Source organism: Acomys minous (assembly GCF_964271855.1).
Source record: "Acomys minous genome assembly, chromosome: 11".
Lineage (NCBI taxonomy): Eukaryota > Metazoa > Chordata > Mammalia > Rodentia > Muridae > Acomys > Acomys minous.
In genome coordinates, this window is record NC_140492.1 from 94,256,850 (window position 1) to 94,328,938 (window position 72,089).

General features: G+C 44.5%; 1 protein-coding gene across 1 annotated transcript; it reads right to left on the bottom strand.

The window, feature by feature from the left end:
- Nucleotides 1-7,246: 7,246 nt before the first annotated feature.
- On the bottom strand, nucleotides 7,247-23,871 carry CD180 (CD180 molecule). The gene is made up of 3 exons (XM_084800754.1): nucleotides 23,625-23,871; nucleotides 14,178-14,344; nucleotides 7,247-11,797 (listed from the first exon to the last, which is right to left on the bottom strand). Exons 1-3 carry the CDS (start codon nucleotides 23,712-23,714, stop codon nucleotides 10,069-10,071), a joined length of 1,986 nt encoding a protein of 661 aa, XP_084656880.1. The 5' UTR covers nucleotides 23,715-23,871; the 3' UTR covers nucleotides 7,247-10,068.
- Nucleotides 23,872-72,089: the final 48,218 nt, after the last annotated feature.

Genomic DNA, 72,089 nt, shown 5'->3' on the forward strand with positions numbered 1-72,089 from the left:
GGATGGCCTCACCCTATCCATCTACAACATCCAGAAAGAGTCCACCTTGCACCTGGCACTGGTCCTGCGCAGTGCAGCATCATCATCAAGCCCTTCCTTCATCAGCTTGCCCAGAAGTACAACTGTGACAAGATGATCTGCCGCAAGTGCTACGCACATCTGCGTCCCCGCACAGTCAACTGCCGCAAGAAGTGCGGCCACGCCAACAACCTCACCGCAAGGAGAAGGTCAAATAAAGCTGGGGCCATACCTGGCCCGTGACTCCAGGACCAAATAAAATAAAGTCCCCTTCCATTGACTAGAGCAGTAAAAAATTAATTAGTAAAAAAGACAGGCCTACAGAAGGAAAAGAGCCAAGAAAAGGTACAAGAGTCAGAGAGCCACTTGTTCACACACTCAGGAATCCCATAAAAATACTAAACTTGGAAGCCATGATATAAATGCAGAGAACCTGGTACAAACCCATGCAGGCCATGTGAATGCTGCTTCAGTCTCTGTGCGCTCATAGGAGCTTTGTTGACCCCCTGGTGTCCTCTTGGTGTCCTCCATCCCCTCTTGCTCTTACTTTCTGCCTCTTCTTCCACAAGATTCCTTGAATACCTGAATTCTCAATGAAAACTTAGAGAACCAGAAGGGCTTGAGCTCAAGTTCTACACACTCTGAAAGACCACAAATGCCAACCTACATTATTATATTATACCCAGCAAAACTATATCGATAATACTCAAAGGAGAAAGAAACCATACATAGAAAAAAAAAAGACAGATTTAAGAAATGTATGCCCATTAAACCAACTCTACAGAATGTATAAGAAAGAATATTTTAACGTGAAAAGAAAATTAAACACACCCAGGAAAGGTCAAGGAATAAATAATTCCAAAACATGTAATCCAAAGAGGTCTAAGAAAATGTCATCATAACAGGAGTCAATAAACATTGTTCAATAATAATTCTTAATATTAAAAATCTCTCTGATTTTTCAGAGACACTGGCCAATGGAATAAAATTAAAGACCCAGATATAATTTTACACACGTATAGACAACTGACTTGTGACAAAGGTACCAAAAATAAACAGTGGAGAAACGACAGCAACATCAGCAAATGGCGCTGCTCAAACTGGAAAGCCTCATGTAGAAGAATTAGGCTGGATCCCTATCTCTCTCCATGTATAAAAGTAAATGCCAGATGAATTAAGGATGTGATACCAGGAATCTGATAAATGAGGAAATAGGAATACACTTGAACAGGATGTGAGTAACCCAGGCATTAAGATCAACCTTTGACAAATGGGACCACATGAAACTAAATGATTCTGTACAAAAGATACCAGGCAGGCAGTTGTGGCGCACACCTTCAATCCCAGCACTCGGGAGGCACAGGCAGGCGGATCGCTGTGAGTTCGAGGCCAGCCTGGTCTACAAAGCAAGTCTAGGACAGCCAAGGCTACACAGAGAAACCCTGTCTCAAAAAAACAGAAAACAAAAAACAAAAAAAAAACCCCATCATTACAGTGAAGAGGCAGCCTACAAAACTGTGTTGGGGGGGGGAAGGGGGGAGGCATGAAGAATACCCTTTAGCAGCTATAAATCTTACAGAGGAACAGTATACAGACCAAAAAAAAAGGAACAACAGCCCCCAAACAAAAATAAAAACAAGACTAAAATTCAAGAACATAAAACAATCCAAATTAAAAAAAAAAAAAATGGGGCATGAAACTTTTCAGAGTTCTCAAAGTACAACCTAGTAAAAGCATCTTTTAGAATGTTCAACACCCTTGTATATCAGGGAAACACAGAACTACTTTGAGGGCCTGGAGAGAGTTCAGTGGTTAAGAGGACTTATTGCTCCTCCAGAGGACCTGGGTTCAGTTCCCACCACCCAGAAGGTAGCTCACATCTGTCTGTAACTCCAGTTCCAGAAGATCTGATGTCCTTTTCTTAACTCCATGGGCACCATCTCTATGTGGTGTATACACACACACACACACACACACACACACACACGCAGGCAAAACACTCCTGCACACAAAAAATAAATAAACCTTTATTTTTAAAACTACTTTGAGATTTCCTCTTACCTGAGTTGGAATAGCTAAGATAAACAAAACAAAACAGATGACAGCAAGCTTTGGCACGGATTTGGGGTAAGGGGAACACTTATTTGCTGTTTATGTTGTTCGAATTGGCCACAACCTAGTCAACCAATCAGTCAGCTGGTTACAGCTTAACTAGTTAGTATTCATGGCTTAATTGTTTGACCACTGGGCCTTGTGAAGCCAGCCTAAGTTTATTGACTGTGATTAAACATGATATTGCTCTGGGGTGTTGGCCCCATTGGTGGGTTCTCAGCCCAAATCCTTGCATCTTGCAAAGTTTTATTTAATATCACAATACTAGTTTGTAGGTAAGTACCACGAAAAGGGGGGGAGAGACAGAATCTGTCTGAAGAGCCCGGTTTTCTATGTAGTCAATGGCATACATATCGGTCCAGCATACTCAGATGTGGGAAGAAAAAAAAAAAAAAAGCCCTGTTGGCCATGGCAGAAGTCATCACCCTACACAGCTCTACAAAAAGCCTATTAATACGGTGAAGCCAAAGTCTCGTAAAAAAAATACCCATCCTCTGTTTCGTTAAGCTTTGCCTGGAGATGGCGACCAAGAGCAGGGAGGTGAAAGAGGAAGATGCTTGCAGGCCCCGCTGGCTGCAAACATGCCGCAGCTAGAATTCACATATAAGCGTAGCGTAGCTTTGCAATACCCTTAAGCGCTAAGCGTTCTAAATAAAAGTCTTTGCCGCGGCGTTCCGTCACTTTGGAAGACATGTGCCCTCTAAATACTGCCATGCTAACGTAATTCTCCCAAGCTGGAGATATACCCACTCCCGTTGGATCCAAAGCGGTTCCTGTGAATGGCCCACCACGGTAAATGCCCTTCCGCATTCTAGCAGTGATCCTTCACAAGAGCTATGGTGCTGTCTGTTGTAGTGTGTGTGTGTGTGTGTGTGTGTGTGTGTGTGTGTGTGTGTGTGTGTGAAAGAGAGAGGGGGGGAGGGAGAGGTGGGGGAAGGGAGGGAATGCATAACCCATGCCGAGGGTGGAGGTGACCTCCTTAGTTCTGGGAACATTTATCTTATCTTTCCTTAACATTTACATAATGAACCCTGCCATTCCCTTCTATGCCCCCCCCCCCCTGCCCAGAAAAGAAGCAACTATGTTAGAGGTTTATCTTTTGGGTTTTTTTTTGTAAAATATGTATCATTTATACACATACCTTTTAAAATTTATGTACGTTAGCACATCAATACAGTTTTTCTCTGAAGACTTACATCATAGCATTGGCTTAGCATGGCTACAGGAACATGAACCTGACCAGGGAGCATTGAGGGAGTAAAGAAGAGGCAAACATGCACAGAAAAGCTGGGGTCACGTGGTCTGGGATCTCTGTTGGAGAAGACACACACCCTGGACACACCCTGTTGGAGAAGACACACACCCTGTATTTGTTGTAAACAGTTGAGTGGGGTGAGGGGAGGGAGTTACTGCACACAGGTGTACAAGGAGGCAGGGGTTATGGTGTACAGCTGGACCAAGGAAGCAGGTTTACCTCATCTCTGTAGGCTATTCTCCGTAGGGGGAACAGTCCTCAGGCATGAACATCCCGGGACAGAGTGGGGAAGCTATGGTGGGTATTTTCTGCACACACCATCAATGTCTCACATGGACCAGAGGAAGCTTTGCCATTTCCCTCCAAGCTTTACCCTGGACTGACTGGAGGAGGGGAAGGCTTTGCCATTCGGTCTGAGACTTTGGGGTCCTTGATGTAGCTGTGCCTGTGTCACTCAGGACTCCCATCATTTAGGGCTTTCTCTATCCCCAGCAACTGCAACCTAAGTTCAGAGGTAAACAAACTGTAGCCGTACCTAAAACCATACCCATGTAAGGTAACTGAGTCGTAGTCAGGGCAGCTGGACTCTAGCCAATCACAAGCTGTGGATTACGTTCAGATGAGGCAGATTCTACTGCTGTGACCAATCGAGCTGTTTCTGGACGTTGCCATTTACAAATCTCACACCGCTGGATGGAGTGCTCTGAGCTGCCACAGGTTAAAGTGCTTCCAACCTATGAATCCTTCTTCCCTCAAATACACTCTGCCAAATTCAATTTGTCTAAACGCATTTACAATAATGTTCCACCACGTTGCGTCTAACCCATCACTTCTAACCACTGTACAGTGTCCTCTGCGACATGGCCGGCCGCCTTCCCCACTTAACACATACTTTCCTAGTAATGAACTCTCGGGTTTCAGTGGGTCTCCCCCTCCATAATGCATGCTGAGAGAGAAGTCTTGGCAGGCATACGAAGCTTTCCTGGGATGTAACCCCTGAGAATTCCCAGGCCACGTATTTGACTGGTTATTGTCATATGCTTCTAGAAGAGCTGGGCCAATCTACGGATAACCCTACAGGTATGGCACGTAGTGCCTGTGACCCCGCACCCAACCTCCTTGCCTCTCCAGCCTTTTTCTTGTGTCAAAAAAAAGCTTCATTTTATTTTTATTTATGCATGGGTTGGGTGGAGGGGAATCTCTGTGTGCAAGTGCCTGCAAACAGCAGAGCACACATCAGATCTCAGGGAGCTGGAGTTGTAGCCACCTGGTGTGGGTGCTCGGATCCAGACTCCAGTTCTCATGAAGAACACAAACACTCAACTCCTAGGCTCACGCTCTCTCTCTCTCTCTCTCTCTCTCTCTCTCTCTCTCTCTCTCTCTCTCTCTCATTTCTATCTGAATTGACATTCTTATAGTAATAAGTTCTTCCTTCTAAGAGACTGGACTATCTCACCATTTATTCATAGCATCCTCTAATTCACTTAAGCCCTTATCTATGACTGTAGCTAGGTTATTGGTTTAGATTGTTTGTAAGAGAAGATAAAGGGAGACCCGAGCTATTCAGAGAGCTCGTGGACCAAACTGGATGTGGTTGTGTGCATTATATTTCCAAAATCAAGAGATGGATGGGAGGACAATGAGCTTGAGGCCAGTCTAGAACACATAGTAAGAGACCCCGTCAACAACCGAGAGGAGGAAGGGGCAGAGGAAGGCATGAAGAAGGCAGATGCCCCAAGTGAAAGGAAGAGGAGTAAGTGAACGCTTGGAGGGCCGCTTTGCCCTCTGTTTGCCTTTGCCAGATTTAGACCCATGTCTTTTTTTTTTTAATTTTTTTTTATTGGTGTTTTGTCTGTATGTCTGCATAAGGGTATTGGAGCCTGGAATTATAGACAGCTGTGAGCTGCCATGTGGATGCTGAGAATCGAACCCGGGTCTTCTGGAAGAGCAGTTCGTGCTCTTAACTGCTGAGCCATCTCTCCAGCCCCCGTAGACCCACATCTTAAACAGCCGGGTGATCAGTGAACATTAAGTAGAAAGGGTAAAAGATCTTCTTCTTCTCCTTCTTCTTCTTCTCCTTCTTCTCCTCCTCCTCCTCCTCCTCCTCCTTCTTCTTCTTCTTCTTCCTCCTCCTCCTCATCCTCCTTCTTTATCCTGCTCTTCCTCCTCTTCTTCTTGCTTTTGCTTTCTGTGTTTTGTTTTGTTTTGTTTTGGTGACAGGGTCTCTCTGTGTAGCCTTGGCTGTTCTGGACTTGTTTTGTAGATGAGGCTGGCCTCAAAGTCACAGAGATCCTCCTGCCTCTGCCTCCCCAAGTTCTGGGTTACAGGTGTGCTCCACTGCGCCTGGCTGGCAAAGGATCTTCAGTGATCTTCCCAGCCTAATCTTTTGGGAGCACCAATAGACTTTAAGCATAGCCCATTGAGTCTTTCCAAGTTCCATGATATTTGATTCCCGATTTCACTTTTAAGCTGTTAGCAAACAGGGGTGGGTAGTGAGGAGAAAAGAGACCGCATGGCAAGAAAGGCTGTCCAGTTGCCTGGCAGGATGTTGCACCTCAGAACTGAGAGCTTTGTCAATTACTTCTGTCCAATTTTTTGGGAAGAAACTTCCTCTCCTGGGACATGGAGACAGACTCTATCTTATTTGAATCACAAGCCTAACATGCTTCTACTGTTCATTGCTAAAATTAAGATTAGAAATGATTTTATATAAAATCACTTGGAGAGTGGGGGCCACTGTCCAGAGGTAGGCTGAAGACTTCTGTTTTGTCAAGAGTTCTTCATGTGACTCTGGTGTTCACCTAGGCTTGGAGCTGCAGAGGACTAGATTTTTCCTTTCTGCCACAGGCTAACTCCTACTGTGCTAGACTGTTCCACTCTTAACATGTCCAGCGCTGCCTCTCCCAGCTTAGAGACAACCACTTTCTATTGCTGTAATTCAGGTGCCTCTTCCACACTCAGAGAAGAGAGAGAGAGAGAAAAAAAACACTGTTGGTAACTCCACTCACACGATGTACTAATATTACACCAGCAAGCCTGTTATTTCATACTTCCGTAAACTTCAAAATTGCACTTGCGTCTTCCCAGAGAGTTGGACAAATCAGAGCAATATAAAGCATCCTGTCTCAGAATTTTTTCAGATAATGCCCATGTTTGGGAGTGTGCTGTGCTCAGTTCAAAGGAATGGCTGTTTCTCCAGCAAAGGGTATAATTCTTTCCTGGATGATAAGAGCTGCAGCTCACGCAGAGGAGGCCTTTGTGATGGAGGCCAGGCAGCTTTTATGGACTTCGATGCTATTTGCTTCAGTACCCTTTGAAATGCAGGGTCAGCTCACTGGGCTGCATCATGCAACAATAACACATTTTTATAGGTGTAGCTTGTCAGAGCAGCAACAACATGCAATACATAAAACCAATAAACACACAACGTCTACCGATCCTATCCTAGTAGCCAGATAAAGCAATAAAATTGACAGCAGCCATCAAATAGCTCCCTTCCTGACTCTGTGGGTTGAATTTACTGTTGCTTAATACAGAGGAGCTGTCAAAGAGCCTTAGATCAGCGTGGTGCCTAGGAGCAGCAAGTCACAGGGCATGAAGTGCGGCAGGCCTGACAAATGAAAGCAAGATGGGCAGTTAGGGCTTGCCAAGGCTTAATACTTTGGGGCCTTTAGTGTAATGCATCTGTAGCAGAGATTTTTTTTTAATGGAATATTTCAGGTTTTCCAAGTTATAAATTGTTAAGAAAGGTGGTGTGGTTATAGTGTCTTAGTTAGGGTTTTATGTAGACACCATGACCACCAAATTTTGTAAAAAAATATTTTATTAATTTATTCATATTACATCTCAATTGTTATCCCATCCCTTGTATCCTCCCATTCCTCCCTCCCTCCCATTTTCCCCTTACTCCCCTCCCCTATGACTGTGACTGAGGGGGACCTCCTCCCCTTATATATGACCACCAAATTTTTATAAAGGAAACATTTAACTGGGGCTGGCTTATAGTTTCAGAGGTTTAGTCCATTATCACCATGACAGGAAACATGGCAGCATGCAGGCAGACATGGTGCTGGAGAAGGAGCTGAGAGTTCTACATCCGGATCAGCAGGTACTAGGTAGTGAACTGAGTTTCTCTGAATCCCACTTCCTAGTGACACACCTCCTTCCACAAGGTCAACCGTACTCCCACAAGGCCACTACTGCTCCTGATAGTGACACTGCCTTTGATTCTATGGGGGCCATTGTCTTCGAAACCACCACATACAGAATGGGAAATTCACCATTAGCACCTTCTATCTTCAGTTCATCCCTAAGGCAGGCATCAGCTGACATCTGACTGAATAGACGGGGAACACAATTGGGTTCGTGTTTCCCAAGGCAACATTCTGAATGTGGGCTCCATCTGCACCTTGAGATGAGGGAAGGAGGAGGGAAGCAGAAATAATAGAGTGGGACGTTAGAGATGCAGTCATTGGTGAGGGATCCAGAGCTAACCTCATCTCAACAATATCCTAATTGCCGAAGGCTTGGCTTAGAAATCCATTATCAACAGGTTGCTCTGGGCATGGCTGCTGAGAAATAATTGGGAGGGGCAGTGCAGGAAGCAACGGAGATGTTGACCAGAGCTAAGGGTAAGTGGGGACAGGCTTGGTGACAGGAGTAAGCTCTGATAAGGGCTCAGGGACCGGAGGCTTGCGGTATCTCAGTATTTGAAATGTAAGACATGAGGGCCTGGGGTGTAGCAGACATTTAGCAGAACCACTGTACCTGGCGTGAATCTGGCACCTAAGCGTTGAAGTAGCCCTCTGTCAGTGATCATTATCTGAGACGTTACTGGGGTTGTTCTTTCGAAGGCTCCTCAGAGCCTTTGCATAGCTTAGTCTCAAGACAGACCTGGCAAATCAGACTCTTATGGCTGAGAATTTATCAGGTGATGGGTCTTTCAAGACAACCCCTATATCAGAAAATTTAAAAAAAAAATAGTTTTGGTATGTAGAAGTTGATTTGCTAAAAGTGCCTTTGGTGTAACAATAAAAAAAAGAGCCTCTAGGAAGCTGTCAGTGTTCAGTTGTTTAGAGACTGATCTCCCTGCTGCTGAGAAGCCTAAATTCATCCTGTGGTGGCTCTTTTTCTTCAATCAATCTTCCTGAGTAACCTAGAACACCGACATAATTAGTTAATGTATCTACCATAAAATTGGTTATGGAATTCAATCAAGGCTTTATGTAGCTGCCCTTTGGTTTGCATGGGGAAACTGGGTCCAGGAACCCTCAGATACCAGAATCCTGATTTAAAAAACAAAACAAAATATAATAGTGTTTTCATACAACACACACATTCTTCCATATACTTTTTGACTTTAGACCATTAGCAGTACTTCACACGATTTATATGCTGTGTAAATAGCTATGTTGTTCAGGGAATGAGGAAATGAACTATACATATGTTTGATATTTGTCCAATCTTTTTCAAAAATTACCAATCTATTGTTGCTTAAATCCCTGGATTCGGAGAATTGTAACTGTAAGTATAAGTGAGTTCCCACCAGCAATTCAGACTTCAGAAGATCTAGCCTGCATCTGAAAGATTCTGGGACTTGAAAGGGATTAAATTACAGCATTGACAACTATCTTGTCCTTTCTTTCTATTTGCATTCAGTAGCCCCAAGCTGTCTGTCACCACTAGAACCTTTGGGGACACCCTTGGACTGAGCTTCTCACTAAACTGGCCTCATGGCATTCCCAACAGCTAGATGTGCCAGGAAACATAAGTCCACAAGGTTCCATTGTGAAGCTGTTCTTCGATAGTCTCCAAAGGGAATAACAGACTTTGAAAGGCCAGCCTGGGAACCAGACGTGAGGCATCTCCCGGTTCACGTGGGAGAGAGGTCCAAGAACCAGAAACCCGGGTGATGAAAAGAGCTGTTTGGACCACAGCCCACCTCTGCGTCTGCAACCCAAGAGCCAGGACACCAGACAGGGCAAGGGGAGCCTCCTTGTGGTGAGAGAGATGGAAGCCTAACCTTCAGGGATGGGTGGGATGAGGCTTTAAAAGTTTTGTATGGTTGGTACCCTACGGGCTTCTCAAAAACCATAGAAAGCAAATAATTGAGGTGACCAGTAGAATCTAGTTAAGAGCAGACTTTATTACTTTGTCTTCTCTTTTAAATTCACTGTATTTTTTTTTTTAACCTTTTGTCATTTAAAATGAGCACTGAGACTTTGCTGGAGCCTAACTTCCCCAAATGGCTCAATTACAGAGAGTTCAGCCTCAAGCAAAATGTCAGAAGTGTGAGAAAAAGAGAGTGGAGGGGCAGGGTTGGCCCCAGCATAACCAGGTTGGGTGGAGGGTGTGTGTGTGTGTGTGTGTGTGTGTGTGTGTGTGTGTGTGTGTGTGTGTGTGTGCGTGCTTCTTTCTTGGATGAGTGGGATTGCTATGGGGTATCAGTGAATATGTGTCACTTCTTACTGGAAGAAGTCGCTCTGTGCATCACAGCAGCATCTGGCCCTCCAACCCCAGCACCATGGGAGACTCATGTGAATACAACATATGTTCAGAAAACCTCAATGAACCCCAGCCCAGTGCTAGAAACCAATAGAAAAGTCTCGTCACCTACAGACGGCAGTGTCCACTTGGGGCAAGTTTGCTAAACACATTCATCTGTCTTCTCTGGAAACCTTGAGCTAAATGTGTTGGTATTTCCACCTGAGGAAATATTTCACGGCGAAAATCAACAAGACAGCGAACAGGAGCAAGACCACAATGAGAAAGAAAATGCCCACAGCTGTGATACCACAGGACAACGTGACTTCAGACAGCCTGACCCCCCTCAGCAATGGGGGATTCGCGCAAAGAGTGTCCTCTTCGTCCTCAATCTTCTGTAGGTTTTCTTTGTACCATTCTATAAAGTAAATGTTTGAGCAACTGCAGTCAAGGGGATTTTGTCTGAAATTAATGGTACTCTGCTGGGACAAGATGGGGAGGAGATTGGCTGGGATGACACTAATGTGATTGGAGGCAAGATTGAGGTGGAGTCCCTTGAGATGACCAAGGGCCTCAATGCTACTGGATGTCAGCTTGTTTTGACTCAGGTCTACATGACTCATTGTCTTAAGGCTGAGGAAGGCTTGCTGGTCTATAGAGGAGAGATCACAGAGTGATAAAATCAGGATTTCTAGGCTTCCCAGGGACTGAAGTAGGTTGGTTCTTTGGATATTCCCATTTGGAAAATGATTTCCCTGTAAGTTTAGATGACGGAGCGCTGGCAGGCCATCAAGGAGTTGCTGGTTGCTGGTGTCAAGGAAGCAGTGGGAGAGATTTAGAACCTTCAAAAGATGGAGGTTCTGGAAGGGACTTTGTGCAGCATTCACACGCAGTTGGGTGAATGCCAAATCCAAGAGTTCTAGCTGGGGGCATTCTTTGAAGGCCTCAGTCCTGAGGCCCAGGGGTTCATTGTAGCTCAAGTTCAGGTTTTGTAAGTGAGACAGGTTTTTGAGTTGCAGGTTGCAGCAATCAGAAGTTTCGACGTCATCGTGGCTTAGATCAAGCTCCCGCAGATTTCCCAAGTTTTCTAAACAGCCAGTACCGAGGTCAAGTCTCTTTGTGTTGCCTTTGATGTAAAGATGTGTAAGGGAGGGGAAGTTGGCGGCGCTGATTCCGCACAGATTCTCAAACTTATTTGCGCTGAGAACTAGTTTCTTGAGTTTGCCCAGGCCCACAATCCCAGCGGGCAATTCTTTCAGGTGAGTGGCTGTGAGGTCCAGTTCCCGGAGGCCGGTGAAGCAGTGGAATGTGTTGGAGGAAATGTCAAGGAAGTGATGTTTCTGCAGGTTGATGCTCTCGACGGACATTTCACAGAGACCCTCAAACACGGCGGAACTGAGGTCTTCATCGTCAATGTCCTCAAACGTTCCCAGCCAGAGAGACTCGACCGTGGAGTTCCGTAAGCCCTGGAATATACCGAGCAATTTGAGAGTTCCTCCGAAGTTCAAACTTTGGAAGACGGTTGACTTGAAAGCCCCGGGCTCTATCCCTGTGATGTCATTCCCACATAAATTAAGGCTTAGATTAGTGGCTAGCTGTAGAGAGCCCACATCTTCTGTAGACAGGTAATGGATCGCATTATTCTGAAAATCTAGGACCTTCAGCTTCTCTGCAGGGAAGTCTTTGGGGAGCTTAATGGAGGAAATATGGTTGCTTCCGAGATGCAGACTTTCCAGGTGTTTCAGATTGTGCCCTGGGATGAAATCAAGACTGGATATTCCCGTTTGGATGAAGAACAGGTGTTTCAGTGCCTTGGGCCCGTTCAGTGCTGTTTCTGCCACAAATATCAGGGGATTTGCAGTCAGCACCAGTGTGTCTAACTGATGCTGGCTTTGAAAAGTATCTTCATGTATCCAGTAAATCTGGCACCTTCAAGAGAGAAGGGCATTTACAATCATTTATTCAAGGACAAAAGACCGAACACCAATGCAGTGTACATCACTGAAAAGCACAACAGAGCTTTCTTCCATACCCCGGAACAATTTGTTGGATTAATGTATATATAGCCTTAGTTCTGAACACTCTGATTCAGAATTTATTCTGTATCCCTTCCTCTTTAGAGTGAGCATTTAGAGATATATTATTATCATTATCATTATTGTTATTATTATTATTATTAGTAGTAGTAGTAGTAGTAATAGTAAGGAAAAAATAAGTGATTTGACTGATTATAAAAACCAAACTAGATTTAGTATTTAATTTAATATAAAATATACCACTTACAACACATAGGAGACATTATATATTGGTAATATCACAGGTAAGATACAACCTTTACTGATGGGGGGGGCAGTTAGTGAAGATTGACTCCAGGGAGGGCCTAGCATATGCTAAGCATACATTCTACCACTGGGCTATGGTCTTGCCCTCTTTTTTCATCAGTTAAATGTGAAATGGGCTCATGGAGAATTATTGTGTGTCAAGTGACATATGGAAAAATGTTCCCTGAGCTGGAGAATAGTAAAGACTCAGAAACACAATCCTGGTACTACATCTAAAATTCCTGGATTAATTATGCACATGTGCACATGAACACACACCCCTCTGTTTGCACACATGTGTGTTGATAGTCCCCTCCTTTAACCACAAGTGAGTAGTGATATTTGTTGGGGGATAGTCTGATGTATTTAGATGCTAATTACCGTTTGCTGTCTGTGTGACCCACCTTTTGCTTAATAAAAAGCCCATCCCACCTGGGCAGGGCAGGAGATAGGTGGGGATAGGAGAGAGAGGAATTCTGGGAAGAAGAAAGACCACCACGAGGAGAAAGGAGAGAGACCTGAAGGGAAGAGAGGAAGGCCGCCATGGGTTAGATGGAGGAGAAGCACATGGCCGGCATGGATGGAGAATCCAGCCCAGATGAAGAACATTAACAAGTATTTGGGATTATGGATGGGAGGTAGCTTGATAGAAGTTATTGGAAGCAGATGGCATGGGATTGAGGCAGAGATCCCATGCCTGCCCCACTATGGGAGGTAGTTTAGAGGATTGATATCTGCCCTGCCCCAGGTTAACTAAGGCTATTTTAAAATATAACAAGTGTCAGTGTCTTGTTAAATGATAGCTGGGCCTACTGATAATACAGATAATTTTATAAACACAATAGATATTAGCCATGGTATCTCGCAGTGGTGCTTATAAACATGAAAGATAATTGTAGATGCGTGCATCCTCCCACTCTGCAGGAATGGAAGGACCAGTGTGGGGAGCTGCTGCAGGAGTCGCAGATGTCACAGAAGCATCAAGCATCCCTTTCCTTTCCTCATAGACAAGTCTTGTGCCCTCCCTTGCTTCAGACACTTCTGTCATTTGTTCCCAGCATTGGTCCAGCATTCAGATAGGACTTTCAGGCTATATTTCAGCAACTGGAATCATGATTCTTCCTTCTGAACAACTAATGAAACTCTTTATCCAATTTGTGTAGAACAAGTAGATTAAGAGTTAATAGAAGCCAGATTCAGGGATGCTGGCCTTTAATCCTAGCTCTCTCAGGAGACAGAGGCAGGCAAATATCTGTAATTTCAAGGCCAGCTTGGTCTACAGAGTGAATTCCAGGACACAGGGCTACATAGAATAATCCTGTCTCAAAAACAAAAACAAAAACAAAAACAAAAACAAACAAAACAAAACAATGTTATTAGAGGGATCAGTGAGTTTCTTCTAAAATGCCATTGCCTAGTAACAGCCAACTATATTAATGAGCACTATAATATGGCATCTGTTTTGGCCTAAATATTTCTTTTTCATTTTTCCCAGCAATAGTCCTTAGACCAGTGGTTGTCAACTTCCCCAATGCACAACCCTTTACTACAGTTCCTCACGTTGTGGTGACCCCAACTATAAAGTTATTTTGTTGCTTACTTTATAACTGTAATTTTGCTACAGCTATGAATTGTGGTATATATATATATATATATATATATATATATATATATATATATCTGATATGCAACCCCTGTGAAAGGATTGTTCAACCCCTAAATGGGTCACGATCCCCAGATTGAGAACCATTGCCTTAGAGCTTCCTGAAGAACACTGCTGAAGCAGACAGAGCTGGGGAACTGAACGTTTTCCTCCTGGTTGACTTTGTTTGCAAGATAGCACCCGAAATGTGTTCCTTGGGAAAGAATAAATACACAAACAGCTTATCTGTGGCCCTATAGGAGATTGAATCAGAGACACTTGAGATGTAGGGTACAGATTTGCTTAAGTAACATGTCAAGATCACACAAGGAACTGAAATGCCCACCTGGTTAAATCCAGAAAGGAGAGATTAACTAGTCTACTGAAGGTCGTATTTTGAATTGTAGGCAAGAAATTAAAGCTGAACTCCAAACATTCTGTTGAGTTTGGTAGAGTGCCAGGAATTTCACTGAGACCTAAGTTTTCACAGTTGTATGTTTTGTTGGCTTCTTTCTGATGGGAGAAGAGATATAAATTAATATTGGATTAAGTCGTTTGATTTACTCTCTAGCAAAACTATGCGTGATTTGCCTTTTGAGAAGCAATCCCACTTCTAGTGATCTTTACCAAAAATATACTTGCAAAACCACAAAATGCTTATGAACAACCACATTCATTATAGGTTTTTAGTAAGATACCACAAAGAGTAAGAATTAAGCACTCGCTCTTGCAAGTCAATTAGTAAAAGACACCTGTAGCCTATCAGAGAACTCTAAGTGATGGGATTAGGGGGTATTAAAAAAACACACACACTTTGTTAGCAAAGGACCAGTTAAGAGCCAAAGTATGGAGGGCAGATTCTAAACCCCAGCACTTTGGAGAGAGTCAGGAGGTTTTCCAGTTCAAGGATGATGTGAGCTATACAGCAAGACCCAGGTTCAACAAACAAACAAAGCAAGGGCACTTTCTAGCATGCACAAACCTGGGTTCAGTCCTCAGTCCTGGAAGAGAAAAAGATTGTCAATAGCCACATGATCATTGGTATAAGTCTAGGTGAGCAAAATGAAGTGCTCCCTAGAGGAACCCTATAGAAATATTTTTACTCAAAACAAGCTACCAAATGAATGAATAAATTTGAATATAGTCAAGACTCTAGGTATAGCCTCATGTCTACAACTGAGTGACACAGCAGCTTTAAATTAAAACTTCATAAACTAGCAGTCAGCCAAATACAGAAAGAGAGACTTTCTTTTTCCTTCTTCAGTTTTTTTTTTTAGACAGGGCTTCTCTGTGTAGCCTTTGCTGTCCTGGACTCACTTTGTAGACCAGGCTGGCTTCAAACACACAAAGATCCACCTGCCTCTGCCTCCCAGAGTACTAGGATTAAAGGCGTGTGCCACGGTGCTTGGTGAAAGCAAAACTTTCTGTATAGTAACTGGGGAAAGTAGGGGACAGAGGAAGAGGAGGAAGAAGAGGAAGAAGAGGGAAGAGAGCTTTTTTTTAAGGGATAAAGAAGAGGCTCGTGAGATGACTCAGTGGATAAGGGCACTTGTCACCAAGCCTGCTCCCTTGGACAAACAGGATAGAAAGAAAGAACCAACTCTTGCAAGTTGTCCCTGAAAGTTAACTCCATACACACCATGGCATGTACTTGCACACGCACATAAAATAACTGTTTAAAAGTTATTTTTAAAAGAGAAGGATACATACATTTTTTAGACCAACAAATATAGAGTATCCCTTGCTTAGATTATAAGTTTTTAAAATGTTAGGAAAAGATATTTTATACAGCATCAGAGAACTCTGAAGACAGAGCTTGATGGTATTGGGAAGTAATGAATTTTCCAAAGAGAGAGAGAGAGAAGGAGGAAGAGAGAGAGAGAGAGAGAGAGAGAGAGAGAGAGAGAGAGAGAAGGAGAGAGAGAAAAGAAGAAGAAGAAGAGAGAGAGAGAGAGGGAGGGGGGAGGGAAGGAGAGAGAGAGAGAGAGAGAGAGAGAGAGAGAGAGAGAGAGAGAGAGAGAGAGAGAGAGAATCATTCTATAATCCCAGCACTTGGGAGGCTGAGACAGAAGGATTTCTGTGAATCCTAAACCAGTCTAAGAGTAAAGACCTTGTCTCAACAAACAAACAATCAGAAAACGAGGGTAGGAGAGAGAACTGGGTAGGTAAATTCAGACAAATGCTGATGGTCCTTGAATGGATGTTTTGATGCTTTTGTAACTGATTTTATAACAAACTTTCTTAATGCAATGTTAAAAGGGAAGCTAAGTAGCATAGATGTGTGGGTCAGAGTCCATCCTGTGCCCAACATAGTTGAAGATCCTAAAACATGATAGGGTTTGCCTCTTGCATCCCTAATCTAAGATGCAGATCTTGGACTAAGTAGAAATGGGAGGCTATTCATCAGAAACCCACAGAACCATAAAGTCATGGCTTATCTGACAGTACTGTAGTATAGAGGGCTGGCGCGTGTCTGATGAGGGGGAGGCAAGGAGGAAGGTCCTGCTTAGGGAGGCTCCTAGGTAAGAAAAGTACCATCGGAGGCACAGGAAGAGGAGCATCAGGGACCGCCAGTGCTCAGATCACCTTACACCCTAGCGAATCCATGTAACCACATACTTGCTTTCTATTGGCCCATGGAGGCTGTTCCAGCATACTCCGGTCCACCTGCCTTCCTACTGCTGACTGCAAACAGATTTCCCTAGCCGGAAAGAGAATTGCACACACCGTCCTCTGCTCCGAAGTGCGAGGCTCTTGAGATGGCATCATTTTAATCACATTTTGCTTAACTCCCATTTCCTGTTCAGTGGCGCGCTTTTTCCTAGCTCCACTAAGCAGGCCCATCAACAGGAAATCACTGTTTTCCTTCTGTGCTGTGAGGTTATTGTAAATGTCCCTGAAGAAAATGCCATATTTATATTTCCTTGTAATTTATTCTCCATTTTTATAGACCCAAAGTCCTCTAGGCACTGTCACAAATCCATCCACATAATGTCCTTGAAATACACACTTTGCATTTAAAACTTAGATTTAGCTAGCTGGTGGGGGAAAAAAAGCACGTGGCTCACCCAGAGAGAACCCGTGTGGACTGCTGTGGGCTCAGCGTTACTATGGTTCCAGTTAGCTTGGAGGCTAGTTTTTCTTTTCTGGTCCCCATTGGCATATCACATACATGTGGAGAAAGGGGAATCCCCCAATATGCCTGGCTCTGTTACAGTCCTTTGGCAAAAGGTCTAAGGCTAACGACTTCCCCCAACTAAATACACATGCCCGGGACACTGAAATGATTTCCTGTGTCAGCCTCTCCTGGGTTTGCTAAGCTGTTTACTGCACTAATGGGATTCAGAAAGTAGAGGCTGCAGGAACTCTGCTGAGCCAGGGGCCAAGGGAGCGAGCTTCTGGAGGAGGAAAAGCAAAGTGGTGAAATAGCTGTTTCACCCCAGCAAAAAAAGAAAAAAGAAAAAGGAGAGCCAAGGCCTGCTAGTGCCAAGATGGAATCCCACTGAAGCCTGCTCCACACATCTCCATGGAGGTGGGACTAGCAACGACCCTGCTGCCCTTGATTTCCAGGAGAGAGGATGACGATGAGACTCAGTTAGAATTTTAAACCGAACAGGTTTTGGGCTGCACACACACACACACACACACACACACACACACACACACACACACACGTATGCTCCCTACAGTTTTTACAGTCTGAGTTTTACAATAGAAGTTGTTATGATCTGGCTGTGAGAGTTAGTGGGATTTCAGTTGCTTGTATTTTTAAAAGCTAGAAGTGTGAACATTCACACACACACACACACACACACACACACACACACACACACACAGGGTCGCTCTCATTTGTTCCTTTGCGATATAACATTTTGTAAGTTCCAGGCACTCAGCTTATACCTCCTTAAGAACAAGGACACACAGGCATAGTACCAATATCTGGTTGAGGATGCTTCACACTGATGAGAGTTGTTATCCAACAATCCATCATTTTTCCAGTTGCTGCCACGCTGCCCTCCATGGTAACTTTCTGATCTTTTTCACTCCAGAATCATACCTTCCTTGCATTCGTTGTCAAAGTTCCAGACTTCATTAGTCTGAGGCAATCCTTACGCTCTGAGAACACTGATTCTCTTTTTCTTTTTCTTTTCTTTCTTTTTTTTTTAAGAGAGGCGGGGGGAATGTAGGCTCATGTGTGTCAGGACATCTCTCACTGTGGTCCATGTAGTCCCAGGTCTTGGATTCAAGTAGAAGTTGCATTTTTGGTAGAAGCTCTACAACAGCGTGCCTGAGTCTTTCTAGCCACAGCGACTAGGGCCAAAGCTTTGGGTGAGTTCTAACTGCAGAGAGGAATGATGGAGCTTCAGAGGATGAATAGAAAGGATGAAGGACAGGAACAAACAGCCCAACCACTCCAGGGCCATGCGTTTCCGGTGTCCTTCCAGGCAGATGTCCCCCATACTGCAGCTTTCTGAGGCCTGAGTGATTTTTTTTTTTTTTCCTTCCTGGAGATGGGCAGTTTCCAAAGTTGCTTTTTCACTCTTCTTCCTTGGCTGGCTGCACTGCAGACAGGGTCCATCCTTCTTAACATGAGTTTCTGGGCCGGTGGAGCTCTGTGGCCAAGCCACTCGGATACATGCAAGCGCATACACCCTGCCCTGTGTCAAGTAGCATTTGTTTAGGACCCACAGCCGCCCTGGGGCCTGTGCCAGTGGCTTCGCCCTCAGCTTGGGCTCAGAACTGGGCCTTTTACCTTGAGCAGGCCTGGGAGCAGCGTGTGCACTTGCAATGGCCTCTCCCTTCAGGTACCCCCTTTGCACGTTTTCAATCAGCACGTTAGTTTGTTTCTGCTGTACCTCAACTCCCTCCAGCCCCGCCCCACTGCATTTTTTTTCTCCTTCAAAGCCTAGAGACATTTGGAAGCATTTGTATTTCACTGAAATGCTCATCCCCATCTTTTGAGCCAGGTGGTACGCTTGACACATGCATGCAGGAGGCTTTGGGAACACTGCCCCCACCCCTTGAATCATACCTTGATTCAAAGGAGCGATTTGACTGGTAAGCTAAATTTCAGAGCAAAGATTACTCTCTGAAAACAAAACAAAACAAAAGAACAAATGAAACAAAAATCTGCCAGGAGGGCACATCCCTAAAATTGTGGTGTTAAGCTGACTCCTTCAAGTGAATGGCCTTCTAACTAAATGTGCTTTATTTTCTGGGTCTCTACAGCAGCAGTTCTCAACCTGTGGGGCGAGACCCCTGGAGGGTTTGAACAATCTTTTCAGTAAAGCAGATCTCCACATACCAGATACTCTGAATATCAGATATTTGCATTATGATCCATAACAGTAGCAAAATTACAGTTATAAAGTAGCAAAGAAAATAATCTTATGCTTGGTAGGTTCCTCACAACATGAGGGACTGTATTAAAGGGTTACAACATTGAGAAGGTTGAGAACCACTGCTCCACAGAATTAGCCTGCTTGCCTTTAAATCTAAGGTCAAAGCATGGTGTTGCCTGGTCCTCTCTTGTCCCCCAGTTATGGCTTGGGGACAGTAAGCTCACCCACAGGTGTGGCCGTGAGAAGTATCCAGACAAGGGATCTTACTCCTGAGGAGCAGCACCCACTTAAGGAGTCATCTCACCGTCCCACCCTCGAAAGCACCAGAAGCTTTTGCATTCCTGAGCACGGAGCTCTTCAAAAGACAGCACAGCTAAGTGAAGCCTGCCCCATCCCTAGAAACAGAAGGACTTTGTCTTAAGCTGGTGTGGGTGGACAGAGTGGCTGAGATGAGTCTATTAGAAATGGGAGTGGGGAAAGTAAGCCTACAGTTCCAAGGAACTATTCCACAGTGTTTTGAAAATGTAACAGGAGCATCAAGGGGCACTAGATTCCAGCCTAGTAAGCATATTTGCTAGTCTCGAAAGGCCTAGTCATGGTTGTAATTTTGTTACTTGCATGCAGAGAACACGGGGCATTTAGCAACAGAAGATTCTCTGCGGAGTGCTCATGACGTTTTATTATAATTTTCTCAGAATTTGTGTGTAGGTTGGGAACTTTTTTAAGCAAAAATTTTTATTAAAATATTAATCCTGACTTCTACCCAACATACACATATATACAAATGTATATATCAGTTCTTGAGCTGTGAAACTTAGAAATATGAACCAATAAATCTTCCGGAAGAAACTGTGGAATAATATCACCATAGCCTTGGGGTTGGCAAAGATTTCTTAAACTGGACAGAAATGTACTGAAAATTAAAGGAAAAATGTTAAAACTGAGTTATAATAATATTAAGAACTTCCAGCTGGCAAAAGATATATTTAGAAAAGTTGAAAGGGAAGTCTCGGAGCAGAAGAACATATTGGCTATCAGATAAAGAAGAGCCCATACGAATCAAGACAGTGGAGGAGAAAATGGGCAAAAGACTTTTAAGCATTTTGCACACACAGAAGTGGTTGTAGAGGGCTGGGTGTATATTAGAGGCCTAACACTTTTCTATCATGAAAGTGACACTGGGTTTGACTCTCAGAAGTGCAGGAAGGGAAAAGTTATGCAAACGACTGTGAAGACGGACTCAATTTAATAATTTGTCAGAGAAATAAAAATTGAATCCCAACGAAATACTCCTTCCCAACCATCAGAATGGCTCACATTTAATATCAAATGTTAACAAGATGCTGGGGCAATCAAAAGGCACATACGCTGCCGATGCGTGTTAATTAGTAGCAATGTTTTATAAAGCTGGCAATATGTACCACACACACACACACACACACACACACACACACACACACACATCTACTCAGGCACTCATAGATTTGTATATTCATATACTAGAGAAAGACATAATTACGAAAGTCCTAAACAAGCATCATACATAATGTGCAATGCAATTTATGTACTCAGTTTTTTATTAATAGTAGAGAAATAGATAAACTGTGGTGAGGTCTTTGACCCAAAATAGTGTCACTCAACAGTAGGAATCAACAAGTGGCTGTTGTGCATGCCATCAGGAGGTGTCAGCAATTTAATCTCAAGCAAAAAGGCCCAAAAGACTTTCTACAATATGATCCCAAGAGTGTAAAGTTATTTTTTAACAGGCATAAGAGCAACCCTGATGATGGGACTAATGCCCAGGAAGGGACTTGAGAGAGGTATTGAGTATTCACTGTGTGGGATGCCTGGATCTGTGTATTGGTTGCAACGCAATTAACTGTTTATTTTCTGCATGTGTGTTTTGCCTCAACAAAACTTTAATAAGCTGAAATGAAGGCAACAACAAAACAAAGACCTTACTGTCATGCCACACAAGATGAGCTCATGACGTGAGTCATAGGAGCCAACAGACAGCGAGCCTTGATTATGCTAGAAGTGGGTCAAGAAGGAAAAGAAAGCAAGGGGAAGGCTGGGTAGAGCCAGGCTGCTTTGAATGCAGGAAAGGACCACACATGAAAACCAAAAGCACACAGTGTCTCCTAATCAGTCGGGTTTCCTCCCACTTGCCTGTGCCCTAGAGGTCCGGAACCCTCAGAAGAGTATTCCCAGCATGCTCAGGCATTAAGGCACCTTAGAATGCTGGGGCTTAGGAAGAAAAATGAGAAGAAGCAGGAAGAGAAAATAGAGATCGAATATTAATGAAATAAGTTACAGGGATATTTAATACTAACCCTGTGCTGGGGAGCACAGGGTGGAGTTGGGGCTGTTGCATTCGAGGATTTCACTCACACCTGTCTGTTATCCAAAAGGGAAGTCTTCGTTGAAACACGGGGCCTTTGGGGATCGGCGACCCTGAACCCCACTCCCATGACCTGAAAGGCTCAGTACTGAAGGCCGACAGCAGGCAGTTTCTCACTTTCTACCTCATTCCTCTGTCCTCTGCAGGAGCCATAGGACAAAAGGGAACTGGCAGTTCCAGAGGCTGGTGACCTCCGTGGGTGGTTAGTGGGTGGTAGAACCTCTGCTAGACGGTCCCGAGCAAAGCTTGCCCTTCCTGGACTCTCTGTGGTCTCGGAAGGACTACGCAGGCCCGCCACAGGTGCAGGCTGAACTACTAAAGTGTAGAACAGAGCACTGCAAATGGCCTAGCTCTGTGAAAACTGAATGAATGGGAGGATTCTCCCATCCCGGGATAATGTCAGCAGGTGCTGGTCTCGTCCTTGGTCCCTGAGGAGGTGATGTCCCCATCCCGATACCCTTATGCCATCTATGCAGTGTGTGAAATTGGCCTTCCAACTTGAATGAGGTGAATAAAGCTGAGCCAATGGTGGCTCTTTCCCCTGTTATTTTCTTTAGCTCTAACTTCCGGGATGGTGTGTCTCATGAGCTTTTTTTTTTTTTCTTTTTCTTTTCTTTCAGTTTTTCGAGACAGGGTTTCTCTGGGTAGCCTTGGTTGTCCTGGATGCACTTTGTAGACCAGGCTGGCCTCGAACTCACATCAATCTGCCTGCCTTTGCCTCCCGAGTGCTGGGATTAAAGGCTTGCACCACCATGCCTGGCTTGCCTCATGAACTTCTTATGTTGAAGGTCTAACTTCCGGGACCTTGTGCCATACATGGCTATAATTGGAGACAAGGCCTTTCAAGATATGAGTATGGTAAAATGAGGAACTCTAGGTAGGACCAAAACCAGCACAGATAACGTCTTAATCAGAGAAAATTAGACACAACTAAGCTCAGAGATGGCGCCCTGGAGATACACAAGAAGACAACCGTTTACAAGTTAGGAAGAGCATCCTCAGAGGAAAACAACCTTGTCGCTACCCCGAGCCTCCATTTGCAGCTTCTAGAAATGACAGAGAATGAGTTCCTACTCTGTAATTTCCCCCCACTCCTCACCTCTGCTTCTGGAAGCCTGTGGAAACTAATTCTCCCTGGGTGTCCCATCTCTGCTTGCTCTGAGAGCATCCCAGGTGCACCCAAACACAAAGCTACCAAGCTTCTCTCTGTTTCTGTTCCATTCTTTATTCCAGTCCCCCCGGCTTTGGGTTTGATTCATACCCTTGTCTAAGAAGTCTCTGCCCTGACTTTTGGATCATGAGTCTGACTTCTATCTCCAGTCTCAGGTTCTCTTTGCCCCTAGCTATCCCTGGCTTATATGCTCCTTTCAGTCTCCGAGTAGGAAAGCAGCTTTACGAAGGTTGTCCCCAAGGCTCACAGTCACAGCCTTTTCTGTCTTCACCCTTTGTCAAGCAGGCCCATGTGGGATTGGCCGTTTGCCAGAGTCGAGGACACTGGGAGGGAGGCTGAACCATTTTAAGATGGCAGAAGAAGAAGAAGACTGAGGCCAGTATTTTTCTCCATTCTCTCCACAACTTCCCACAGGTTGATAAGTATTGTTACAGTTTAAAACAGAAATGTCATGTTGGCTTGGTTCTCATATAATCCTCCTGTGGGCTAGTCCCACAGACAGGAAGATGTCCAGTTGGAGGAGAAAGCCCATCTCACTCAGAATGATCCTTAAATGTTCTGAAATCTGGCATGGGCCTGTCTTTACCAGACTTTACCATGACAGCCAAGAAACCAAAGGGCTATGTGGGGAGTGGCCGGGTATGTGCTAGGATGGCGTCCAAACAACTCTCCTGATTTGGGTGTCAGGATTGAGGGGGTGTGCGCACCCAAATCCTGTTGGTGTGCTAACTCAAATCCTGTTGGTGGATTTGGCTAACCCAAATACTGTCCTCTTTAGGACAGTAGAGACCGAAAGCCAAGGCTCAGATGGTCTACATGCCATATCTCACAAATTTCAGCAAGTGTCAGCTCGGTAGAGACAAAATAGTTTGGACTCACCTCAATGCACGTCTGATCGGAGGAGGTGATGACTTGACAGCTGGCTGAAAAGAGTGCCACTAAAAAGAAGCAGCCGATGTCCGGAGCCATCCCAGGTCCAGAGCAAGCCCAGCTGGATAGGATTTTCTACGTCCAGAGCCAAGCAATCTAATCACACTCTAATAGCCCTGACGATTTGGCAGGCAGTGAGGGGCTCAGAAAGTTGATCTTAGAACTGAAATGCTGTGAACTGCTCAGCGTTTGGGTCTCAGCTGCAAAAGAGAGAGAGAGAGAGAAAAAAGGGGGAAGTTCTTTTTTGCATACCAACCATCTTGGCCAAAAATAACTCCGAGACTAGCCCCAGAATGGCCCAGTGCACTTCCTGATGAACGTGGATCGGTTGTGCAGCCCTCTGGAGTCTCAGTGTGATGGTGCCCACTGGCTTGAGGCCAGTTTCAAGGGTTTGGCCCACTCTGCCAGCTTCTAGTGCCTGTCCCTTGTTAGAGGCTGCGAATACAGGAATCTGCACTACGTAGGACGCCACTTTGCTACCTGTCCTCGTGAGTGACAAGGGTCATGCTCCAGCAATGGGAGGGCTGCGAAACTGGGAACTAGGACAGGAAGTGACAGGCTCAGCTGTCCTGCTAGCTGAAGCTCAGCTGCTTCCTGGACCAGTACTGATCCGCCTGTGGACAGAGATTACTTTTTCTCTCGCTCTGGTGACTTAGGACTGTTAAAACAGCTCAGGCGAAAGCCACTTTCCTGCCCTTCCAAAATGGCTCAAGTTAAACAAAACAGCTGTTAAAAGATCTGGTACCACATAGCCCCACATGGTGGCACATGCCTGTGATCCTAGCACTCTGGGAGTCAGAGGCAGGTGGATCTCTGTGATCCAGGCCAGCCTGGTCTACAAAGTGAGTCCAGGACAACCAAGGCTACACAGAGAATCTCTGTCTCAAAACAAACAGCAACACCCCCCCCAAAAAAAAAACAAACAAAAGAAAAAAAAGATCTGGAGCCAAGTTCTGGCCCTCGGCACCTCATAAAACAGTCATGACAGTCATGAGAATACCGCCATAATTTCAGCATAGGGAGTTCGAGGCTGAGGTGGCCGGGGGGGGGGGGGTAGGGGCGGGTAGGGATGGATGATGGGGGGGTGGCAGGGGAGAAATAGAGAAGATCCTTTGAAAAGGGTGGTAATTATTAGAATGGTCAAGGTGTGGCAGGAGACAAAAAAGGTTCAAGCATTTACTCAAGTGAACTTAGCTACCACAGGCCTTTTCTATCCTTGAACCAGTTGACATATGAGGGGTAACGGTGTTGCTGTTCTTCCACGCTGCTTCCAAGAGCCCAGCTCCTAGTGCAGACTCCACAGTGATAACTACCGCTCCGAGTCACTACCACCATGACAGGGCTCACACTAGCTGCCACTTACTAAGCACTTAGCAGCCAGCAGGTCAGATTTTAGTTTGGTTAGGTTCACTTCTCTATCCTGTTTTTTTCTTTTCTTTTCTTTTTTTCCCCCCACCGGTTCATTTTATAGTTGTAGAAACTGATGACTCAGAGCAATGACATGATGTCTGCTAGACTACACCACCAGAGCATGGCGGAGCCCACACAGGAGACACGCGTCTACTCTCCGTGGTAGGAAGTGGCCTCCTAAAACAACCCAGTAGCAGGACAGAACAGAGAATGTCTGTCTACCTGTCCATTTCAAAGGCTGAAAACTGGTGGGAAGCCCACTTCTCATGGGCTACAGTAGGACTGTTCTCAGTAAGCATGCTTTCCATAAAATGCTGTCCCTCATCAACAAAGATGCTATTTGCAAAATGTGATCTAAGCCAGTAGGAGTGACAGGCCACTTTACTTTAAAGAAGGCATCCATCAGCGCCTCTAAGCATCAGACCCAAGGCTCACCAACTGACTCCGACAAGATATCACACTTCTGAGTGTAGTTTCTCATCTGAAAAGCTAGAGCTGTTCTGCTTACATCACAGGATAATTACAAGGATCAGATGGGATCCTACGTAGGAAAATGCTTTCTTAACCTTAAAACCCTACATAAACATAAAGAGAGTGAAGGGGAGCGGCTCTGAACCACCAATTCCAATGTCATGTAAATATCACTCCCAGGAAATTGTCTCCTGCCCCAGAGACACCGAAAAGGCATATTACTTTCTGTCTTAAAGAAAGGTTTGATGGCTCCGTTAAGGCCATAAGATTTTGTCATTTTCTGAGGCCACATCATTTGCATATGATTTGCGTGCGTTTGCATAATGGATTCAAAAGACTCACTGCCAGTGTATAAGAGTAAAAGAAAATAAATGAATATGAGTGACCTTCTGCCACAGCATTCAAATCAAATATTCAGGGCATAATACCCTGAAATATGAAATAGATTAAAATTTAAACTATTGCAAACAGATAGGAAGATAGGCTTTAGAGTTCAGAGGCAAGAATGAAACCGTTATTTGGTTCCAGGTTGTTAAGAATCACATTTTCCTAAAGGTCACCCCATTCAAATGATTTTCATGCCTCAATTCTCCCCTCCACAGCCCTTTGCCCCACTGCTGTGGTTAAGACCAAGAGATCCTGTGCTATTTTTCAGTCTGTCCCAAAATGTCTCAGTGATAGAAAACTCACCATTCCTCAAGAAATTGTTCTGGCCAATATTAGCTATCTATATATCAGTGTGGTCATTTATTTAACTGTAGAAATCTCTACTATATTTACCCATATCATTTCCTTCAGCTAAGAAGTGAGTAAATTCAAGCCCCTTCACACAGGTATTTAAAGTGATAATGTCCCCAATCCTTCCCCTTTGTAGGTTAAAAATGTCCAGTTGCTCTGTGTCACAAGATCATGCATTTCCACCTCTGCCAGTCTGTTTACGAATATGTCCCAAATATCACAGAAAATGTCCTGAGTTCAGATCCTATCTTTGTCACTAACTGGTTCTGGATCATTTAGACTATCAACGATGGAATTAGACTAGATTTTTTTTCTTTTATTTAAAATGTTTATTTTGTTTACTATTGTTGTGTGTGCATGTTTGATGTATTTTATGTGGGGATCAGAGGACAAGTCTGTGGAGCCAGTTCATTCCTACCATCTTTATGGAGGTTCTGGGGATTGAACTCAGGTCATCAAGCTTGCGCAGTGAGCACCTTTAGCCACTGATCATCCTTCCTGACCCAGACTACTTTTTCTATAAGGAACTTTCTTTCTTTGGTTTTTTGAGACAGGGTTTCTCTGCCTTGGCTGCCCTGGACTCCCTTTGTCAACCAGGCTGGCCTCGAACTCACAAAGATCCGCCTGCCTCTGCCTCCAAAGTGTTGGGATTAAAGATGTGCAGTACCACACCTGGATAGGAACTTCTTTGTTTAAGACATTACTCTTATTTTAAAAATTATAATTTCCAACTTACTCATGTAACAAGTTTGGCTTGAGCCGATAAGATGAAGTTACACTTGCTGTGTCTTAACAATCTGCTCTCTCCTTCTTCCTCCAGATGGTAGTGGGTCTTCTTGGCAAACAAAAACTAGAAAGGGTTATTTGGAGCAAGTCGGGGCAGGCTATCACATTCTAATGCCAATCTCCTCACAGTGCCATAATGGGCCGGGCTGGCCAGAAAGAGAGAGAACAGCCATGAGTTGTACTGAGAACAATTTCTTTCAGAGAGAAAGCGAATAGGCTGAGAAAAGGCACTGAAGACATTTATCGCTACTGACCAGTATCCACATCAATATGGAGACAGCTCGGCAGAAGCCTGGAATTTTCATGAAGTTCAGCTGTCCTTATATAAACTATCAAGATGGGTTTGCATACAAATTCCATACACTTTATTCCATTAAAGGTCTCCATAGAGTTCACCCTTTATGACCAGGAGCCATTTAGTGTGTAACTCTGGAGAACTGACCATTTTCATTTCTGGTGAAGTCTCTAGAATGACTTTTGTGCTTCTACATCAATGGTTCTCAACCTGTGAGTCAAGACTCCTTAGTGGGAGGTCAATTGTCCCTTTCACAGGGGTCGCCTAAGACCATTGGAAAACAAAGATATTTATATTACAGTTCCTAACAGTAGCAAAATTACAGTTATGAAGTAGCAACAAAAATAATTTTATGGTTGGGGGTTACCACAGCATGAGGAACTGTACTAAAGGGTTGGTTGCAGCATCAGGAGGGCTGAGACCCACTGTTGTAAATGATTACTGTCTGAGAGTGACATAGGATTCTGGAGACCCAGATTTGCTCTTTGAGCCGTGTTCAGGTGGTTGTGCAAAGGCAAATTTATTTTCAGGAATATACAAGCTAAAATATGCGTTGTGTTCCAAATTTGAAAAACACTGCATGAGTAATTTCTCTTCTATCATGTGAGCAGGAGGAAATGTTACAACGACTTACTGTTTTCGCCTTCATATATTCAGTTTTGCTTCTGCTTTTGGCTCAAGGCCGCTTCCTCATCCCATTGCATGGTCCTACCCAACCCACGAGAAGGTTTAACGTACCTGGCTTTCTAAAATATTCTTAAATATATGAATATACTTTATGGTCAAGTTTGGGTCATTATATTTCCTGATAACTTGTCTACATTTAATCAAATTGTTATGATACAAGATGTAGAGTCATCAAGGCCCACAGTAAAGCTTCGCTCAAAGTGACTCCGTCTCTTTGAGGTTGTATGGTGCGCTGCCTCATGACATGTCTGAACTCCTCTTGCTCCTTTGCAGATGATGACACTGGGTTGGGCATCAGGCTGCACTTGAAGGGACTCTGGCCAGCTGAAGTGTGGCAAACATGGCTCCAGCAGGTCTTGCCCTCCTCCCCCCATTCCCTCTGCCTTGCCTTCAGGTCCTTTATTTGGCCACTTCCTCCTCTTGAGGCTGACCACCAAGGTCCAGCTGCTAAAGTATTGAAGTCCAACAAATGAGAGGCCCTCTTTGGCTGCCCTAATTAACATACCTAATCAAAATTAAACACCTCATCTTAACACGGGATTTCCCTTTTATTGTTATAAATGTCCATTTGTCTATGGGCCACGTCTGTCTCCTCACTATCCTGAGGCATCCTTTGTCCCCTCTGCAACAAATATCCCTTCCCTCTTTCCCTTTTCCCTCATCCTCTATCTCCTGCCTTTATGTCTTCTTCTTTGCCCTTTGTCTCTCTGGGGAAAATAAATCTCATTTGTATTCACTTGGTCTTGAGGTGTCTTGTGCTGAATACCAGTCCCCTTAACACCAATCACTTCCTGAGAGTTGACATAGCTTTCTTCATGTCCTGCTTGGTTTTATAGGTAGGAAAGACGTCTCCTCTCCACTCTTAGCTTCTGTAGATGGAGCTTAGGAACTTAGCTTATGGAAGACAGATGATCAGGCCATAAAGCAAGGGAATCTAACTGATGGTGTGTGTGTGTGTGTGTGTGTGTGTGTGTGTGAGAGAGAGAGAGAGAGAGAGAGAGAAAGAGAGAGAGAGAGAGAGAGAGAGAGAGAGAGAGAGAGATTACATTTTAATGAAGATTAGTAAGTTATGGAAATGTGGTGAGGAAAAGGAAAAGGCTGTTTGGGATAGGAGGGATACAGTATGAAAAAAATAGTCAAGAATCTACTTGAGGATTGACTGTGTTTTGGTGCTCTGGCTCTGCCTGCATTGATGAGGGTGCTGTCTGCGTAGTGGAAGAAGGAAACCTTTCTTCTGGAAAACTTAGACCCTACTTTAGGATGAAACTGAGAGAGCAGAGCCATCTTCCTACCCCTGCGCTTTCTCTGTGACCATTAGCACAAAGCAATGAACATGATATTTTGGAGCAGGATGTTCTGCAAATTGTAGGTGACACTGCAGCCAACAGAGAGAGCATGGTGCCTTCACATGTCAAGCACAGCTTACTCAGAAACGCCCTAAGTCTTTCTTCCCTTCCAAGACCAAAGCTTCCTGGCCTATGAACTCAGGAGGAGGTTTTTTTTTTTCTTGCTTTGATGTGAGAACAGTTTCGTTTTCTGTCCTGGGTTTCACCTTTTCCCACCATGACCGTCACTGGATGTTGGTGGAAATACTCATCCCCTCTGTCTTCGCTGTGGTCATTAAGAACTGTCTGATATTGGAACATCTCCCCAAATCTGGGTCTCACTCAGTTACACATACATGGCTCTGGAAAGACATGCAACATACCACAACACTTGCTAAGCCTTAACTTTCAATTAACCATAATGGTAGTATTGTTCATCAACCTCTCTTTTCATTGGCTATATTTTATGAAGGTGGACATGTTAAAGGCGCCCCCAGGGTTTGCCTCCGAAGCTGTAAAATGAATGTAACATCCTACGCCAGAGAAGCCCAACTGGAGTGTGGGCCTAGGAATCGGGATTCTGAGACCAACTCTTAGAGCTGGAAGAACGTGGCTGTCTTAGTTAGGGTTTCTATTGCTGTAAAGAGACACCAGACCACAACAACTCTTATAAAGAAAAAACGTTTAACTGGGGCTGCCTTACAGTTCAGAGGTTTAGTCCATTATCATCATGGCGGGAAGCATGGTGGCATGCAGGCAGACATGGTGCTGGAGACGGAGCTGAGAGTTCTCCATCTGGACCAGCAGGCAGCAGAAGAAGAGACTTTCCACTGGGCTTCTGAACCAGTGACACTCCTTCTCAACAAGGCCACACCTTCCAATAGCGCCCTCCCCCTATGAGCCTATAAGGGCCATTTTCATTCAAACCACCACTGTGCTCCTAAGAGTGGTGCATTAAAATCAGAAACTTAAAGCTAAAAATAAGATTAAAATGGACCTAATCCACCCCTGCCGTTTCTCTAATTAAGAATGCAAATGAACTGATGAGGCTAATGGTCCCAAGGGGTAGGATATTCATATGGCACTCCTTTCCTCTTGGCCTTTTGGAATTTATTTTTTATTTTTTATTTTTATTTTTTACATTTTTGTGTCTTGACATGATTTTAGATCCTAACAGTGACCTTTGTAAGAAAAGTTTTCCCAAACCAGCAAAGAGGTAGGCAACAACTGCCCAAACATTAATGGGACATCCTTGCTTCATTCTAATTCTTTTTCTTCCAGAAGCATCCTACCCACAGGACACAAACCATTATGGGAGTAGTTGAGCCGATGAACAAAATTGCCAGGCTATCCCCCTATTTTCCTCCCGTCGGCAGCATTATCAGCTGAGTTCAACAACCTTTAAGGTTTCAATCTTCAGCCGCAGGCCTGCCCGTGACCCTAGACACATCATTAGCTTCTACGTGTCCCAGTTTCTTCTGGGAAAGATAAACCACTTCCTTCTGAGCTAACCTCTCTAGAGTGCCTGTGAGAAGAGAGAAGCCCTTGGTGGCTGACGATGGCTAGAAATTGATGCTCCTGGAAAGTGTGGTAATGGATGACCAGGCTGGATTCCTGTCCTCATTCAGGAGAACACTGCTTGAAGAAGCAGTTCCTTAAAAGTAGCTAGTGGCATCACCAAGATACACAGAGGAAACAGTTACTAGGTGCTAGGTGTCCTTGTAGGCTTTGGCATGCTTTGCCCTTTATGTTTTCAGAACTTGTTGGCATCCCAAGTGTGCAGAGACGTAAACTAAGGGCTATGAGCAAAGTCAATTAGGAAAATAGAGAAGAGGACTCTTAAGTGGTTGTGTTTGATCCTAGCTTCTCACTCTTGCCCCTCTGTACTGCCCTCAAGAAACACTTTGTTTGTAGTGGAAATACAAACAACCTCGACCTTATGGCCGGAGGAGATGGGCTGGCTGTGGGTGCCCCAGGAACTCAGCGTCTACAGTCAGAACCTTCTAGTTTTTCATCCTTTCTAGTGATCCTTCCTCTTACCTTTTTGACAACCACATTTTCCTACGATGGAGAGAACATTTGGAAGTGTTGTTGGCTGTGAGAGGCCGCGCTCACATTCGCCATTACAAGATGGTGCTGACATCCTGTGTCCCATGCTGATAAACAACTAATCTGCGCATGTGCGAAGGGATTTTCCACTCGTTGTGCTCTGCTTCTCCCGTGGCGTCATCTCGCCCGATGAGCAACAGCCAATCAGGGACTGACACATCCTAAGCGGAGGACAGTTTCCTATATAAGGGATGGGTTTCTGCTGTTTGGGGTCTCCATTTTACTTGCTGTAGGCTTATGCTCTCCCTCTCAAGATGCATTAAAGCTTTACTGCAGAAGGATCCTGTGTGTGTGTGCAGCGTCGTTCTTGCTGGCGAGATGGTAACGCAAGCCACAGTTGGCCTTAGGAATTTAATCAGCTGGGCGAAAAGCGATCGAGATGCCATCTGGACAGGCTCTGACTTGCTGCCTGGAAGATGAAGACGTCTGGACTTAGTAAATGCCAAGGGCGTGCTGCCTTGATCCCCAGGCCCGTGGCCTTCTCCTCCTCACTTCCCGCAGACACGTTTTGCAATGGTTCAGAATCTATGGCTTTGAGCTATGCAAGGCCAGCCCAGTTCCCAGACGCTGTTTCCCGCCACTGCTTTCCCTGCTTCCCTCCAGTGAACACTTGAGCTGTGACTTTCTGGAGCTCCTGAGAAGGATTGTCTAAATAGCTCTCTTTAATGATGGGGCAGGAGGTGGCTGCCCTAGGCCTAATTTATCATTGATTCCGAGTCTCTGAATTAGGACACTTAATGAGGGCTGATCATTAAGTAGGGCTTGAGAGGAACTCTGTGCGCACAGAAAGAGGCTGAATAAGGTGCCTGACTGGATTTGCAACCCAATGCCTTCCGTCACTCGTCAGTGTCTCTTACAGTGGGTAAGATGTCAGCCTGCTTGTAGGACCCTGTGTGGAGGACATACAAGCCAGGGAAGAGCTGGGAAACTAAAAGCAAAAAGCCAGGTTTCTTCATATAGACCTTTGATGGTTGCCACATACAAACATTTGCTTATGTTTTCTAAACAGCCTTTTCAGACCTATGTTAAATGTCACACACCAGTTTTTTCGTTTTAAAGCAGAATTCAAATCCTTTTAACAAACTTTCAAATTAATCACATTTTGCAGGCCTGGAACCCAAACTCTCACCCCCACCCCCACCCCCATTTATGTCAGAGAGAAACATTGTTTTGCTTTGCATAGATGTATTAAATCCGCTTTTCTGTAAACAGGACTGCTAAGACACGTTCCACATAATTCTGTTCGCCCCTGTGTGGTTGGGATACGTTAAGGGCATTTAGGATTTAGGGTGGGCTGTAAGGGGTGAAAGTTACTGTTTTGGAGCAATTTGCACTTCTTAGTTTTGCTTTCCAAATAGCAAGAAGAATATGCAGACAGGCTTACAGTTCTAAATTCTAATCTCATGTTGAGCGACTATAACTTCTGATTTAAAATCAAAACCAAAACAAACCTAATAGTAGGAATTGCGTCACTGAGGCTGGAAGCCGACAGGGAGCTGCGGGGAAAGGCTTGTGGTCCTACAGGGCCCTGGAGAAGCAGCGGCTTCCTTCTTTTCTGATTCTCTCAGGGGCCATGTGTGTGTGTGTGTGTGTGTGTGTGTGTGTGTGTGTGTGTGTGTGTTTTACTAGTTCTCCATTTAATTCTTATCATATTTTGTTTCCGAAGAGCATTTCCTTATAAGACATAGCCTGCTGTGTTAGCGCTCACCTCTGGCTGCCACTAGCCCTATCTCGTTAAAGTGTCTTCTTTTTAGCTCTTTAGTATTATTTAATTATTTAATTGTTATTTATTCTTATGTGCATGTGTGTGTGGGTATGTGTACGTAGGTGCAGGTGCTTAAGGAGGCCAGAGACCTCAGACTCCCCTGGAGTTGGAGTCATAGATGTTGCTGAACCACTGAAATGGATCCTGGGGATTGAGTTCAAATTCTCCGCAAGAGCAGCAAGTGCTGCAAATGGCTGCGCCGTCGTCTCTCCAGCCCAGCTGTCGAGTTTGCCTTGTGGCTCCTGGTCACACGCTCTCATTCTTCAGAACTGGGTTTCCGTGAGATCTTTACCCCCTCTTGGTATCTAGAAGGCCTAGAAACCTCATCTTTCTGTTTAAACTTCAGAACATTGACTTCTGTGCGTTTGCCCTGAGCTCAGACCCTGATTGGATCAACACTCAGACTGTCAGGGTGGGACCTTGTCAGAAGCTCCAGCTTTGCATTTGTTCAGGAAGGGCCTAGAAATCCAGTGGTCAGCTGAATCCATCCGAGAGGACCACCTGGTTGGCAGTAAGTCAAGGAGTGCTGGCTCCAACCCTCTGCCGTGTGTCAAGGCCTGTTACCCTGGCCTTGTCAAACAGAGGCACAGGTCTAGCCACATGGGTGTGTGTGTGTGTGTGTGTGTGTGTGTGTGTGTGTGTGTGTGTGTAAAGAGAGAAGTATGTGGAGACTGTAGACTAGAAATAGGAAGCTAAGAACTGGTGTGGCTAGGGACTTTTCAACAAGAAGAAAAATATTATTCCTTGGTGACATTTGTACACTTGATAGTTTTTTATTTTATAGCGCTGAATAAGCAACGTGTCCTGGTGTACCAGGAATAACTGAATGTCAATCTGTAGAGGAAGTCCTTGCACAGACATGCGATCAGCAGTTTTCTAGGTTTGGAGAAAATTGTAAAATTCTAGCATGCTTTTCTTTTTATGGAACTACTAGTTCCTGTTGCAGTCTATTATTAACAGACCAAGGGAGAGAAAGAAGAAGAAACTCTGAAACCCTCTTTTCACTTTCTCATGTAATTGAACTTTTGGTAAATTAATCTACCAAGTTAATATAACCTGATTTTGTTGTTGCTGCTACTGCCGACCTTTAAGTTAACGTTCTTTGACGCCGTCGTACATGTATATGACGCGGTCTGACCAGTCTTTCCTCCTACTCTGTCTTATATCCCTTCTGTTCTTATCAATGCTCCCTTCTCCATATCCAATGCTTTCCAGATTCATGACTTTTGGTTTGGTTTTGGGACCCATTTAGATCAAACAATGCCCGTATGTGGGATCATTGGATTAGAATTAGCCTCTGGAGTCTAGTGGGGCCACCGGTGGGTAGACGACTGAAGACAATGGCTGCCCCATCTTCTTGAAGCTATTGATAGCACATAGTTCATGAGTGAGAAGTAGGACCCTGTGACTTCCTCCTCCATTCGTGGTTGGCTGTTGGCTGACTGGCTACTTCTTGTGTCAACCCAGAGGATGCGTCCCCAGCTGCTGTGAGCTTATGGTTGAAATAGCAGTGTCTTGCCTAGAGAGTGGCATTCCTCGGCCCTTTTCCCTACTTCTGGATAGTATACTCTTTGTTTTCTTTTCTTTGGCCTTTAAAGGACAAGTACAGGTGTCTTCTTAGGACTATGCACTTACCTGTCATGTATTCTCAGTACTTTGTGGGGCCGTGAGTCTCTGCCTTTACCACTGTTCACTGAAGAGGCTTCTCTGATTAAGGCTAAGAGTAGCTTTTGCTTATAGGCAAAGACAATCATTTAGAAGGCAGCTTGATGCTGTATCAGGTTAGCTTGACAACAGTGGTTAGTTACCCACTCCCAGCACCGATGGCTTCCATAGCTATTGGTCTTTGATCAGGTCGTTAGTACGAGCTGTGGATTCTCTTCCGTGAAACTGGCCTCGATTCCAGTTAGAGAGCTGTTGGTTACCCCATACAAGTAATGCCACTATTGCACAAATGGCACATTTTACTTGTGCTCACAGCTGAATAAGACCACCAGTGCCCCTCCCCCCCCAACCCAGCCTACATAGTATCTTTTGGAACCACAAAAGCTAGTTGGCCAAAAGGAAACTTCTAGCTCAGTTCTACCTTGATATCTCTATATCATACCAAAAAAAAATGTGTAATGTCTTCAGCAGTAGGGCCTGTTATCATCTAGTCTGGTAGCCAATGATGAGGAATGGAAGACCCTACATAGTTCTGGGGATTTCTGGGGACCACAACCAATAACTCATAAAGAGATAGCCAGCCCTGGCACACAAAGCCAAGGAGCTTTCTTTTCCCAGCCATGCAGGGTGGTTGCCTTCAAGATATCAAAAGAATTATATGCTTTCAAAATCTAAACATGCTTATCTCTGAGTAAAGGGAAAGTGACTTGTAGCTTTTACACAATTGTCTTGTGTCAGGAAAAGTGGCAACCAACCAAAAGGGCCATCTCTTGGGGGAACTGGTGGAATTTAGATTGGGACAGGCTGTCTTTTATCCATTCCGATTTTTCCTATAGTTGGGTAGCAGGCAAGACAGCAAATGCTCATCCTCCTGATCCGATCCACTGCTGGCAGAACCCCCCTGAGTGATGTCATATGTCCTGACCAATGCCATGTAAGCACATCATCCTGATCTGCCCCATCATTAAGAAGCCCCCAGCCCTTGCTCAGCTGTGAATCTCACTTCCGAGGAAACAAAGAAGTATAGCCTAACACCACTGACTCACATGAAGCAGACATTCTGGGTAATTTGTGGAGTTTCTTAATGAAGGGGGGGGGAGTCTAAGTGGGGGTGAGGTGTCGGGTGGGAGGTCTCGGGGAGGGGAGCCATCAGAACGCTTGCTCAACGACCTCCACAAAGCCTAGTCCAGAGTCAGTGTTGAAGATAAGAGCAGAGGACGGTAGGAGAATCTGATCTCTAGTCTGTCCCTTCGAGGCTACTTCACTCTCACAGCCCTTTTCTTGTGCTGTTTTCCCCTGGTCGCCTTTAACCCCTCTGTTTCCTCAGAGAATTCTCATTTCATCCAGCCGTACACATGGGCCACATCAAACACATATAAGGAGATGACAGTCCTATTGCAAAAACAAACAAACAAAAATCGCTCACTGTTTCCACTGTCTATATTTTGCCTTTTAAAATTTGTGTTTCTAAGTATTCTTCTTTTTAATTCTTAAGAACTAGACAGTAAGAGCTCCTGGAAGAATTTAGAGCCTGCTGTATTAGCGATAGGGTTGGCGCAAGACTAGATGAACGGGTAGGAAGGCCTCTTTCTTCAGTCACTGTGGAGCAAAGCTGGAGGGAGGCTGGTGTAAGAGGACAGAGAAGAGCTGAGTGTGGTGGTGCACGCCTTTAATCCCAGCACTCCCGAAGCGAGGCAGGCGGATCGCTGTGAGTTCAAGGCCAGCCTGGTCTACAAAGCGAGTCCAGGACAGCCAAGGCTACACAGAGAAACCCTGTCTTGAAAACAAACAAACAAGAAACAAAAAAACAAAAAACAAACAAAAAAAAAAAAAGGAAAGAAGAGACAGAACATAGAAAACCCCCACTGTTGGCATAGAAGCGTCCCGCCCCCAGGTTGCTTAGTGACCTCCGATGTCATCGATGTCATCACCTGCAGCAGCCACCCGGGGCACAGGATAAAAAGGACAAACCTGCCATGTTAGCTCTCTTACACTTACTCGCTCCTTCTCTGTGTCCCCCTGGAGCGCCCCCTTCCTTCTCTCCCCATGCTTCTACAATAAATCTCTTTCCATGTATGTTGTGTGGCACATAATAGCACTTACTGTTGTTGGAATCTTGAGGGGGGAAATGCCTGGGTGGGTAAGAGAGTGAGTGTCCCCCTGGAGAGCTGTGACTGGAAAGGGCCTGGGGCAGGTAGGGAAAGGATTTGAGTGTGCAGGAGGTTGGAGGAGGCTGTTCCTTCCCTGTGTGCTCCCACCTCCCATGTCTTGTTTATTTATATTTGTTTATTTATTTTTTCAGTAGATGACATAGCACCTCCCAAACCAAACCAAGCAGCGAAAGGAAAGGAGGTGAATTTTAATTTAAGTGATACGCTTTAGTTAGCAAACTATATCAAAACGTTACTTAAATCAGTAGGACACCAGCATAACAGATACAAACATGACTACGGTTTTTACATTATATATATATCAAGTTTATTATGGATTTTTTCCAAATACATACAAAACAGCAGCTCTATGAGGTGACAGAAGGTTAATCTTACTGAGGTGATTATTTTAGAATACGTTTCTCGGTCAGAGTCACTGGGTGACACTGCCATTTCCAGCACAGCTTAATTTCATTGTTTTCATCGGAACTTCCTGGTCATAGAGCTCACCGTTGAGGAAGCAGGGAGTCATACTTCGCTTTTTCAGACCCAGGTTGATCTAAAGGTTTGTAAATAAGTGAGCTGAACATCTGTCTTCATATTTGAATTATCCCATATGAATCAAAATCCAACTTTCGACTTCTCGGTGGTGCTCAGAAGACTTAGTCACTCACTTCCCCTGCATGTGGACTAGTGGCTGAGGTCAGATTAAACAGCAACCTGTTGCCATCCTGTGCGCCAGCCTCTCCCTCTAGCCAGCACAGGATTTTGTTGAAGTTTGGCTTTTGAGCACCAAGTGGCAACTTGTTCCGTTCTTCGTAGAGTGCTGCTGCCACCTAGTGGCCACTTTCTGAATGTCACACGGAGATTACCAGGAGAAAAAAAAAATCACTTCATTCAGACTTGCTGCTGATGCTGAGGACTCGGAGAAGGTCCTCCACTGCGGACCTGGTGTGGGTGACACTGTACTGCTGATGTGTCCTTGTGGCTTGAGGACTGAATTAATGGCCTCTGGAGACTAAGAGATGAGCATGGTTTTCCATACCCCTAAGGTGTTTGGAGAGCAATGACCACATCTCAGTATATATCCCACAAAAGTTAAAGTCACTGTTCTCCTTGGTGCTTAAGTCTAATGTAGCTTCCAAGTCTTCTGTTTGATTGCGCACTCTCTTCTATTATTTGTGGAATTGCTGTCATGCCAGGCCTGCTTTTCCTCATAGTGTATTAGGAGTCTGTCGAACAGTTGTAGTTGGGTAAATGAGTGGACGGTCTAGCCACCAGTTCTTGGTCCTTTCTAGAATTAGTGCATTTATCCAGGTAGGCATCCTCCATTTTCTAGTCAGCATGGCTAGGCTATCATGTCTCCATTCCTTCCTCGCTCTCAGTGCCTTTCTCTGTCCACATGCAGAGCATATACAGGACCTTGCTTTAAACTTTCATAATACAAATGGTGAAGTTTGGAATGAGTGTTCTAATGTGTACCTATGACTTGCTTACCCAGGATCCCCTTTAGACACAGTGCCACACCTATCAGGAGTGCTATGAGTTTCCTGGGACATACATTGAAATTGCATGACTACCTTTAACCAGACCCAGTAATGACTGAAGTCTGGAGCCCAACTTAGAAAACCTGCAATCACTGAGATGTTTTAAAATGTCCCCAGGAAGCTGGGTGGTGGTGGAGCACACCTTTAATCCCAGCACTTGGGAGGCAGAGGCAGGCTGTGAATTTGAGGCCAGCCTGGCCTACAAAGTGAGTCCAAGATAGTCAAGGCTATACAGAGAAACCCTGTCTCAAAAAACAAAAACAAAAACAAAAAAATAGCCGGGTGGTGGTGGTGTCCACTTGGGAGGCAGAGGCAGGCAGATCTCCATGAGTTCAAAGCCAGCCTGTTCTACAGAGCGAGTTCCAGGACAGCTAGAGCTGTTACACAGAGAAACCCTGTCTCGAAAAACAAAACAAAACAAACAAAAAACCAACCAAACCAAACCAAAACCAAAAACCAAACCAAACCAAAACAAAAATGTTCTCAGGAATCTTAACTGCTGTCAGGTCAGAGAGCTCTGTTCTCTGCATCCTGTCTTTGATTCCTTTCTCGGTCTCCAGGAGATGATGCCATCCTGAACCTGCATTTCCTCCTGCTCTCATCACTAGGTCATTTCCTAAGGCTGACTCAATGCTCTACAAGGACGAAGGAGCTTTTCTGGATGCAACACCCATAGTAACTGCCTACCGTCCACGAACGTTCCCAGGCAAACTTCAAGACTCAGCCGCTCACACAGCAGGTCCAGTCACCGTTGGACTCCAGTGGCATCCAAACTTCTCATCTCTCATGGCTCCAAGACTCCATGCCTTCTACTTTCTTCCTCAGACTTCTCTTCCGCCAGGTCTTCCAATGTCAAGAGGTCTAGACATGGGGCATAGCACAGCTGCCTTCCCTGCTTCCCATGGCTTTCTATTTGTGGCGTCCTTGGAGCACAACGCTCGCTCAGACCATTCCCTGAGGCACATGTGGCGCATCTAAGTTCAGATTTGGCTTTCCTCTCCACTCAATGTATGATTGGAATCTTGGTCCATGCTCCAAAAATAATATAAATAATATCGATGCCTGTCTGACAGTATTTCCTGTCTTACTAACTTCCTGTGGCCTCTGACACATAGCACTACAAGTTGATTGGGTCAACAGTGCACACGTGTTCTTTTACAGTTCTGCAGGTGAGAAATCCGAAGTAGAGTCCACTGGTCTGACCTTTAGGTACTGAGAAAGCTGCACTTGCTAGGTGGCCTTGAGAGATGAGGTTGTCTCTTTCTGCTGTTGGGGGCTGCTAGCATTCTTTGATATATTAGTCTGCTTTCCTGAGGAACAGAAACTATACAGTTTATATGTATATCATCTAGATTTGTGTCTGTATATCTATCTATGTATCTATGTACCTATGTACCTATGTATCTATGTATCTGTCTATCTATCTATCTATCTATCTATCTATCTATCTATCTATCTATCTATCTATTTATCCATCTATCCATCTGGAATTGGCTCATGCAGCCACAGGGGCTCAGACGGCACATGTTCCACAGTCAGTAAACTGGAACAAATGCCAGACTCGGGGAGGAGAAGACTGGTACCCCAGTTCAGAAATTAGAGAGGAGAAACCCCTTCTTACTCAACCTCTTTGTCCTGTTCAGTTGATTGAGTGAGTCCCCGAACAGGAGGGCCATCTGCTTTAGTAACCTCCAGAAAACATCCTCACAGGCACACAGAACTCTATTTGACCATACCTGTGAGAATACAGGAGCAGTCTAGGTAATATGGAAAATTAACTTTCAAACTTGCCTGTGGCCACGCCGTTCGACCTAAGCCAGGGTCACTAATTCTTCTTTGTTGTCTTTTTATATTGTATATACGTGTCTAAGTAGTCCCATGACCCTATATTTTTAGGTATAGATGTTGAGGCAGGTAGTTTGTTTTTTTCTTTTAAATTTTATTTATTTATATGAATGTTCTATCTGCATATACACCTGCACGCCAGAGGAGGGCATTAGAGGGTATAGGTGGTTGTGAGCCACCATGTGGTTGCTGGGAATTGAACTCAGGACCTCTGGAAGAGCAGACAGTGCTCTTAACTGCTGAGCCATCTCTCCAGCCCCCAGGTTCTTTGTATTAAGCCCAGCCAGACACCCAACTTGCAGTCTGTTTGGCTCAGCCCGCTGAGGGCTGTGATTATAGGTATGCCACATTTTCTCACCGGTTAGATCCTTGTAACAGTGTACTTGCTTATGTGTGCTTCTACGCAGATAGTCCAGAGAGTTTGTCCATTTAACGCCCTCAATTAAATCACACCTGCGAAAACCAGCCCCCCCCCCCCATAAAGTAGAATGCTCCGGTTCTAGGGATTAGAGAACAGATATCTTTTGGAAGATATTAAAGTATTAGTAATTGCCACCAAGTTTCTTTGTGTGTGTGTGTGTGTGTGTGTGTGTGTGTGTGTGTGTGTGTGTGTGTGTGTGTGTTTTGAGACAGGGTTTCTTTGTGTTGCCTTGACTGTCCTGGACTCACTTTGTAGACCAGACTGGCCTCCAACTCACAGTGATCCGCCTGCCTCTGCCTCCCCAGTGCTGTGACTAAAGGCGTGCACCACCATGCCCGGCTCGCCACCAAGTTTCTCTAATCAGAAAGTTTGGACTCAAGGTGTAATTAAAAATTCTCAGTTCATTCATAATATAGATAGTCTCCATTTTCTAAGTAAATCTTGGATCTTATCAGTAATTTTCACTCACCCACCACCTTACCTATTTGCAAATACAGTGTCCTTTCTGGACTTTTTTTGCGGGCGGTGGGGGGTGGGGGGGGAGCGGGATTATCTTGTTTATTTACTTTACATCCTGATCATAGCCTCCCCTTCCTCCCTCTTCCCTCCCTCCACCTCTCCTTCCCTCCCCCTCCTTTTCTTCTTTGAGATGGGAAGGCCTCCCAGGGATATCAACCTGCCTTGGAGGTAGTACTGGGCTCATCTTCTCCTTTTGAGACTAGATGAGGCAGCCCAGTCAGGGGAAAGAGATCCAAGGGCAGGCAGCAGAGTCAGAGACAGCACCTACTCCTGCTGTTAGGAGTCCGATGTGAAAATCAAGATGCACTTCTGTTACATATGTGTAGGGGGCCTAGTACCATCCCAAGCATGCTTTTGGTTGGTGGTTGAGTCTCTTTGGGCCCAGGTTAGTTGATTCTGTAGGTTTTCTTGTGGTGTCCTTGAACTTCTTGGCTCCTTCAGTCTTTTCTTCCTCTCTTCCATAAGATTCCACAAGCTCTGCTTAATGTTTGCCTGTGGGTCTCTGCATCTCTTTCCATCAGCTGCTGGATGAAGCCTCTCAGAAGACAGATATGCTAGGCTCCTGTCTGCAAGTCTAGCAGAATATCATTAGCAGTGTCAGGAGTGTGCTCACTCTCATGGCGTGGGTCTCAAGTTGGGCCAGTCATTGGCTGGCCATTCCTTCCATTTCTGCTCCATCCTTTTCCCTGTACATCTTGTAGGCAGGGCAAATTGGGGGGGGTCAAAGGTTTTGTGGGTGGGCTGGTGTCCCCATCCTTTCTCTGGAGGCCTTGCCTGGGTCCAGGAGATGACTGGTCCAGGCTCCATATCCCTCATTCCTAGGAGTCTTAGCTAGAGTCATCCGCAGAGATGCCGAGGGTTTCCTTTGTCCTAGCTGTCTAGCTCATCTCAAAGATGCCCTCCCCCCACTGATTCTGGTTTTTTCTCCCGTGCTTAGTCCTTCCTGTTCCCCCCCACCCCCTCTCTCACCCAGTTTCCTCCCTCCATCCCCCTCATGACTATTTTATTTCCCCTTTTCAGTGAGATTCAAGCATCTTCCCTTGAGCCCTCTTTGCTGCTTAACTTCTTTGGGTCTGTGGATTGTAGCATGGTTATCCTGCATTTAATGGTTAATATCCACTTATAAGTGAGTAGATACCATGTGTGTCTTTCTGGGCCTGGGTTACCTCACTCAGGATGACTTTTCTGGTTCCATCCATTTGCCTGCCAATTTCACAATAGTTTCTTTCTTTTTTTTTTTTAAATGTCAGTTGTATTACTCGTGAAATATCCATCTCCATACACTAGACTGAGAGCAGCAGGAAAACAGAACCATCTAGGATTGCACACCTTTGTATTTTAGGCCCCATGACAGGGCCGGGTACAGTGTGGAGCTGTTCAGAAAATACATCCAACACATTTATCAAAGGATGGATGATGCAGTGATGGCGAGGCTTTCCTTCTAGTCAATGGTCATTCAACTTCTTGTTTCATGGTGTTTCTTTCACATTTTAGCAGGGGGGGGGGATGCACAACAAATACATAGTAACTGCATCATATATACATATACATTTATATCCATGTGAACCAAACTGATGCTTCGCTCAACGATAGATTGCATATGGAACGGTGCACTGAGTCATTTACTTTCTTGTGTCTGCACCATGGTAAAATCACCATGGAGTCATAGTAGACATGTCTTTGTTTGTAACTGAGAGTGTGCTATTTATGCCACTAGGATGTGGAATGTGACCTGAAAAACCAGGTCACCTTGAAGGAAGGGGGCTCGGGTCCCCTTGCAGTTGTAGGTAGGGTGGACTCTCCTAGATGGACAACTGAGGGAAGGCCTCAAGGAGCCGAGGGGGGTGACTTACGACCTTTGTGAATAAAGTTTCTGGTCCCAGAGACAGCGTTTCAGGAAGCTCTGAGGTAGGTTGGCCTGGATCAAGAGGAAGATGGGCCTGGCAGGAGAAGATGAGGAAAGTGACGTACAAGGGGAGGCAGAGCCTGGGCAGCTGCCAGGATCAGTCTGTAGAGAGCTATTAGGGTGACAGAGGACCTTAGCGGCTCCTTTCTCCTCTCGGTTAGAAGGGTCAGATGCTGCAGGGTTTCTGGAAAGCAGAGGAGGGTTACCATCTGACTTCGGTTTTAAGGTATCTATCTCTCTGTCTGCCTCATGAGCAGTAGGGGGCGCAGTGATGGAGGTCAGAGGTGGGGGTGGCTTGCCTGGAGGTGACGCAGTGAGAATGATCAGGAAGGGCCAGATTTTATTTACAGTTTGAAACCAGGGGCAATGAAATACCCAGACAGATTAGATAAGGAAAAAGGGGGCGGGGGGGTGGGGGGAGAGGGAGAGGAAGAGTGAGAAAAACAACAACAGACCTCACTAAGATCACCAATCACTGAGGTGCTTGGTGCAAGCAACTGGAAGCCAGACTAAATTAAGCATTTTCTGTCTGGAACTCCTCCTCCAAAGGTCTTAATTCCCTAAAGCCACTGGAACAGCTCAGGCCTTTGCAACAGCTGCGCTGCTGCCTTGTCATCCATCCTTCCCTGGAGAGTGTCTGAGCCCTTCGCTAAACTCATGCCTGACTGTGGGGCCTCTTCTACATCTGTGTGCAGTGGCCTTGGACCAATCCCGGAATGCGGCACAGGCTGCAGTCAGCCTGAGTCCTTCCGTGCACAGAAGTGACCCGGTGGCCTGAAGTCTTCTCTGGTCTGAGACTTGGCACACTGTTTAGATGTCCTTCTATCACTTGCTTTTCATCCTCACCCATGGTTCTCTGGGTTTTGCCCACTCTGGATACTACTTACTGCTGTGTTTCCTTGTCCTGGTGTGACGTAGTCAAGGGCGATCAGTAGTGCTGGCCTAGGCAGCCTGACCAAATGCTGATCCGGTAAAAGTAAGGCACCTTTAAGTTCGAGGCAGGATTAATCTCTTGCCTCGGGTGGGCTTTTACTCAGGAATTAAGGTGACAGGTATTCATGGTGACACAGCACTTCTATGAAGTCAGTGGTGGCCAGTAAGAACTAAAACCTAGTTCCTCCCTCAATTGCCTGGTCTATTTAAATACTTGCACCCCACCTCTCGAATTCCTCCTGGGTTTAAATTTTCCCATTGTTAGGACCTCTGAGGAGTTGGACAAGGCAGAGTGGTGAAGGGCCTGCAGCTGTTAAGGCGTACTTAAGGCTTGCTTTCCGTGCCCTGTGTCTGTGTAGTTATGTGCATCTCATGTATCGGGCCCTGCAAAGCTTTGGAGAATCAGTAGCAAGAACAGTTGTCTGAGGTAGTTAGTTGGCTTTGTTTTGACCTACTCCCCACCCCACAGAAGCCTCTCAGTGAGGTACAGACTAGGGTCAGGCGTCTCTTATTTCCTCCTTGCTGCTATTGGGAAGGCATTTCTCCCAACTTTTGGTTGGGAATGTGTGCACCTACCCATGAACACACAAACCACACCTATTTAAAACAAAACACTGTGCCAGGGAGGTGTGTGTGTGTGTGTGTGTGTGTGTGTGTGTGTGTGTGTGTGTGTGTGTGTGTGATGAATTTAAATGGACTCAATTATTTGTTCTGGAATGATCCATGTTTATTTAAGTCACCAGCCTCCCTCCTGTGAGTAGTCACAAGCTCTCTCAAATTCCTCAGACACCCAAACAACTCCGTATTTCAAAACCTTTGCCCTTCCCCACATCCTACCCCCAGGCTACGTTGGTTGGTTGAGTCTGACAGGTGCATTGTGGGTCAGATGGCCTGGGCAAGTGAAAGGCCTCAGCCACGTTCCTACATCAAGAAATGAAAAGACATCTCTGGGGAACTGAAAATTGTGTGCATAGAGCATGCATTCTTCATGCCATTAAGCAAAGTAGTCTGGGCCAAAGACTGTGAGAGAGAGAACAGACATACATCTCTGGTCCCCTTTCTAGCCTTACCCTTGCCTCTGCATTGAACAGCCTTGGCATTTACATCTGTTCTGAGTTTTGCTTCAACTAGAAGACCTCGGTGGAGAGATTTGGAACTGGAACCAAGTACAAGGGACTCTCCCTATTCATTACTTTTCAGAAACATTTGTGGCCCAATGTGGAAATGAGCCAGCTTTGGCCAAGCTGGGGGCTCAGTAGCGTTCACTCAACTCTTTTTAGTTGAGTAACACTGCTATAGTGATGTAATGAAGTGCAGAAGGCATTTCTCAACTTTGTGATCGTAGCTGTGGCAAAGTCTACCACGAAGCCATGTTTCCCCATGCATAGCTGAGAGGTGTCAGTACCAGAGAGAGAGAAGTGCGACTTCATTTGAGGAAGTGTGTCCTCTTCTCAAATGCCATGAGGCACATAGTAGTCATAGTAGTGTGGTTTTTGGAGGTTTGTCTCTGGAGAAGCATGCCTGGGCTCCTGTCCTGTGAAACCATGGTTTTTGTTTATTTGTTTGCTTGTTTTGTTTGTTTGTTTGTTTTTGTTCTTGGAGCCTATTCTTTGATCTCCCCCATGTGAGGTGACATTGATGTAGCATTTACCGTGGTTAAAGCACTGTTCTAGGAGACGTAGATCTTAGATTTATAAACCACTGGATGCTGCTAATGAAAAGAGTCAATTGCATAACAAGTGTGAGCTGTGCTCCTCTGCTTCTGTGAAAAGCAACAAATATATATAACATACATGTCTTTGTTTCTCTTCCTGTCTGTCCGTTTCTCTGAGTCTGTCTGTCTGACTGTCTCTGTCTTTGTCTTTCCAGAAAATGATGCATAAGTTATTTCTGAAATGATGAACTGAGGGATTATGGTGTAAGTGGGAGAAATTTCACTTAATTGTAATTTGTTTTCTTTTAATTATGGTGTGTGCATGTGTGTATGTGTGTGTGCGTGTGTGTTATATTTGCATGTGCACATGTTCATATTGGTGTGCATGCATGTATATGGAGCCCAGAGTTCAGTACTGATATCTTCCATTACTCTTCACCTTATTTTTTTTAAGGCAGGATCTCTCACTAAATTCGAGGCCTACTGATTTGGCTAGAATAAAGTGGACAACGAGCTCTAGGGAATCTGCCTATCTCTGCAACTCATCCCTCAGCGCTGGGGTTACAAGCGCATGCCACGAGGCTCACTTTTATCTGTGTCCTGCTGATCCGAACCAGCTCCTCATATCTGTGCAGCAGGTATGTTACTGACTGGGCCTCGGCCCTTGAATTACTTTTAACCTTGTGGGAACTCTTTCTATTTCAACTAAAACTCACTATGTTGTTTTGAAATGGGAGAAGGTGAAGGCTTTGTAGGTCAAGATAACTTTATGGCTGAGACCTGGGCTGAAATCCAGAGAGAGCAAGTCCAGTGAGATGTCCTGCATAGAGCCCTATGGGAGGAGGATGGACTGGGAAAGACTGAGAGGGAGGGAGGTTTAAAAAAAAAAAAAGAGGGTGGGAGAAGGGGAAGAGGAGGCAGTAGGGAGAGGCGAAAAACTTCTGCTAGAAATAGCAGTTAAAGTCTACCAGTGTCAAATTAAAACGAGAAGTGAGATTGCACCAGTAGCTCACTGTCAGTGTGTGCTTGCAATCCTAAGCTTTTATCACCTAATAAGAGAGGTAGGCTTCGCTTTCTCATGCTCCTAGGCTGAAGTCCTATTGATAAAAAACTTATAAGTAGTTATTATTGTCCTCTGTTGGGATACTGGCCATTACACAGTCCTCAAATACATGTAGCAGGAAAAGGCTGTGCTGTGAGTGCCACCCCAGGAGACCCACACTCTTAAGACAGATAGCCCAGCGCATCCGACTGTTTGACTCCATGACACAACATTGTCATCTATAAAGTTTACGTTTGAGAATGACACAATCAAGTTTAAACGTTGGAAAACTATCTCATCATGCTTCAAGTGAGCTTATGGTTTTGTATTGGGAAGCGTTGTTTTTTTTGTTTTTGTTTTTGTTTTTTTTTAGCTCCCCTTAACCACGTGTAGCCCATGGGCACAGGTTGAGCATGCTTGCTAGGCACAAAGATGCAGGGTGATGGGGTTTCAGAGAAGAAGGGACTATGTTAGTCAGGAGCGATTAGGGCGTTCAAAGGGGTTCTGTTGCACTGTGGTTTGGGGAGAGGCAAAGGAGGCTACCCCACGCAGAGAGTGGATTAAGACGAGGCTGTGTTTGGGGAACCAGTAATAGTTGCTTGTAACATAGGGTTCTGGGATGGGAGGCAGAACAGGCTGTGGGGCTGGGAGAGCAGTGGCTTCCATCTTATGAAGAGGAGATGATGCACCAGAGCCTAGAAAGATTTGGAGGTTGGGGGACCTATAGTGTGGCTGGTGAGGATTGCCAGACTCCCCTGGATGGAAAAAAAAAAGGAGGCAACTATTCAAGGCAAGTGATCAAGGGAGAAAGAGCTGTGGGCTGGGTGTCAGGACACAGCAGCTGATGCAGTTTGAGTCTGCAGGAGGGGCCTGGCGTGAACACATTTGGTGGTAGCTGGGGAAAAGGGAAAAGATGAGTCAGCATGGAGGGAAAAGATGAGTCAGCAGGGATTTGAGCCTTGTGGACTGTCTGCACGAGTTTGAGACTGGCGCTGAAGAGAGATGTGGGGAAGGAAGGAGTAGACTCTCAGTCAGGGAAGAGTTTTGTTTGCTTGTTTTGTTTGTTTTAACAATTAGAGGGTTTTAAAGGAAGATGATCAAACAAGATAAGGGAGAAGGGCTGGGGAGATGGCTCAGTCAGTAAAATGTTTGCCACAGCCTCATGAGCATCTGAGTTTGCATCCCCTGCACTTAGAGAGAGAAGCCTCTAGGGGGCTCTATAATCTCAGCAGGGGAGAGGGATGGAGCTGGTTCGGGAAGCAGAGACAGGAAGGTCCTCCTTTGGCCACTGGCTGGCCAACCTAGCAAAATCAGTGAGGTCCAGATGCAGTGAGAGGCCCTGCCTCCAAAAAAGGTGAAGTAAAAATAGTAAAAGACACCTCGGATGCTGACCTTTGGCCCTCCACCTGTGAAGGAGACCATTCACCGGCTTACCAGTTCACTTACACCTGCCCCACATACACACATTCCCACACATTAGAAAAATCAACAAAAGAGGAGTTAGAGAAAGCAAGACAACGGGGCGGGGGGGGGGGGAGGGCAGTTATGTTCCTGACTATAGGTTTAACAAGGGGTCTTGCACAGAGCAGGTTACAAACCCTAGACATGGTGGAGAACTGTGGCGAGAAAAGCCTTGTGGAGGTGCTGAAAGGTCTGGAAAACCTATCTGGGAGCATGCTGGCTGAAGAAAATATAGTTTGCAAATGTTGGGACATAGGACAAAGCCAAACCAGAGGAGATATCTTATTTGACCCTTGGTATTAAAAAAAAATTGCAATCAATTTTAATGTATTTTAAAATGGTAAATTTTACATACAAAACCCACTATTTAGATCTCAAGTGATCTGGCCCCTTAGGGCTTGCTTCCTCTGGAGACTGATGTTGTCTTGGAGGTGGGGGGTGTTGGGGGGTGGTGGGTGGGGGTGGGTGAGAGAGGGATTCCTGTGGTGCCTAGGCTGTCTCTCTCTCCATTCTGCAGCCTGTCCCCTCAGCACTTTTGGGTTGAAACAAGAAGGTGGTGTGGCAAGGCAGGTGAATTGCACTCAGGGCTTCTTCAAAAGCTTGTGATAATGTTCAAAAGACCACAGGGCTGGCAACTCAGGGTGTGGGGGCAAGAAAAGGGGTGCGCGAGGGTCAGGGAGGCTCAGGAGCCTATGATGCTGTTCAAGCCTAACACAAAGGTACTTTTTAATTGTCTCACTCTGTGCCCTAAGATGTCTCCTGTGAAGCCATTTGATTCACAAAACCAATCCTCCCAAATAAAAAGAAAGTGGGAGCAAGTATGAAAGAGAGAGAGAGAGAGAGAGAGAGAGAGAGAGAGAGAGAGAGAGAGAGAGAGAGATACTGTGTGTCTCTGTGTGTGTTTGGACACGCATGTGTATCCTAGGGTATGGCAGTGATTTGGTGCTCTTGAAGTAGACTCTTTAAATCATTTAGTGACAGCAAGAGAGACCAATTTTGTCCTTAGAGTTTTAATATCTTTGGGAATAGAATTTATTCATACACATCAAATATAAGGTTTGTGCTCAGTGGAAGTTGCCTTTTACCTCATTCATCTTCTGTGCTGTTTCTCTGTCTCTGTCTCTGTCTCTGTCTCTCTCTCTCTCTCTCTCTCTCTCTCTCTCTCTCTCTCTGTTATGATTGCTTTCCCTTTATTTTTATTTGTTTGCGTATTTTTTAAGATGTGTTTTCTGAATCAAATAGCTTTACAGGAGACATCTTAGAGCACAAAGTGAGACAATTAAAAAGTACTTAACGCCCTCCCTCCTGGCGGGATCTAGATTCCCTTGTTCCTCAGGTGTGTCTGGAACTCCAGATGTAGTCTCAAGATGGGGGTTCAGGCTGTGGACACATCCAAATCCTTGGAGGCACATAGAACAGGCAGTACTTGTGGTGACAAAAGGCATGCCATTGGTAGGAAGTAGCAATGGGCGTCCACTTGGACAGTTGTACATGGAATATTACACGGGAAGCCAAGAGCACTGGCTACCCAATGCACATTTACTCCTCGTTTGTTTTCATGGTCTCTTCTGACAAATTACCAGCTGTGGTAACTAACTCACCTCGGCTTCTGCATTTGAGTCACGTTTGAATAGTGATATAACATGAAAGAAGCACTAGTCAAGCCAGATAAAAGCACACACACACACACACACACACACACATACACACACACACACACACGCCTACCTCAGAGAGGAGCTTATAGATCAAAGTGAAGGTGCTGGCAGGTGAACCCTTGAAGTGATAGATCTCATAGGTTCTTAAAAAGTAGTGGGACTGAAATAAGTATGAATTGATGGTGACTGGGGATGAAGGGGAGGGAAAGAAGAGAGTCAGCGTTCAATCTTCCTAGGGAATTTTCAATTTAATTTCAATAAGAAACTACTGTCAGGTTTCAGAATTAGTCTGTATCCAATTATTGTCGTGAGTTTGTGTGTGGGTGTAAGTTTCTTTTCATGGTAGAGTCCTGGCATGATAGAAAGAAAGGCAAAAAGGGAGGAAGTGGCAGAGGCCGGGGAGGACTGGAGTGGAACTGTCTTCTAGACATGGCTGACTGTTGCACTCATGTACGGTAACAGCCATAGCTGCTTGTACAACACCTGTACAAGGTCAAGGCAGTCAAAGCTCAGGATGGAGAGGGTAGGGGTCACAACGCCCCAGCCCCCCCCCCATTTGATTAATAATTGACACTTGATAGCTTCTGAGGTAGAGTGACAGTTTTTCCTTCCTTCCTTCCTTCTTTCCTTCCTTCTTTCCTTCCTTCCTTCCTTCCTTCCTTCCTACCTTTGTGTATTTCTTTCTTTCTGGGTACATTCCCTGGTCTGTTCACCACCCTCTAATCGATGGCCCCACACCAGTGAATATATGAGCACCACATTTTGGTCTTGTTGGATTCTGAAAAGGGGGAGGACATAGAATTGGGAGGGGTGGGCGTTAGGAGGTGAGTCTGGAAGGAGGTAGGGGTGAGTATCATCAGGGTACACCATAGGAATTAGTGAGGGTAGATTAAATGACATGGCAAGATTTCAAGCTGTCCTTGAATGTAGTGATTTCCAGACAGAGCCCTTAGTATTGGTTAAAAAGAGACGCACCATCCCTGTTGGGTTCCCAACACGTGGGGGAGATACAGTCAACACATCCAATACATTCAAATACATTCAGGGTTGAATAAAGACGCTTGTTGTACATTTTTCAAAGATGCTTTTTATCCAATTGAGGACATGTGTTTCTCTCCCTAGTTCACTGGTAGTTTTTGTAAGGAGTGGACATAAGATCTTGTCAGAAGTCCTGTTGCGTGGACGGAGATGCTCTTCTGACCTTTCTTCTCTCTTTTGTTATTGCAGGAAATCACATTGAATGTCGTGAATTAATCTAGATAAATCCAGCTGGTCAGGGTGGTATTTAATCTTCATTATCAACTCCATAGATATAATTGTCTTTATTGTCAATGCGATAGAATTTTGGATCACCATGGAATCACACCTCTGAGCATGTCTATGAGAGACTTGCTAGATTAAGTTAATTGGGGTGGGAAGATTAAATGTGGTGGTATAATTCCATGAGGATCATGACTGAATGAAAAAGGACCAGGAAAACCCAAGCTCTTTGCTTCCTAACTGTGGCTACAATGTGACCAGCTGCCTCCAGCTCCTGCTGTTAAGACCTCCCTGTAACCATGCTCAAGACCCTCAAACTGTGAGCCAAGCTAAACGTTCTCAGATTGCTTTTGTTATTTTATTGAAGATATTATTATCTTTAATGTGTACGGATGTTCGCCTGTGTGTATATGTGTGTACCATGTTTATGACTGGTGCCCATGGAGGCCAGAGGAAGGCACGGGATTCCCTGGAACTGGAGCTTACGGATGGTTGGGAGCCACTGTGTGGGATCTGGGGATTGAATTCTAGCCCTATGGAAGAGTCCCAGTGCTCTTAAGTGCTAAGCTTCTCTCCAGCCTCTGTTAAGATTAAAAAAAAAAAAAAATCACAGCAGTGAGAAAAGCAACTTAACATATATATTAATTATTTTTTATGTGGTTGATTTTTATTAGCTAATATCTAGGGCTTTGGAATCTATATTTACAAATAATATCAATCTATAAACTTATTTCCTTGTAGTGTCCATTAAAATTTTATACAAGACTATAGGCCAATTTTTATTTTCTAAAAAAAGTTTGAACAAGTTTGATAGCATTTCTTCCCATAAATATTTGCTAGAACTTATACACTTATATAAGCCCCTGACTTGCTTTATGGTAAGGTTTTTAAGTGGTAAATTGAGTTTCCCTTCTAGTATTAAGTAAATGATAGATAAGTTTGTAATAAAAGATATTAAAAATTTTTTTAATTTTATTTATATTCTCACTTTTTTTTCATGACTAATTTTTCTGATATACTTTGAATAATGGTTACAGTGACTAAACCAGTAGTTTCTCTTTAACTCTGTAGGGACTATACCAACAGTTTCTCTTTCTCTCTGTTAGGACAATGTATGCTTTGTATTTCTTCCCCGTGTTTGTTTTTTTAGAGAATTTTTAATTTCTTGTTTGCTGGCTGCTCTTTTTAGGTTAGAGTTAGGCTAGTTCTAGTACTGTTTGTGTTAAGAGGAGATTACAAGAGCTAGTAGTGGCTAGGAGTTAATCCTCACCTGGAGTTTTAAATTTTATTTATTTACTCATTTATTTATTTATTATAATTTATTCACATTACACCCCAGTTGTTTTTTGTTGTTGTTTTTTAATTTTTTAAAATTTGAATGAATGAATTATTTTTTTTACATATATATTTATATTCCACATATATATGATAAACTACCTATAGTACATCCCGATTGTTAGCCCCTCACTCTTATCTTCCAGTTCTCCCTCCTTCTTCTGCCCTACTCCCCCATCACCTAGATTTTTAACTCCCCAGTGTGCAGGGTGCTGCTTGGTACCCTCTAACGACTCATGTCCCCATGCAGTAGTGCTACTGGAGATCTCAAAGGGTGAGTCACCTTACCTGGGGGTCACACAACTGCCGGTAGCTTACTGAGCGTTTGGAGCCATGAGCTTTCCAGGATACCAGGCCACCTCTCCAAAGGGCTCAGAAGAGGCTCAGCTCAGGTGCAAGCCTTGATAGACTCCTAGCGTTACTCGCCAATGAGCTCATCAGACAGAATGTTCTCTGTTCTCTGGTGGGCCCATCCTTTCTAACTGAAACCTTTCTCAAAAGTGATGACTTACGACGCTTACCTGGTCCCAGTGCAGGTGTTGTACACATCATATGTCTGCAGATAAGACCCAAGAGCTTGTATTTTTTTCCCCTTTAAAGATAAACAGCTAGTTTACAAGTACTTATTGACTATATAAACAAAGATTTTTAATGACTTATGCTTGTCTAATTCCAAAAAGCAAACCAGGCAAGCATAAAACAACATACATAATACTGTGAGTCACATAGCATATATAACAGCTTTTCTTTATTTAAAAAAATCCATAAGCTGAAAGTTATTATTCTTTTCCAAATTCACAAGTTGAGGAAAGAGCAGGCTCAAAATCATGGCCCCTTTCTCCACTACCCTACTTTTCTTACCACTGGCCTATTTCATTATTTATACCACAGATCAAAGAGAAGAATTCATGGCAAAGTGAGGTAGCTGTGTGAGTGAAGGTGATTCTGTGCAGGTCTGGTGGCCTGAGTTCTGTCTCTGGAACCCATGTACAGGAGGAAGGAAAAAAATGACTCTACAAAGCTGTCCCTTAGTCTTCACATGCATGTTGTGGTGTACATGTCAACAAATACACCTCTCTCTCTGTCTCTCTGTCTGTCTGTCTGTCTCTCTCTCTCTCTCTCTCTCTCTCTCTCTCTCTCTGTCTCTATGTCTGTCTCTATGTCTCTTCCTCTCTTAAAAATTGGAAAAGAATTTAAAATATATCATATAAACATTGTTGATAATGTTTATAATATCGATGTATCAGCTACCAAATTCCTCTGTTCTTTCTTTTGAAATAAATGTTGACATTCGCTCTGGCTTTCTGGTATAAGAGACAGACCTGTCATGGCAAACATGACCAGTAACTTTTCATGAAATAACCATGTCAGATTGTAAGCCAATGAGAACACTTAATTCCACTTCAAACTGTTTTTAAAAGCGGGTTGCTTAAAGCAACAAGATGGCTGACATGGCTACATATCCCACCTAGCCTTGTTGCCTTGATGGCCAAGCCAGACTTGGCCATCTGAAGACAGTCTCAGCAGCAGCATAGAAAAACCTGCCAGTTAAAAGGCAACCCATGCCCACACCACCACAACAACTGCATGCCTTACTCTGATTTAGTGGGCATGGTTCTTTGTCTCCACTTCGGGATTTTAAGGTCTTTGCAAGTGGAGAGACCCCTCTCCTAGATTTCTGTGATCTTTGCAGGGAGCTTCGTGGGATGAAGCCCATTGGCCAGCTTCTAAATAGTGGTAGGCAGCTAAAAGTGCTTGGAGGCCTCATGAGGAGACGCCCAGGAGTAAACACGGGAGAAAATGAAGATGACATAGGCGCCTGACAGGAGGCACTGGTTGTGTAAGAGGGAAGGATGCTGGGCAGCCTGGCCGCCTGCATGCAGGACTTCCCACTTAGAGGCTCTCTCAGAGTCTCAGCTGGAGAGATCAGAGCATTTCCCACCATTCAGTTCGCCTCCCTCCACCTCGCACGGGGCACTGGGGGCATTAGCAGGGCTATAGGGCAGCTGCCATCCACCCTGACTCCAGGTTTGGGCTGGATACTCTGGCAGATGTTTGTTTCTTTGAACCACCAGCCAGGCTGTCTCCTGAGAGCTGACCCAAAATGGAACTTGGAGAAGAGTCAGCTGGCCTCAGTTCAAGCCAGACAAACTGAAACAATGCTAGGAGCTGGGGCGGGACCTCAAGACCCACAAGAAATGCTTACGTCCCTCCAGCCTGTGGTATGGAAGCATTTGCCTGAATCAGCAAACTGTGTGAAAGACTGTACAGACCCCTCCCTCAACCCCTCCTCCCCCCCTTAGCTAGAACATGAACGTATCTTTTATGGAGATGAAGAAGAGGCAAAACATGTTAAAAAAATGAATGAAATTAAGTGTCACTTACAAGCCACTTGGACATGCCACGGGTGAACATGGCAGAATTGTATTCATAATCCGGAAGGACCTTAGGCTTTAGCAAATTAGTCAGATGCCTTAGAGAAATCCTAAGGATAACATTCACTGTGCTCTGCACTCACGGAGGTGAGAAGATGCTTTCTAAGGTGGAAATATTGGAGGGGAGAGTGGACAAGGATGAGGCCCACACTGGGAAACTGTTTTGGATACAGGTATGCTAATGTTGATGGCAGTCACTGTGGCCCTTTGGACATGGTCCCTAGTCCTATTCCATTGTTTAGCCTTCTGTCTGGGTATGGACAAAAAAGTGACATACTTACTAATAGGCAATAAGTGTTTGACTAATACCCACTGGCCAGGTTAATTCTATGACCTCTTTGTCTCTCTACCACTGTTTCTCTTCCTCTCTCTTTAACTTCATCTATTTTTCTCTGTGTATTATTCTCTGAAATACGTTTCTATGAGAGAGAGAGAGAGAGAGAGAGAGAGAGAGAGAGAGAGAATGAACAGAGAATGGGTTGAACTTTCAGAGCCTCGAAGGAAAGCTGCTTTCTTAGTGAAAAGCAAACAACACAACCTAAAAACGGGGTCAACTTGCTCTGGAATGTCACCAGTCAGCTGCCTGTCACTGAGTTTACAGGGCGTTTCACCAAACAAAAACAACGAGGATGTTTGATATTAACTCCAAGCTGTAGCCGTAAAACCAGAAGGGGAAGATCGACGTCATCAATCTGGTATTGAGTGCCCTCGGCATAGGTGCATAGCTCTGCCCAGGGGAAAAAAATCATCCCTCAGATCAAGCCACTTAAATTCATTCAACACATGGTAATCTGCCAGATTTACTGTGGATGCAAAAATGGAAAGATTAAATATCCTTAGTGCTTTCAAGAATCATGTTGAGGGCTAGCTAAAGACAGAACAGCAAATACTGTTGATGATGATGTTGCTGTTGTTAAGCTGATTTTCCTCTTATAGCAAATCTTTCTATGAGTAGAAGGGAATTAAGGACTTTTCCAAGGGAAGATGGCAATTAATTGGCTCCAAACGTGAAGGAAGCACAGATGTTCACCAGGACTGCAAGCTGGAAGTGCTGGGCTAGGAGCAGAGGTCTGTGAGCGTAAGTGAGAGGTGCGAGGAGCAAGGCATTCCAGAGAACAAGGTTTAGTATGGGCAAGCTGGAGGTGAAGATGGCAGAGGGTGGGGACCAGGACCTTGGGACTGAGCTCAGGAAGGCTCACACATGCCTCAGTGGAAGAAGGGAAGCCAGGGGAGAGTGCTAAGGAGGCAGTGGTGTGGCCATGTTTGCCACCTAGGAAGCTCAGGGCAAGGACCTCAGTAGGACAGGTAGCAGAGTTGTCACTATATGCTGTGCAGTGGTTCTGTGTGAAGAGAGAGTGCTGGCGAGTTTGCAGTAGATGCTGCTGGGGTGACCCTGGGGAGTTGTAAGGCCCAGGGGAAGACATGCCAGTCAGAGATGTTAGTCAGAGACCATCAGAGCAGCTGTGGGTATAACGATGGCAGGAAGAAGAGTGAGATGGTGATCAGCCGGGCTTTGAGCAAGTGTTGGGCTAATAGCTGACATCTGAGAGCTACTCTCTTGTTAGAGGACCACTCCTCTAACAAGAGTCTGCAGTGACTCAGTTTGCAAAGAGTGTGTGTGGAGTGGGGGTTGGGCTGGTTAGTTTTGGAGACACTTGGGAAGAGAGAACCACAATCTTTCTTCTTCTTCTTCTTCTTCTTCTTCTTCTTCTTCTTCTTCTTCTTCTTCTTCTTCTTCTTCTTCTTTTTCTTGGTCTTGTTCTTCTTGTTCTTGGTCTTATTCTTCTTGTTCTTGTTTTTCTTTTTGTTCTTGTTCTTGTTGTTGTTGTTGTTGTTGTTGTTGTTGTTGTTCTTCTTCTTCTTCTTCTTCTTCTTCTTCTTCTTCTTCTTCTTGGTCTTGTTCTTCTTGGTCTTGTTCTTCTTGGTCTTGTTCTTCTTGTTCTTGTTTTTCTTTTTGTTGTTGTTGTTGTTGTTGTTGTTGTTGTTCTTCTTCTTCTTCTTCTTCTTCTTCTTTAGATTGGCCTTTGGGCATCTCAGTGTTGTATTTTCTTGATTGATGAGGGAAAGCCCAGCCCACCGTGGGTGGGAGGCCAGCTCTTGGTAGGTTGTCCTGGGGTGTCTAAGAAAGCAAACGGGGCAGCAAGCTATGCACAGCAGGCCAGGAAGCGGTGTTCCTTCACAGTCTCTACTTTAGCTCCTGCCTCAAGTTCCTGTCCTCACCTTCCCTCCTTGACTGACCGTGAGCCGTAAACCAAACAACCCCTTTCCTCCTCAGGTTTGCTTTTTTTTAGTGTTTCATCACGGAAACAAGAAAGCAAAAACAACTGGCAAGTGTGCTCAACATACTCAATCCTGCAGAAAGACCACAACAAATTTTATTGTGGAAAGAGAAGAGAATAAAAAGGAAAGCCTTTGAAGTGGCTGGCTCAAGAGACAGGTTGAAGATTATGTTAATTCCTGGCCATGGCAAGGTGCGTAGGTTACTCACTTTCTTTTTTTTTTTTTTTTTTTTAATACATTTTTATTAATTTATACATATTACATCTCAGTTGTTAGCCCATCCCATGTATCCTCCCATCCCTCCCTTCCTCCCACTTCCCCCCGCCTACTCCCCTCCCCTATGTCTGTGTCTGAGGGGGATCTCCTCCCCCTGAATATGCTCATACGGTATCAAGTCTCTCCTTGGTGACCTATTATCTTTCCTCTGAGTGCCACCAGGCATCTCCATCCAAGGGACATGATCAAATATGGGGCACCAGAGTTTGTGTGAGAGTTAGATCTTCTTCTCCACTCAACAGTGGAGAATGTCCATCGGCTAGTCCGGGTAGGGGTTCAAGGTTTTTACTGCCTATTTTTTCCTTGGCTGTTGCCACAGTTTGCGGAGGACCCCAGGGCCCAGACTCGCCTGTAGTTTTCCAGGACCCACTGGATCCTTCCATTTCCTCTTTCTCCCAGGCTTCTCACACCTAAAGTTTCAATAGGATGTCCTCCCCTCTTACCCATTATTCTGGTAGGTACAGTTTTTCATGGGGACATACACCTTGGGCTAGTGTCTCGATATAAGTGAGTATATACCATTTAGCTCTTTTTGCTTCTGTGTGAACTCACTCATTATGACAATTTCTAGTTCAATCCATTTGTCCACAAATTTTGGAAATTCCTTGTTTTTAATAGCTGAGTAGTATTCCATAGTGTAAATGTACCACAGTTTCTTTATCCATTCTTCTGTTGAGGGACACGTAGGTTGTTTCCAAGTTCTGGCTATTATGAATAAGGCAGCTATGAACATGGTTGAGCATATGTCCCTGTTGTGTGGTAGTACATCCTCTGGGTATATTCCAAGGAGTGGCATAGCTGGGTCTTGAGGAAGCCCTATTCCCATTTTTCTGAGAAAGCACCAGATAGCTTTCCAAAGTCCATCTTACCAAAAGCAATTTACAGATTCAATGCAATCCCTATCAGAATACCTACTAAATATTTTGAAGATATTGAAAGAACAATTCTCAACTTCATATGGAGAAACAAAAAGCCCAGAATAGCAAAAACAATCCTTTACAATAAAAGATCCGCTGGAGGAATCTCCATACCTGATCTCAAGTTGTACTATAGAGCAACAGTAATTAAAACAGCATGGTACTGGCACAGCAATAGGCTAGTGGATCAATGGAATCGAACTGAAGACCCAGAGATGAATCCACACACATTTGCTCACCTGATTTTCGACAAAGAAGCCAAATCCATTCAATGGAAAAACGACAGCATCTTCAACAAATGGTGCTGGTCTAACTGGATGTCTACATGTAGAAAAATGCAATTAGACCCCTATTTGTCACCATGCACAAAACTCAAGTCCAAGTGGATTAAAGACCTCAACTTAAAACCACAGACATTAACCCAGTTAGAGGAAAAAGTGGGGAAGAGTCTGGAACTCATAGGCACAGGAGACAACTTCCTGAACAGAACACCAACAGCCCAGGCCTTAACATCAACAATTAATAAATGGGACCTCATGAGGCTGAGAAGCTTCTGTAAGGCTGGTGACACTGTCAAGAGAACAAAGCGACAGCCTACAGACTGGGAAAAGATCATCACCGACTCTTCATCTGACAAAGGTCTAATATCCAAAATATATAAAGAACTTAAGAAATTAAACACCACCAAACCAAATAACCCAATAGAGAAATGGGGCGCAGAGCTAAACAGAGAATTCTCAACAGAGGAATATCAAATGGCTGAGAAACACTTAAAGAAATGCTCGACCTCCTTAGTCATCAGAGAAATGCAAATCAAAACGACACTGAGATTCCATCTTACACCCATCAGAATGGCTAAGATCAATAACTCAACTGACACCTCATGCTGGCGAGGGTGTGGAGAAAGAGGAACACTCCTGCATTGCTGGTGGGTTACTCACTTTCTTAGAGCCTCAGATTCCTAAAGGTGAGACAGTAACAGCAGCTTCTCCATACTGTTACCCAAAGGGTTCAGTTAGTTAAAGATGCAAAGTGTTTACTAAGCCTGGCCAGGCATGCATCCAGCTAGGGTCAGCTGTTGGAGTGTCTGGGCTAATGGTTTAACTATGCAATGCCCTCTACAGCTTTAGATGGTGGAGCCCTATTCCTAGCCCCCACATGAACGGGTGTTTGGACTTGTGGTCTGAACTCACAGCCTCAGCTGCGGATTCACCTTTGATGACTTCATACCTATATGGACTATTAAGGGACATGCCTTTGAAGGCCATATCTTGTCCCCTGAGCCCTTCCTCTTTTCATTTTGTTGTCTTTTGTTTATGGCTTCTTGGCTGCTATAGTGTGAGCAGCCTTTACCACGTGGTCCTACCACGTGATCCTGCTAACCTGCAACCCTTCCTCTCCTCAGGTCCCAAAGGCAGAGCCAGTTGGCTGCAGACTAAAAGCCCTGCAGAGAGACAAGAGGCAAAATGGCTGTTTCCTCTTTGGCTGGTGTTCGCCAGGATATTGTCTCAAAGCTGAAAGCTAAGGAACATGAATGCTCTTGTTCCTGTAGCTCAAGCAGACACACCCCTAGAGATCATCTTTCTACTTCCTCCTTTAGTTTCTAAGAGTTTTTATCATTCACCGATAGTCCTGCTGCAAAACAAAAGACCCCTCCCATTTACAAAAATAAAGCTTACACAGAGGCATACCTTTAGAGAATTCTTTATTTTTGGCAACTTCCATTCTTCTGAGATCAAAGGCAATCCCCACCCCAACCCCCCGGGGGTTATTTTTATATTTCTGTCTTATTTAGTTGGGAGAAGGTCTGTATGTCTATAAATGTGCACATCCCACCCTAGGAGCTGAATTCTTATCCGGAGACCCAAAGGTACCAAGTCCACCTTTCTTTTTCTTGATTCTTGTCTCTGCTGGGAAAATGTGGTGTGGAACTGAGGTGACCCAGGCACAGGGCACTGTTTTTTTCTCATATTCACAAGCACATCTGCTCCTGGATTAAATTTGGGATTTGATACACCACAGCCCGATCCGCTGTCATTGCCTGGTAACCGGCTGGCTGAAAATAGGCTTTTCATGACCGGGGAGTCTCTAAATCACATTACCCTTTTGTCAAGTCACGCGGCAGGTAAACAGTGGACTAATTTAGTCCCTCCACAGCAAGAAAAAGCACACACACCAGGGAGGAATTAATTTCTCCAAGGCTACGGGTGTTTTCTTTGCCTTTCTCTTGCCCTGGAAATGGCTTTGAAAATGTCGAAGCACATCTCCCATCCGTTGACTTACTGCCTTGTCCTTTGAAGGTCCCTGCCCCAAACAGTGCCACCTGAGGCCCCCACTCAGAGACTCTTCTAAGTCCTCCAAGACAAGCATTTCTGATTGGGAATAAATTGATGGCCTTTCCTGTGGTCCTGTACAGTATCCTGGGGCGGGGGGGGGGGGGGGGGAATAAATGGGACAAAACACACATACACAGAGTCCAACAAAAAACAAACAAACAAACAAACAAACAACATAAAAAGCCAGACTATAGCAAGATGGAGTCTCCAGACATTTTAAACAACAAATTGTTCTAAAACTGAAAGTTGAGCTACTGAGATGCTTCAGCTAGTAAAGATGTTTGCTGCCTACCTTAAGTGCCGACCTTTGTTTGTGCCTATGTGGTAGAACGACCAACTGCCACCAATTATCCTGTGTCCTCCACGTATATGTCACAGCATGAGTGTGATCACACACACACACACACACACACACACACACACACACACACACAAAGTAAAGAAAATAGAAGTTGATAGACTAGTGTAAAAAATATAGAAACCAGTCACCCAGACTCAATATTTATTCATATTTTGACATTTTTGTCATTTCTATCTATGTGCCCATTAGAGTGTGTGTATCACCTCACGACAATTCACCCTGAACTATTTCAGCACCTGTCTTTGGAAAATAACAACACTCTCTCCCACATAGCCCTGATACTGTCATCACTCATAAGCAGATTCAGGATGAGGGCACAGTTTCATAGGCGATTAGTCCACACTCCATTCCTGCGTATCCTAAGAAGTCGAGTAACATGTTTGGCTGCTATCAGTTTTATGCCTTTTAGTAAAGATAAGCCTTCAGTCTCAATGGTGCTGACTGATGGATGTGTCCATGCCAGCTGTTTTATATATAAACTCTCCAATAATGACCATCAATGAGAAGTCTCTGGAAGGCATAAAAAAGGAAGGTGGTGCAGAACATTGCATAACAGAGAGAATAAATGACCACATCTCCCTCAGATTAGGGGATCATGTCTCCAGTCCCCCTCCCAGCCTCTAGGAATGTCCCCACAATCATACCAACATTCCTGCTTCTCCCCCAGTGCTGAGCACATGCCCAACCTATAGTCTCCTCCTCTGTTCCTGGGAGAGTCTTCTCCCTGTGTGGTCCTTCCTGCCAGCAGGAGGTTGCTTAGTTACTACCTCCCCTTCCTTGGCCACCCTGTGTGGAGTTGCAAATTAACTCCAGCATGCATCTTACCTATTTTTTGTCTTTTAAAAGGCTATTTATTTATGAATTTATGTGCATATGTGTATATTTGTGTGTACATGCATGAGCTCATGTGTTCCACACTTGGCCAGAAGAGGTCATCGAATCCTTTGGAACTTGAGTTACAGGCAGTTATGAGCCACCATATGGGTACTGAGAACTGACCTCAGGTCCTCTGCGAGAGCACCAGGCACTCTTAACCACCGAGTCATTTCTATAGCCCCTAAGCCCCAATTTCCTATAATTTTTTTTCTTTTATTGATGACTTATTTCATTCCCAAGAAGATGTGTATATCCCATAGACAGGGCTTTGTGTGACTTATTCATGGCTACCTCTTCAGCTGCAGTACCTGTGTCTGACTCCATCCAAGTAACGAATACTTACTAAAAGCTACAACTGAGCTCCAAGCACTGCAGAGATCCAGTGCATCAGACCTCTCAATGCTCACGTGACCCAGCCAGCCATTCTCTGGGGCTCCTGGCCTGTGGTCTTGTCTAGCTAAAGCCAATGCCAGCTGTGCACTAGATCTTCTGTTAAACAGTTTTGTCTCTGCATTTCAAACAACTCCTCAGTGACTCACAGTAAAAAAAAAAAAAAATTACTGTGTAAAACAGAACTAAGTTACACACACACGTATGTGTTTATTTCAAATGAAATAGAAGCTGCACCAAGTTGCATTTCCCTTCGCCATGGATACGACTTCTCCTTTGTCCTAGTTAGTTTTTTAAAAGGCTGCTCATGAGATGCTAGGTGATTTTAAACTCTGCTAATTAGTTGTGATCTGTAGCTGAGAAAACAAAAAGAAAAAAAAAACACCAACCCACTTCTTTGGCTCATTTCAGTTCTCACAGTAAAACTAATGTGGTAATTCTATTTTAATATTCATTTTACAAATGACGAAATTGGGTTTATTCAGGGTCACACAGAGGAATGACAGCTTGTACTCAAACTCTGCACTAAACATTCCCTTTCAAAGAGAGAGTTCAGTTATTTAAAAAGTAAGCCAGCTTTCCAAAGTCCTTTGTGTCTAGTAGGTTGTCTATGGATAGATTAAAAAAAAAAAATAAGATCTTACACATAGACATATGGACACTGTTTTAGGCCAAATATATGTGTTGTATTTATGAAAATAAAATATTTCTAAGTACCTTTATAGTCATTGTAGCATGTAGCTACACATGCTTCCAACACAAATAATTTAAAAAGGAGAACTCCTATTTAATGGAGATCTAAAGAACTCATTGATACTGGTACTCCTCACCCTCCACCAGTAGATGGATAGAACACACAGGCCACACCTTTGGAAGCATGGCTGGCAGGCTTAACTGGGAACCCACAAATTACATCTTCAGTTTTATATGCATCAGTTATTTAATTTATTTTTTATGGTGTTGTATCTTGAATCAAGGCCTCATGCAAACTGGGTAAGAACCCCTGAACTCTATCTGCATAGATTATTAGTTAATTACAAACTACAGGAGTCTCAGAAACATGCTGAATTTGTCACCAGTATACATAGTAATATTTTTGTGACAATTTCCAGTGTGGCAGATATTTCAAGATATCAACCATATTCAAATCACTACATTTAAGTGATGCTAATTATCATTGCCACCATCAGATCTTGATATTTAACACATTGAGAAAGAAAGATATTCATTAGTCTAGCACAAAGTTTATTTTAGAATATTTTGACTGATAGTCGTAGTTTCATGTGGGTTTTATGCATTTAAATTCATTCTTTAAAAAAATGGTAGTAGAAAAAGAATCCCCCCAAATAATCTGAATAATTATTTCTCAAAAGACAAAACCTAACATACCAACGAACATATGAAAAACAATCATCACAGGAAGACAGATTAGAAACCACAGTGAGATATCTATACTCTCATCCCCACGACAGTAGCGTTTACCCAGAAGAAGAAAAGTATCAATGCTGGTCAGGATGCAGAGAGAGGGGCCTTTCGTATACTGCTGGTGGAAACAAATACCAGGGTAGCCATTATGGAAGCCAATATGGATGTCCCTCAAGAAACCAGAGCTAGAACTACTCTACAATCGATCTGCTTTTATGTTGTCAAGGAATTATTTGTTATTATTTTAGGGCACAAGTGGTTGCCTGCAGGTATGTAAATGAACCGTGTGCATGCCTGTGTCCTTGAAGGCTAAAGGAGAGCTTCAGATCCCATTGCAGCTGCTATGTGGGTGCTGGGAACCAAACCCAGTTCCTCTGCAGAGCAGTAAGTGTTTCTACTTGTTTAGGCAGCTCTGCAGTCCCATAATGCAACTGCCTTACCCCTGGGCACATGTCGAATGGCACTGAGATCAGATGCTGAGGACAGGCCTGCTCTTGGGCATTGACTGTAGCAGTGTTTACAGGTGGGTCACCCTCCTGGTTACTCATCACTAGCAGCGGTCATGTCGCTAACAGAGTGGGCAGCGAGGACATTTCCCAAGAAACACGGAAGTAGAGGTCCACAGAGTTCTTTAACACTTTAAGCCTTCCTTCGTCTCTGGATCTGCTGTCACTTTCCCATAGCTGTCACATCTGTATCTTATTCCTCCACTGGTCCATCTCTGTCTCTTGTTTTTTGGTGCACATGCTCATGAAAGGAACTTTGGATTAATTTGTTTTGGCAGATGTAAGTTGGGAAAGTCAACTTTTCTTGTTGCATGCCCCTCATTCGTGTTCTCAAGATACTAAAATGATTGGTTTTCCTTCTCAACAGAGTCAGGAAAGGGTTGAGGTCTAGTCTTAGTCTTTTTTTGTTTTTTTTTGTTTTTTGTTTTTTGTTTTTTGTTTTTTGTTTTGTTTTTTAAGAGACAGGGTTTCTCTGTGTAGCCTTGGCTGTCCTAGACTCACTTTGTAGACCAGGCTGGCCTCGAACTCACAGCGATCTGCCTGCCTCTGCCTCCTGAGTGCTGGGATTAAAGGCATGCGCCACCACTCCCGGTTAGTCTTCTTGACTTTTCATACTGCTTCATAGAGCGAGAGGGCCATGGAGGTGGCCAATGGTTTAAATTATTTCTAGCTAGCATTGTAACGCGTGGTGAGCACAAAACAATAAAGAACAGAGCTATGCTTGCACAAAAGCCTCTGATGGATGAAGCCTTGCTGTGGTTTTCATTTAGCCTTGTGTTAGACTCAGCCCTATTTCTCTGTATGTTTACAGAACATCAGGTTGCATGTTTTGTGAATGGAAATGTTTGACAGAATTGACTTACTTTCATGGGATCATCAGAACATACAAACTTGAGCGAGGTAGATGGCTCTGTTCTGTTCTCCAGCACCCACAGAAAAGCCAGGCTTGCTGGTGTACACTTTAACCCAAGAACTGGGGGTATGCAGAGACAGAAACAGGCAAATTGTAGGGCTTGCTGGCTAATCTATCTGAAAGAGAGAGCTCCGAATTCAATGAGAGAGCTGTATAAAAAGATCAAGGTGCGAGCTGGAGAGATGGCTCAGTGGTTAAGGGCACTGTCTGCTCTCCTCGAAGGACCCGGGTTCAAGTCCCAGCACCCACATGGCAGCTTTCCACTGTCTGCAATTCCGATTCGAAGGGATCTGACACTCCCACACCAATGAGTATAAAATAAAATCAAATACATTATTAGACAAAAAGAGTTGACGGTGCAGTGCGACAGAAGGGGCTACTTGAAGCCACTTTCTACAAACAGGTGAGCACACCTGCACAGGTGAGCACACCTGCATACACACATGCATTGCATACACCACACCACACACCACACTACACATACACACCACTACTACTACACTACTACGTTACTACCCCCCCCCCCCAAAAAAAAACCACAAACGAGGAAAAGATGAATGAAACTTCAAGTTGCTTTAAAAATTCCTCTGGGGTGATCTAAACTCCACAACCTTCTGTTTCTTAAAAGCGAAACAAGTAACCCTCACTGTTTTTCAACTCCCCCTAGACTTTTTGTTTTTCAGATGTGGTACAATATTTGTAATAGAAACTGGCTGAAAAACACTACATGCTAACAGACAATATGATAGACAAATAGGGTGGGAGAGACAGGAAAGGGCAGAGGCCGCAGGTCTACACCAAGAGCCGATCAATAGACTGCTGAAAGGACTGGATCGGCTTCTTTAGCTGAGGCCTGTCTTTGATGGTAACAGAACAGGCGATGACAGGCCTGGAGACCCCACAGGCCCGTCCCAAAGCCTGCTCAGAGCACACAAATACATAGGGGACATTCTTGTCTTCACACAGCAGTGGGAGGTGCAGGATGGTCTCCGAGGGCTCAGCGTCTGCTGCCATCACAGTGAACCCAGAGATGCCTCTGTTGAGGGTGTTGGTAGCTTTATTGGCTTCCTTTCCAAAGCTATTTACAGTTTCTTTTTTTTTTTTTTTTGGTTTTTCGAGACAGAGTCTCTCTGTGTAGCCTTGGCTGTCCTGGACTCACTTTGTAGACCAGGCTGGCCTCGAACTCACAGCGATCCGCCTGCCTCTACAGTTTCATGGCTGCTGAACAAGATGGGCGTCTGCGAGGGGATAGGCCTTGGGGTTCAGCCTCCGTCATGGCTGTGGTGCGCCGGCCTCGCCACTATCCGAGTACAGCCTACCTCAGATAGACTCCCGCCCCCCCCGCCCCACCCCCCCCCGCCCCCCCCCCCCCGCCCCCAGACTTCTGATGCCAGTGGATGGAGAGCATTGTGCTTAGGATGGGGTCCAGGGTCCCATGATGGAGGGCCTGTCTTCCTCATCAACCTCATCCCCAAACACTCATAGCTGCTCCTTTCCCCACAAATATTTATTTAATCCTTTTAATTTATTATTATTATTTTTTTGAGACAGGGTTTCTCTGTGTAGCCTTGACTGTCCTGGACTCGCTTTTGTAGACCAGGCTGGCCTCGAACTCACAGAGATCCGCCTGCCTCTGCCGCCCGAATGCTGGGATTAAAGGCGTGCGCCACCATGTCCGGCTCCCTGTTCTATATTTTAATTCATCTAGTTCTCTACTTGTTTCTTCAAATCGGTTCCCAAAATAAAAATTATCTTGTTTCAGGCTCTTCTTCTGGGAAGAACCCAGACTAAGCTAATTTAAATCAGCTTCACTCTGTAACATTTTTTTTTCTCCTCTCTTACATTAAGAGATGTTTGGAAACTATTTGCATGTCTTATAAAAGTAAACACTACATAAAGATGGTGTGAAAAACAAGTAAATAGGATAGGACCCAGCGTGTTGTATCTAAACGCTCTATGAAGCGTGAATTGTCCTGTGAGTTAAACTCACTCCATTCTTCAGTTGGGAGACAGACTCCGACAATTGCTTGATGGTGTAAAGACGCGTCTCCGTAATTCTACAGCTGTGCGTAGATGGTAACTGAATAGTAATATTTTGATCGTAGTTTCACAGATGGTGAGGCCCCAGCAGACACATGTATCCTCTAGAGAGGGGCAGTGCATGGAGTGTGGGTGCATCGCTGGGCTCGGAGCTCTCTGGCGTGTGTCTGTGTGAGCGTGCATTTGAGCGTCTCTAGACCTGTGTGTTTCAAAACTTACCGTTTTGAAAAATGGTTTTGCTTGTGTGTCTATGTGTGCGTCTATATAGCACATGTGCGCATGTGCCTGGGGGAGGCCAGAGAGAGAGTGTCAGGCCCCTGAAACTGGAGTTGTACATGGCTGTAGCTACGCTACCTGATGGATGCTAGAAACCAAACTTGTGCTTTCTGAAAGAGCAGACAGCGCTCTTAACCAAGGGACCATTTCGCCACCCGCCATATTTATTTATTTATTGCAAGTAAAGGTATTAATTCCAGTATGAATAATTATTTTAAATATCACAAACCTCAAGTCATGAATAGGAAAAGGAGCTTTTGGAAATGAAAAATATCAGACAGTCAATTTGTCATTAGACACCGAAATCACAGACTTTTTGTGCCACTGGAAAAGCCTCTTCTCAGCTTTCTTCAAGACACCACGCTGCCTTTCCTGAATGGCCTTTCTGTTGAACTGGAAGTCAGTGTGCCTTTCTCTTGTCAAGGCCCAGGCAGCAAACAACCTAGGCTTTGCAGGCATAGGCACGCTGGTGCAGCAGCTCACCTCAGCCTCTGAGTGCAATCGGCGTACAGGAGGCTAAAGTGAGTTTGGGACACATTTCTGAAAAGACTCAGCTATAAAAACAGGAGAGGGCCTGGTTTTGTCCATTGGCTCATCCTTAGCTGGTCCAAGTTTCATCCTAACACATGGCAAGTTCTGCTTGGTGATCACCATGAGGCTCTTGGATCTTAGAAATTTAAAATCTCCATCCAGCCCGACTATAAGAGTTGCTATTACAGGTCGGTCCGCAGGACCAGAGGACTGGCCTTCCTTCCACGCCTGCGCATGCGCAGACTCTGAGCCAGCCTCCACCACTCCCCAGTTTGCGGAAGGAATCACAAATTCCCTTCCTGTTCAGATAAAGGAACAATCGGACCACAGGGGACTAACTGGAAAGTAAAGCAGGTCACCAGGAAGGAACAGGGATTTTCTTCTCACACAATCCTCATAGTCTGGCCCGGAGTCTGTCAGGCCCGGAAAGGTCAATTGGGATCACGGGCTGACTTGGAAAATTTCCAGAATCTTCACTCAAGGGATGACACATGGGGCTTTGACGATTCCTACGGCCCACTCAGGACTTCCTGTGGCTCATCCAGGGATCTCACCCTTTTCACATTAAGCACATAAGTCTCCACATGATTTTTACCCTCAGCTGTTCTCTGTCGAGATGAGGCCGTTACCTTTGCTGAGCACCTTCTATAAAATGTTAGGTTTCGAGTCCTTTACCTCATAGTAGATGCCTTGCTGAGGTTTGAGAAAGTAAAAAGCAATTGTCTTTTACAGAGAAGGGTCAAGTCTAGGAGTTTAGGCAAAGCCCAGTGTCTACGCCAGCAGGCTGGATGTTGGCCCGGTGTGCTTATGCGTACTCATGCATGCTCACAATCACGTGTGTATCTCAACTCACCCTTTAGACTAGGTCACCTTTTCCAAGGCATCCACTCAGGGAAAGTCCTTCAGCAGCCTGTGTGCTCTTGTAGATGAGGAACTGGTTACTACTCTCTTGTTAATGTCACCTGCAGTCTTCCTCTCCTTTCCTTCTCTTTTATTTCTACCATGTAAATTCACCTCATGGTCTGTTTCAAGTTTCTAAGAGACGGGCTTACAAAGATTGGACGGAACTTTCAATGGATTTACTTATTTACAACTTTAAAAAAAAAACGATATTACATGGTTACCTGTCTTAAGGCTTGACTGTCCACACTCATCGTTGGGCCCGGGTTCCTAGTGAGCAGCCAAGCCTTTGAAATTGAAATGGTTCTGGGAGGAAGGAGGGACAAGTTCAAGTTATTATTATTTTTTTTTCCCAAGTAGCACTCTTCCCTGGGGATGCGGAGGCTGGTCATTGTGTGAGGCTTGCAGAAACATAAAGGGAAGGAGGCGAGAATATTTGATTATTTCTTCATAAACAACCGATTCCTTTAGCACCTGGCTGTGGCTCCCGCTGCCGTGAGGAGAATATCAATGCCTTTAATATTCCCTTCGTTGTGCCTTGGAATCCGTTGCCTGCCTGTTTCCGAGCTCTCTGGTTTCAGACCAGTGCCAGCCCAGAAAACCACAGCAGATGGAAAAGGGAAGGATAACCAAAATGTTTTCAATTAAAGCCCGCCTCGGTGCCCCCCTCTCCCCCAGTATTTCTTCACACACCTCTAACCAGTCCCTTCACCCCAGTCCCCTGACAAGGGGGTGCAGCCTTAAGTGTGCAGGTGCTACTACTGTTCCCCCATTAAGACTTTTTTATTTGCGTACATTTTTTTTTTTTTAAAAATGGTCAGTTTCCTTCGAATTAAATCATTATTCTCAGGAGCACCAGTGGCAAAGAATGACTCTTGAATATAGACTGGGAGAAAAGAGACAACAGCAATAACAAAGGCAAAACAGAAATCTAAATAAACCCAGAATCTGCAAAAGGACACTGATGGTTTGCTGGGAGCGTAAGGTTGGTATGGCTCATTACCACAAGGTGGCACTGTTAAAACACCTCATTTTAAAGCCCTGAAAATGATACGAATAAGGAAAGCAAAATTAAAGAGCTTTTCATGCAGAAAATGCTTTGTGTCAAGAGCAGAGCCAGCTCAGTGCATGTACCAGAAATGCCTGTGTTAGTGTGGCCTATGCATGTGGAGTGTGCCTGCAACCATTTTAAGGAGTAATGGGATAGGGAGTGGTAATTGTTTTTCTTTTTGGGGGTGGGGTGGGGCAGACGTTTCATAATTGATACTTTTGTAATTCAAACAAGAACTTTAACACTTGTTAAAATTTTTTTTTTACATTGCCTACTAAATGCATTTCATCTTCCTGGCATCTTTTAAAGTGTGACATTTTAGACATCAGAATGATAGGCTAGGCTTACTAGTCCTCAGCCCACTTCTATTCTACACTGAGAGCTTGCACACTGGGGACATTTATTTGAAAACAATTAGTGCCCCATTAAGGGAAACATGAAGCCTGCGGGTCACAGATGTTCTCGGCTGCTTTGGGAAATTGGCGTGTAGGAAGTTGGTAAATTAATACTCTGTGGAAAATGGTCCTGTCCTTTAGCCATGTTGTCTATTATGCGACTCCCTGACGTCAGCGCCGCTGTTGTCTATTATGCGACTGTATTCGTGTTTGAGTGTTCTGTACGTGCATGAGGTATCCATTCACCAACAGCAAGATGGAAAGCTGGCATTTCACAAGTTGTACATTGAAGACGGAGTGCTGATTCATTAGGTGCAGATAATCTTGTTCCTGAAGGCAGGAGTGGAAAGTGATCCAGTGGAACAGGCAGAGATGCCCAGGAGATGCCCAGGATGAGCTGACCTCATCCCCAGAGGAGCTATCTCAATCTGGAGATCTCAGAGCATCTCCATTCCTTCCATGAGGTCCCAAGAATACTAAGTGTGTGTGTGTGTGTGTGTGTGTGTGTGTGTGTGTGTGTGTATTTAAGCTGGAAGCATTTTGTTGTTGCTATGTGATAGGGTTTCATTCTGTTGCTCAGGATGGTCTTGAGTTTCTTGAGTTCATGTGTTCAAATGATCCTCTGGATTCTGCCTGCCAAGTGGCTGGGACTCCAGGCCAGTACCACTGCATCTGACTTTGATCTAGATTTGAACCCAGGGCCTCCATCATGCCAAGCCTGTGCACTACCACTGAGTTATACCTTGAGGGCATGTCTGTTTCTCTTCTCCTTCTTTATACAATTCTCTTCACTTTGTAACTCAATCATCCACATAGCAAGAGGCCTGGGGAAGGTCCCTGGTTTTTCCCTACAACTGGGGAAAACCATACAGGTTGCTGATGAAAACTAGGGCTGGGATGACTCCTGGATGACTCAATTACAGAGGCATTGCTCCAGCTGTAAATACAACTCATGATATAAAAATTAACCAGTCCCTACTTGGGAGGAAAATATGCTAATTAAAATATGAACCTCCGAGGAATGTGCCTTATTTAGATACTCAACGTGTTAGCCAGATCTGAGCCCACAGCAATATAAACAGCTATCACTACCACTACTGTTAATTGTTTTAAAGTAGTCAATAGAACTGTACATTTATCATTAGAGTTTTTAAGCAGAATTATATTTCTACTAGTGATTGTTAGCCTATAAAGATCCCTCTGGCTGGGAAGGTATGTGGAAGGAAAGATGTGTGTGTGTGTGTGTGTGTGTGTGTGTGTGTGTGTGTGTGTGTGTATGTGAGAGAGAGAGAGAGAGAGAGAGGGGGGGGGGGAGGGAGGGCGAGCGAGCGAGAGAAGGAGGTAAGGTTTGCAATTTACCTTGACTTACACTGGAGCAAGGTAGCAGCTATTTCTGACACACATATTTCTTTTGTATATGTCAACTCCCATGGTCCATTGGGGATCTAAATGATTTGTTTGGACAATTCATCATACTATACTTAAAATATCCACATACCTTGACAATGTTTAAAAAAAATTAAA

Excerpts from the sequence above, each read along its gene's own strand:
- CD180 (XM_084800754.1), bottom strand. The coding sequence starts at position 23,714 with ATGGCTCCGGACATCGGCTGCTTCTTTTTAGTGGCACTCTTTTCAGCC. Across the intron at positions 14,345-23,624 it reads CCGATCAGACGTGCATTGAG|AAAGAAGCCAACAAAACATA; the intron begins GTGAGTCCAAAC and ends TTCTCCCATCAG. Across the intron at positions 11,798-14,177 it reads TCCTTTCTGGATTTAACCAG|GTGCCAGATTTACTGGATAC; the intron begins GTGGGCATTTCA and ends TCTCTCTTGAAG.